General features: G+C 41.4%; 1 protein-coding gene across 1 annotated transcript; it reads right to left on the reverse strand.

The window, feature by feature from the left end:
- Nucleotides 1–5396: 5396 nt before the first annotated feature.
- On the reverse strand, nt 5397–28623 carry MEX3C (mex-3 RNA binding family member C). The gene is made up of 2 exons (XM_014342365.5): nt 27441–28623; nt 5397–8424 (listed from the first exon to the last, which is right to left on the reverse strand). The coding sequence occupies exons 1-2, from the start codon at nt 28192–28194 to the stop codon at nt 7199–7201; spliced, it is 1980 nt and encodes a 659-aa protein (XP_014197851.2). The 5' UTR covers nt 28195–28623; the 3' UTR covers nt 5397–7198.
- Between the last annotated feature and the right edge of the window lie 43466 nt (nt 28624–72089).

Genomic DNA, 72089 nt, shown 5'->3' on the forward strand with positions numbered 1-72089 from the left:
GCACTCTAGCCTGGGTGACAGAGCAAGTGAGACTTTGTCTCAAAAAAAAGCAAAAGCAAAAACAAAAAAACAAATGTGGTCCAGGAAGAAAAAAAAAAAAAAGCATCACATAGTAGTAAAATATGAGGTCCATCCCCCATTCTTGATTTTTCTCTCTAGGACAAGGCAAACTACATACTCAGAACTACAAACACTTAAGTCAATGGATTTGCATTATTCTAGAAAAAGACCAATCCTTCAAAAAGTCAACAAAGTTATCTGGCTGGGCCACTATCTGCTCATGCTATGGCGTCAAAGATGAAACTAAGTAAAAATTCTGACTCCACCAAAGCTTTGACTGATTTTGACATTTCATTTGCTTGGCAAGGCAAGTGCTCACTGAATCAACAAATCGATTCTGAAACAATTATTTGTGCCTTAACTAGCTCAAGCTCTTCATGATCATGACAGTCTGAGGATATGAATTAATCCTATCATTAAAAAGGGCCACTGAAATATTTTGATTGGCATGCCCAGTTAAATGAAAAATGCTCACATTTGCAAGCAACTGAGGCATTTTCCATGGAATCTTCTGAAAATGCCTTTAGACTTGGGAATTTTTACCTTAAGCCTGTTACTTATTTTTTACTCTTTATTAATTTTTACTCTTAAGCCTCAGCTTTATTCTCTGAAAAATGGAGATAATACTTCCACCTCTAGGGCTATGGTAAAGATTAAGTAAAACTATGCACCTGAGTTCACTTTGTACTAACTGGGCCACACAACTAAAGGTAGTGCTTCAAACCCCAAAGGCTTTTCACTTTTACTTTACACTGCTCTTCCAGAGCACTTCAACAGTATTTTCAGGGTCATGCTGGATTTTTAAAAGAATCAGAACAAGAGGATGCTACCTATGAAAGTAAATTATGTACTTCACAGCAAGCATTTCTATGCCTTAGTTTCATACTTAGGTTTCAGGCAGTTCTCAGAGGCAATTATTTCCATTTTACAGATAAGGAAAATGAGATGCAAAATATTAATCTGCAAAATATGGGATTAAGTACCCTCTGACAAAGCCAGAAAATAAGGGAACTTGAAATGGAAGCCCAAGTTGGAGACTACAGTGAAATTCTACAACTCCCATGCCTTGACACCTTTGTAGGGCTAGCCCAGGAGCAGTTTCTAGGTGTAATGACCAGGATTTGGAAAGCATAGGAAATGACTGAAAAATGAGATGTACTCTAAAAGGTAAAAAACACTAAATTCCCTTCATTGGTCTACTTGGATTTTAAGACCCCAGGGAGAGAGAGGTGTGGAGTCCTGATTCTATCTTTTCTCGGGAAGGGGTGGCACCTAAGGGTGTCTAAGTAGTGGTGACGGTGGAAGGGATGGCAGAAGGATGCTATTCCTGGGGAAAGTTAAAAAGATAAGGGCACCATCTAAAGTAATAGGAACATCAAAAAAGTTTGCCTACTAGCAAAGAAAAGGGACCATTTCTGAAATCCTTGACCACAAATACAATCTTCAACATAAGGATGCATTTTTGAAAAAGCACTTGGAATCACCTGCTTAGGAAAACATAAAAGACAACTGACTCAAGAGTTCTCACAAGCTTCTAGTCATGAGAATAAGATCTTTTCATTGGATTATGTGTGGTTCAAGAAAAGCCACTGGGAACAGTCCAAGAGAAGCAGATTTTGGAGTTTGCTTTCTCAAATTCAAATGAGATGGCAGCTCTCAGAATATGAATTCTGAGAACCTTCACCCATCCACTGATGACACAAACTTAGAAAGATCTGCCTAGCCTCTAGATAACTAGAGCTTCCAGGATTTTTTAAAAAACATCCTAAGTAGGCTGGGCACAGTGGCTCATGTTTGTAATCCTAGCACTCTGGGAGGCCAAGGCTGGAGGATCGCTTGAGGCCAGCCTGGGCAACACAGTCTATCTGTCCAGTATTTCTCTGTTGTTTTAAATGGTCTTTCAGAAAATTTTACTTCAACAATACTAATAATTTTTCAATAGGTATTGCTATTTATTAACTCTATGATCACATTCTCTTGTCACCTAATAAACCTGGCTAATTTACACATGTTGGGCATTAGCCAAATCCACAAATTATCAAGTATTCCCTCAATCCTTTTTGAAATTTTAGCTTTCTAGAGACAGGGTCTCCCTGTTACCCAGGCTGCTCTTGAACTCCTGGGTTCAAGTGATCCTCCAGCCTCGGCCTTCCGAAGTGCTGGGATTATAGGCATCAATCAGCCACTGCACCTAGCCCTAGTTTTATAGTTAAGGTATAATGCCTAGCACTTCACATCTGACTCAAGTAGACTTGAAACCACTACCCATTCATGTCCCTTGTGATACTTTGGTAATTTCCCTGAAATTGCAGAAACAGATCATGTCAAAAGTTCCACTCAGTGTTTCTGATCTTGAAAATGTCATGAAACAGATATAAAAGCCTTAATGCTTTAATATAGGGGAATATCTACATTTTATTTCCAAATTTTAAGTAATTACACTCAGTTTCAGGATTAAATAAGAAACCCTCAGATTTTCCATTTTGAATACAGGTAAACTATTGCTGACTTATCCAAGAAGATTCTAATTTAGAAGAACCACCATCTGACTTACTTTATGGTACAGGTCATGTTTGTATCCTTAAGTTTTGTGCAGCCCTGAAGATGGTGTGACTGATTTGTCCCATCCTCATGCTCCATATTAATATATGCAGTAAATTATGCATAACACTGCTAGCAGCTTTGGGTAAACTGAAATGTTACTGGTAGGAATTGAGCAGATTTATATAATCTTGATTCTCATTTACTGCCTCTTCTTAAACTAGCAAGCCTCTTCTTACTAAGCCAGTTCTTTTCAGTTTTTGTTTTAAACTCAGCTGAATACTGTAGTTCCTTCTTAAAACTTCCACATTACAAAAGGAAAGTACTTACGCACATGCTTTTAGAGATTGAAGATTTATCATTTAAAACACATTCAAAGGCAGCAGGAAGTCTATTTTTACAGCTCATTTAGTAATCAAGTTACAAATATCCCCATTTTCTATGAGACTAATGAGGATCTAAACTCACCCCAAGGGCTTAGAAATGTGTGGTTTCTCTTCAGCCATTTTCCCTCCCAATTCCAATCTCTGACCAGTGAACTCCATTTACTATTTAAAATATCTAATCACTTATCCTCCTTATGAAGTTTTCCTGACTGGTGTACAAATGCTATCCTTTAAAATGCAGATAAATGAATATGGAGGCAGTAGAAAATCTCAATGGCGGGAACATTTCTTTCACAATTTTCAATTATTCCATATAATCAGCTGAAGAAACTTAATAGGAAGAGTTACTCTGATATACCCGAGGGGGAAGGTATGCCACTTTAAAGAGAACAGCTATTTTAAATCTTTACTAAATTGAATCTCCTCCTGAGGCATCTCAATGTCCTTCGCTGTATTTCATCAGGGCTCCACTGCCCATAGTTACTTCGATTAGTCACTAAGAGCAAATGGTTAAGTTACGAGATAGCCAGAAAAGAGAATATTACTGCTACCATTAAATTACGTTGTAGAAGTATACTGACAAGGAAAAGATGTTCACAGTGTATTATAAACAAACATCCCCAATCTCCATTATTTATAAAAAGTTTTAGAATGAGAAAAGTAGAAATTTAAGGGATAGAAGAAGGGGCAGGTAGCAGACTGAGAACGAGTGTCTGGTTTTGGGCTAACAGATTCACTGAATAATCTGTAAAAACACATTTACTACCCCTATTTTATACCTGTTTTTTATTATTCTAGCCTCCATTCTTGCTAAGTCTACTTTGCAAAGGGATTCCTTTGATATAAAGTCTTTTACAGGAAGAATTATAGAACACTACAATAACTGAGCAGCTAGCCAAACCTGTTTTCAGTTTAGCATCCACCTTTCCAGGTTGTGAAAATGGAATAATGTAAAGGTCTCCCAATAGGTTTGCCTAATTCTTGGTTATTCACATTGCAGATTATCCAGTGTGGTATGGCTACTTCGTGTAACATAGGCCCACAGATTTCCTGAGGTCTCTCTTCCCCAGTACTTAAGTAAACAAGAAAAACAACACAGGCACACAGGGAAAGGCAGATCCAGACTTAGAACCAAAGTTAAGTGCTTATCAGTTTTGCTAACATTGGTTCCATACAAGTTTTGGCTTACTCTGGGACAAGGAAAGCTTCTAAAATAGAGATTATTTTCAAGGCCCCTTGTAAGATTTTGACCAAGCATTAGGTAAAAGTTAATTCACTTCACAAGTCATCCAATCTAAACAGGAATTGTACAAATACTGTAACATATCCAAATAATTAGACTACTAATACTTCCGGAGGCTAATCCTAAAGTTGACAAAGTAATTCTGCCCAACAATTCTAGAACGATGATCTTGCCCATCATTGAATCTATGTTTGCAAGTCTACCACAGCCTAAGAATTTGTCCAAAACCCACAATGAAGCCTTGGTATGGATATGTGATACCTCTAAGTATTAAGAATAAATAGAGCCAGGGCACAGTGGCTCACGCCTATTAATCCCAGAACTTTGGGAGGCCAAGGTGGGCGGATTACTTAAGGTCAGGAATTCGAGACCAGCCTGGTCAACATGGTGAAACCCCGTCTCTACTAAAAACACAAAAATTATTAGTTGGGTGTGGTGGCGTGTGCTTGTAATCCCAGCTACTCGGGAGGCTGATTTGAACCTGAGGGGCAGAGGCTGCAGTAAGCCGAGATCGAGCTACTGCACTCCAGGCCAGGTGACAGAATGAGACTCCATCTCAAGAAAAAAAAAAAAAAAAATTTCAGTTTCTTTAAAATGATCTTTCTTAGAAATGTCTTTATCAAAAAAAAGTCAATGATTTATTCCAATCTGTATCAAATCAATTTCATAAATGGAGAAATATTTTTGTCAATCTTTCAGAAGGTAGTTTTTACTGAAAGGTAAACTGGTGCTTTTGTATTAGAAAAGAACTTGTTTTACAGATTTGGTGATAAAAAGACAAAAATCCATAAACAAAGGATGCAAACCAAGTAGAATTTAAGTTGAATTCAGGATTTCAAGTAATAATGTATAAAAAAAGTCATTTACTATTTACAATTAGATCAGTAGTGGTTTGTGGTCAACTACACAAATATGCAACTAAATCTACAACCAGCCAAATTTCCAGTTTACTGTAATTTAACACTCATTTAAAGAAAAAACTAAACTTGGACAGGAACATAAGCGACACATTCAAAACCAAGAGCACACACACACAAAATAACTACAAGAGTGAGCACAGATAGCTGGTTGGGGAATAGGGAGTCTATAAAAGAAAATTTTCGATTCTGTTAACTAATCTTCTGGTATAAACTGATGATTATATGAAAAACACCAAGGAGAATACATTCAAGTTAATGGAAACAAGTCTTTATTAAGTAACTTTTAATATCAGAAAAATAAAACTCTTATAATTCTCTTTACAGCAAATATATAATATCAGTGCTTTGGCCATCTTAAGTTAAAGGCCCTTTATCATAAAATATATGGTTTTAAATTTTACTCAAATTGAATTTATAATCCCTATGACTTCCCTACATATACATAACAAAAGAGTGTAGTAAAATTAGCAAATACTAAACTATATTGATAATTTATCATTCTTAGTTTGTGGTTTTTAGAAACAGTACACGCACCTAATATATGTCGATTCCTTGGCTTATTAGTTGCAGTGTACAATGCAACAAAATACAAAATACATGCTTGGTGAACATTCGTTCATATCTACAAGACGGCAGCTAGAGATTAGGTTTCAATACTGACCATTTACTATCCTACAAGCAATTAGCATTACATCATAATATGCCATCAAGGCAACTTTTTTTATACTGAAAAAATCAAAATAAAAACCGTTATTTGTAAACTTTTATACGAAATGTAACTCTTCAAGTGGAAATAAAAAATAAAATTTGTCTATTTACTATTGAATACACATAGGATTTCAATTTTCATTATACCGAGAAAAAAGCTCTTTTGTGTTGGGAAAATAATGCTTCAAAAAATAATTAGTAGAAAAACCCACTAGTATAATGTTTTGTCCTTTCAATGCCAGCACAGATTTGGGAACATACTGAGGATGAAGTTATAGACATCCACAGGTGAAATGTACGAGTATATTTTAAATAAATCTTTCCTTGTGATTGGAAATAGTTTTGAAATGAAGTAAACTGATTGGAGGTTGTCACAGCTGCTTTTGTGAATTATGCCAAGGGCATCATTATCCCTTTCTCCCTCCTCCCTCCCCTAAATTACTAAAAAATAAAAATATATTTATAATGTGCAAGACAAATATGGATTGAACATAAAATGTTTCACATTTTGATCTATAGTCTAAAAATTAACAGCTCGATCACACTAATGAATGGAATGTTTGCATCCTCAATTATCAGCCAATATAGGTGCCATCCCAAAGCCCTTCCTGATATGGGAAAACCCAGGTGGCCATTTCCACATTCACCAAGAGAGGCAATGGGCAGGAATTCACAATTGCATTCCTGAGCCACTGATCATACCAGCCTTGAGCACTCTGGGCGAGATGAAAGTTGATGTAGCAGTTTTTGTCCCAAATTATAACCAGTGATCTAGTAAACTGCCATCAGCCCTATCATTACCAATAAGTAAGCACAATGCATTAAAAAGTTACTTGCAATCCTGCAGAATTAGGCATATGTTGTTGTAAAATAAAAAACAAACCTGTTTTGTCAAAACTGGCAGTGTAAAGAAGGCAGCACTGGAAGTGTATGAATCGTCTGTAATGCCAAGTACCCTCCATAAACTCTTAAAGTGGTTAGGCTTTGGGACCCATTGTTATGAAATCTTAGACGTACACACTTTTCTCATAGGCTCACACAACCTATGATTATCTTCACTCAGCCAAGTTGAACTTCAGCTTTAGCAATTCTTATATAAACTATGTCTCTGGGTCTACAGGATAGTACTAATAATTCAAACCAAACTAATAGACAAGAGACCACTTAGGTTTAGTGTTACCATAGCAGCCTTTTATAAGTTTACTAACAACTTTAGCCTAATCCCAATAAAGCCTGATAACAGTCATAAGAAATCATTAGGAAGTTTACTGGGGGGTACCATTATACCCATGCCTTTACGAGTCCATATAGAGATATAGTATTTATGTATATATATATAGTTAAGAGTGAATTTGGATTGCCTGAGTAACAGCTGTCTGGCAAACTGGACATGATGGCGTTCTCTTTTCACAGATCTTGTTGGCACATTCCATGCAGAAGAGGTTGTGGCCACATGGAACTAGGGCAGCAATAACCTCATTCTCAAAGCAAATCACACAGTCGTGCTTTCGTCTTGATTCTGGAGGTGAGCTAGAGGTGGAACCACCATTGGAAGAGGAGTAACTATTGGTACCATTAGAAAAAGCAGGGATATATATTGGAAGGCCAACATGGTTGCCTGTACTAGGTGGGTCGCTCCTAACCCTCCGAGCAAGTGGATGTTCTATGCTCTCAGGAAATGTAGGAGACAGACGAGGAGTAGATGGCTGACTTCCTCTGCGCTGAGTCTTCATGTTACCAGAAGGATCACTCCCAAAGCCAGAGAGTGGGTTAACTGGTTCAAATGGAGTCCAGATAGTTTGAGCAGATGTTGGTAAAGAGTCAAAGGCAGGAGAGTCAACTGCTAGGTCTTCTGAGCCTACAGATGGTAGTGTATCTCCAAACCAGAAGTTTCCTGTGCTAAATGGGCTTGTTGGACTAAAGTCAGCCAGCCTATTGCTTCCAAAGTAGGAATCTGTGGAGCCACTTCCTAGAGAACTGGAACTATCATTTCGATAATTGGATATCATTCTTGCGCGGCTAGGAGGAACAGGATTGGAGGAGAGCCACGCAGAGCCAAGAGTGCCACCTTCAAAGCTTACATCGGTACCATTGTAATGGAAATCATTCTCTTCATTGAGCTCTATATAGTTTCCTGTACGCATGGCAATATGCATTTCTATTTCTTCCCGTGCTCGGTCAACATTTTCAGGCATCCCTGTCACTTCAAAGACAGGTTCCTTATCTCTGCTCGGAGTTACTATGTAGGTGTGGGTCTGCTGCTGAATTCTTTTAATAGTTGCTCCTTTGGGTCCAACCACTAATCCTACCACACGATAAGGGACCCTGACTTGGACGGTGGTTTGACCGGGCAGATTAGGACTACATGATAATCCTCCCAGGGCAGGCCCATTTTTGTTTCGAGATGCACGAATCATGGAGAAGTGCTCTGCAGCTGAGAGGATCTCTCTTTTCGCCATGGCAACATCTTCTTTCCTTCCAGTGACAACAAAAATGGGCTCTTCACCACGAACAGGAGTCTTGATATACGTGTTTGTCTTGGCTCTCAGTGCTTTAATTTTACAACCTGTTAGAAAGAAAACATTTCATAAGAATCAACATCTACTTCAATGATATATATAAAGACAAATCACAGAACGCACCTTTTAAGCTAAATATCTGGTTATGGGTAAGTTTTAGAGTTTTTCACATAGCTAGGAAGTGGCGGAGCCAGAAGTAAACCTAGTTTGACTTAAAATCTGTGGTCTTTTTGCTAGTCCAAGAACCTCAATTTTCACAATTATCTGACAGAAGTTATTAAACTGACTTCCATCTAATTATCTTACCACTTTAACATTACTCTTTCCTCTGTAAAACTCAATTGATGACAAAAACACCGTGCTCATGGCTAGTAGGTCATCTCACTTCTGCTCCCACCAGTTAAATTCTAGGCCTGCTATGATTCAGTTTTGTTTATTCCCATGTTGTTTGTGGTAGGTGTACTCACGCTAGTAACTAAATTATCTAAATTACTGCATAAACTAGTGAAACATGAATGCAAAAAAGATGAGTATCTTAAAGAAAAAGCTGCTATTGAATTATGAATAGGTGAGACAGCTGTAAAGGGCTGGAATTAAAAAAAAGTAATATAGAATGATTTTGTAATCATTGTAAAGTCCTGCTCCATTTAAAAGAAACAGATACTGCAGATTGTATGGAATGTGGGTGCTGGGTGTGGTTTTATTCAAGGACTGCTCTGATTGACAGACACAATTTCAAATAAAAGGCCATGACCCCAAATCCTAAGTATATTTAAGTTAAAATAAAACATCTAAGACACATATGTATAACTTTACATAATTCTCCACTTTAACCAACTTTTTTTTTTTTTTTTTTGAGTAATCACAGATTACTAGTGCCAACTATGTGAAGATTAGAGGGCTTCAAACTGTAACTTAAAATGTCAAGTACACAACCAAGGAATAAAACTCTGGGGTTATACTTTTCAAAGACCCTAACTTGAGCTTGCCAGCATAGACGTGTTCTCATGAATATATCATACTATTCTTAGTTTGTCAAAATAAAGAAGCTAGGTGCTGTAATCCCAGCACTTTGGGAGGGTGAGGCAGGTGGATAACCTGAGGTCAGGAGTTCAAGACCAGGGTGACTAACATGGTGAACATGGTGAAACCCCGTCTTTACTAAATACACAAAAATTAGCTGGGCGTGGTGGTGCATGCCTGTAATCCCAGCTCCTTGAGAGGCTGAGGCAGAAGAATTGCTCGAACCTGGGGGACAGAGGTTGCAGTGAGCCGAGATTGTCCCACTGCACTCCAGCCTGGGCAACAAGAGTGAAACTCCATCTCAAAAAACAAACAAACAAACAAACAAACAAACAAACAAACAAACAAAAAAAGAAGCTAGGTGCTACTGAAGTGTCACAATCTGAGCATGTCTTTTTCTTAAATGCTCCCTTCCTTTTTTGTCCTCAATAAATTAATATTCCTATATCACTTTAGTCAGATGATGCTTTTTTTTTTTGAGACACAGTCTCGCTCTGTCACCCAGGCTGGAGTGCAGTGATGCATTCTCGGCTGACCGCAACCTCCACCTCCCGGGTTCCAGTGATTCTCCTGCCCCAGCCACCCAAGTAGCTGGGACTACAGGCATGCACAACCACACCTGGATAATTTTTTGTATTTTTAGTAGAGATGGGGTTTCACCACGTTGGTCAGGCTGGTCTTGAACTCCTGACCTAGTAATCTGCCTGCCTCGGCCTCCCAAAGTGCTGGATTACAGGCGGGAGCCACCGCACCTGGACGATGCTTTCTAATAAAGCACATGACCTGATCACTTTTTTGCACAAAGTGGAACTTGTTTGTTTGCCCTTCCAAAGCATTCCCAAGCCACTAGGTGTTGACTACACAGGTTGAGTTATCCCCTATCCAAAAACACATGGGACCAGGCATGTTTGAGATTTTGGAGTATTTGCATCATACCTGCCAGTTGGGCATCCCTACTCTGAAAATCTGAAATGCTCCAGTGAGTATTTTCTTTGAGCATTATGCTGGTGCTCAAAAAGCCTCAGATTTTGGAGCTCTAAAACAAAATCAGAGGCTTTTTGAGCATTTAGGATTTCAAATTTTCGGATTAGAAGTGTTCAGCCTGTATGTGCTTTTGTTCTACAACAGAAAATCAGTTAGAAGAACAGAGAGTACAATGAAACTTCCACATCTACGTATCATTTATACAGGCTTAATGTCCAGGAGATTCCCTCATTTAGTGCAGCAGGTGCAGTTTGGTGTGCAGAATTGAGATCACTTTCTATTGATGCTTAAGAAATTCTGAAAGGGGTGTATAAACACAGAACTGGTCATATTCTATACTCAGGGGAGTTACTATTTGGATATGTAAGTTCACAGTGGGCTACAACTTGACAAGGTGGCAAGAAGGCAGTCAGCCACAGTTACATTCCTAACAAGAGACAGACAATATTCTGCAGAAAAACACTGGGCAAATTGCATTAAGGACAAAGGGAGAATTAGTCTAAGGGTCTAGGGTTGGTCCCTTTCATCCCTTACTAATATTGACCATTAGAAAACTGAAAATAAATAAAAGAAAAAAAAGGAAAACAGAAATAAAAGAGAAAAAAGAAAACTATGTAAAAATCCCTTAATCAAATACTTTTGATACTATAAGTAACTGTCAGTCACACCCTTAGTAGAATATTTTCTGTTAAATACCTAACAGGTATATTATTAACTGAGGAAATATGCTTGAGGGTCCACAGAACACTATCTAGCCTATGGTTGGTATTAATAAATAGGTGTTTAATGTATGGTTCATTGGGTACAGAGAAGACAAATGGTTTGAGCATGGGCCACTCTTGAGACGGGGGAGAAAGACAGGCCTGGTCTACACCCAAAAGGGTCATGTGTTTATTAGGTTTTGCAGATCAGGGAAAAAAGTAAAAGGAAGACAGCAAAGCCAACCCTGGTTTTTTGTTGTTGTTGTTTTTTGAGATGGAGTCTCTGTCGCCCAGGTTGGAGTGCAGTGGCACCATATCGGCTCACTGCAACTTCCGTCTCCTGGGTTCAAGCAATTCTCCTGCCTCAGCCTCCCGAGTAGCTGGGATTACAGGTGCCCACCACCACACCCGGGTAATTTTTAAAATATATTCTTAGTAGAGACGGGTTTTCACCATGTTGGCCAGGCTGGTCTCAAACTCCTGAACTCAGGTGATCTGCCCGCGTTGGCCTCCCAAAGTGCTGGGATTACGGGCGTGAGCCATCGTGCCCGGCCGCCAACCCAGTTTAAGCCACTGCCAATAAAGACAGAGGAAACTATTTCTTCACTTCCCTAAATCTTTTGATTATAGTATCCTAAACTCAGATTAGGGATTATAGGGAAGCTCACCAATCATACCACTGTTTCTGTAGGAACACATATTCTGAGTTCCAAACAACTAACATGATTTCTCAACTACAAATACATTCTAATGTTGGGGACTACTCGAATAGATACTTTTTAAAAGGTGACACAAACTAAAGGAGAAAAACAATCTTGTTTTGTAATTTTGCAGGTGACGAAGGTATTAGCTTTTTTGAGTACTTTAAATTGAGTTTTTATTTGAAAACTCGAAGATATTTTTAAAAATAATAGAATTTATAATCTCAGAGTGAAATAAAATTCAGAAGCCGTATTATGATATATTAGCCTGTATTTTTTAAGTTGCTACATGGCACAAGTCACCAAAAACAAAGTAAAAAAACCTAAAATATTTATAACATTATTAGAAATGGCTAATTTCTCACTTTCTTACACACACACAAACACACACATACACGCATGCACACACACATCTCTCCCCTACAAATCAAAACAACAAAAACCCAATAAAAGGGTGAAAGAAACAGCTAACATCCAAGTAAATATACAAATGGCTCTGAAGATGGAAATTCCCATTTTCAAGGGAACTGACCTATTATTTTCTACCTATAAGATTGTCAAATAACAAAAACCTTACAACAATGCTAGTAAGAGTGGGGAAAAGAACTCTCATATTTAGCTGTGAGAGTATAAACTGCCCTCTAAGAGTTATCACAGTTATAAGCCCATATATTCTTACGCTTCTACAATCTTCTTGTACAATTGATCCTGTAGAAATACGTGCACAAGTGCAAAATAACTTCTGTATTTTATAATTATTGTTTGAATTAGCATGAGGCTGGTACAGCTATATAATGGAATGCTATACACTCATAAAAGTGGTTGACCTAGGGGGACAGGGAAGGAGGGAGGCAGTTTTCACTGTATATTCTTATTTATTTTTTTAAATAAATTTTGAGTCATACATACACATTACTTTTTCAAATAAATAAGTTAGAAAAGAAAAACAAATTAAATATACAGAAATGATACACTTTACTAGTCTTAGCATATTGATTAGACTTTTGGTTAGTGCTACTGATATTATTTTAAATTACAGTAGCCCCCCTCCCTTATCTGCAGTTTCACTTTCTATCATTTCAGCTCCTTTCAGTCAACCATAGTCCAAATGCAGGTGGGTACAGTACAGTATAAAAAGATATTTGAGAGTGAGTAAGACCACGTTCACCAACTTTTATTACAGTATATTGTTATAAGTCTTCTATTTTATTATTGTTAATCTCTTACTCTGTCTTGTTTATAAATCAAATGTTATCACAGGTATGTACATATAGGAAAAAACATAGTATGTATATATAGGGTTTGGTACTCTGCGGTTTCAAGCATCCCCTTAAGGTCTTGGGAAGGCATCCCTGTTGGATAAGGGGGGGACTACTGTACAAACAGCAGGGTAAATGATTTTGTAGCCTCAAAGTTGAACAAAGTTTTGAAACTTAAAAATGTGAGGACTACACTTCTTATAGCTACAGATAAAAATCCACATATGGCAAGTTGTATTCAAGGTAATCAATGGGCAGAAGTCTAGACTAGACTGTTTAGAGGTCAAGAACTAATTTTATCTTGATTTGGAAGTAAATTCCCTAAAAAAAGAGTCTCCAACTTAACCTCACTGGTGTAGGAACCCATTTTCCTTTCCTACATCACTGTTGCTGGGGCTATGTTTCACCTTAAAACCCTTTAGCTGCAGCTAGAACTCTGGTCCTCTCACTCCCTGATACAGCAAAGGATTCTGCCTTGCTTCTCCAGGGTAAATAAAGAGAGCTTTTCCTAGCCTTAGAAATTAAGACGGGGAGGTCCTCTGCTGCTGGGAAAGGGGTTGAAAGAAAAGAAATTAAAATGAAGGTAATCTTCAGTGTTTTTCAAACCATGGGTTGCAGTATCAATTCAGTAGGTGCAGTCAGCATTTAAAAAAAGAATTCAGTATGTTCCAAATGTTTCAGTGAAATATATAATGGGCTGCAATATAAAATGTTCTTTTTCCTGTCAGAAAAGTTTAAAACCACTAGACAACATCACCTTTAAGGCCACTTTCTAGTTCCATTAACACATGTGAAATGATGTACTTACAACTAAGAACCAGTACAGTGATAGTGAAAAGGAGGGAGTGTGGCATTATTGAGAAAACCTGGGTTTAAGATCTGACTTTACAGATGAAATTTCCATACAGTTGAAAATGGTAATACTATAGTTCTGCTCTATGGTCACCTAAAGTAGCTTGTGGAGGCCAGACAGCTCAGACATATTTGTAACACCAAATTTTTAAAAACCCATTATTTATTTTCTAGCCACCAGCAACATATCTTGGATACTCAGAGCAGGATTTTTCAAGTTTTGTTTTTGTTTTTAAACCATGGTTCATTTAGATGGTAGCAAAAAGACCACATGGCCTATCCATACCATTTGTTCCCACTTCCCAACAGAAAAAGCACCACGTGATAAAGAATTGAGTTAATATTTAGGTCACCAGTAGTGTACAATTAAGCAGAAAATGAAAGTCCATGGAGCTGTTCATCATTCACCACTAAATCCTTTAAAAAGCTATAGTAGACAGTATGATAGGCAGAATCCTAAGATGGCTCCTCAAGATTCCTGGGCCTAGTATGTACACATACTTTCAGTTAAACAAACACTAACCTAGGTGGCCCCTGTGAAGGGACTTTGCAAATATAATTACAATCCAAATCAGTTCACCTTAAAATAGTAAAATTATCCAGATTATCTGGGTGGGCCTGACCTAATCGTAAGTTTTTTAAAAGCAGAGGTTTTGGCTGATTGTGGTGGCTCATGCCTGTAATCCTAGCACTTTGGAGGCTGAGGCCAGAGGACTGCTTGAAGCCAGGAGTTAATGACAGGCTGAGCAACATAGCAGGACGCTGTTTCTACAAAAAAACAAACAAAAATAAAAACAAAAAAAAAAATTAGCCATGTATGGTGGTGTGTCCCTGGAGTCCTAGCTATATGGGAGGCTAATAAGGTGAAGAATTGCTTGTGTCCAGGAGGTCATGGCTGCAGTGGGTTATGATCACACCAATGCACTCCAGCCTGGGCAACAGAGTGAGACCCTGTCTCTTAAAAAAATTTTTTTTTCCCTAGCATGACTCAGAAGAGAAGTCAGAGAGATGTGCTCTGGCTAACCTGGAAGAAGAAAGCAAACAATGTATGTTGTAAATTGCCTACGGTGACCCCAAGGCAAGGAACTTCAGGTGTCTTCTAGGAGCTGTGAGCTAGAAGGAAAATGGAGGTAGAGGTCATCATCCTGCAACACCCACCTCCCACTCCCTACTCAAAATGAATTTTATCAAAAACCAGCAAGCTTGGGTGAGGACATGAGCCGCAGATAAGCACTGCAGTCCTGCCCAATACCTTGATTTGAACACAGTGAGACCCTGAACAGACACACCATGCCTAGACTTCTGACCTACAGAAATGGAGATAATAAATTTGTGTTGTTGTAAGCTGCTAAATTAGCAGTAACTGTTACAAAGTAATAAAAACTACTAGAGATTCTCAGAGCCCTTAAAAACTCCACAATCACTGCCCCAAGAGAGGAGAGACTAAAATGTTAGATATATTACATTCTTATTCAATACCCTACAAGACATTCTGGAAGTCTCTCAAGAATTATTGTAAGAAGTAGCTTTTGGCTGTGTGTGATGCCTCAAGCCTGTAATCTCAACGCTTTGGGGAGCTGAGGTGGGAGGATCACTTGAGTTCAGGAGTTTGAAACCAGCCTAGGCAACATGGCAAAACCCCATCTCTACAAAAAATATAAAAAACTATCTGGGCGTGGTGGTGCACACCTGTGGTCCTAGCTACTTGGGAGGCTGAGGTTGGGAGGATCACCTAAGCCTAGGATGTCAAGGCTGTAGAGATCCGAGATCGTGCCACTGCATTCAAGCCTGGGCAACAGAGTGAGACCCTGACCCAAAGAAAAGAAAAAAAAAATTAAGAAGCAGTTTTCAACATAAAGTACTGTATTAAGGTGTTACAGTAAATATGGAATTGCCAATAGTTCAATTAAAGTCCAAAAATATTTCTGTCCTTTAATTCCCTATTACCTGCTTTAGTTTCCTAATGCTGCCTTAACAAGTTACCACAGTGGCTTTAATGACATAAATTTATTGTTTTTACATATATTTGTTATTTTACAGTTTGGTGGGTCAGACATCTGATATGGGTCTCAACAGGGCTAAAATCAAGGTGTTTGCAAGGGCTATGTTCCTTGCAAGAAGCTTGAGGGATCCAGTTCCTTGCACATGCAGGTTGTTGGCAGAATTTGATTGCTTGCAGTGAAAGGACTGAGTGTCCTTGCTGGCTGTCAGCTGAGGGTCATTCCCAGCTTCTAGAGGCCACCTACATTCCCTGGCTTGTGACTCATCTTCAGAGCGAGCAATGGAGGCTGAGTCCTTCTCATGCTTCAAATCTTCTTTTTCAGATCTCAGACCCAACTGGGAAAGGTTTTCTGCTTTTAGGGTCTCATGTGATTATACCCAGATGATCATCCAGATGATCTCAAGCTCCCCAAAGCAAGGTCCATACCCTCAATCACGTCTGCATAAACACCTGCAACATCCCTTTTGCCAAATGAGGTGACATATTCAGAGTTCCTGGGGAATTCGGATATGGACTTGTTGGGTGGGTGGGATTACTCTGCCTATGACATTACCTTTCTCCTTTCCTTCAATTATTTTCCTTTTCTTCCAAGTACCTAGCTTTTAAATCCCAATTCAGGAACAGTAACCCAAAGGCCAGGGCAGCGAATAGACATAAGGTAGGGTCAGGAAAGGTTTGGGGAATCACGGGCATTGGAATAGGTGAAGGGATAAATCTAAAAATCAAGTAAGGGCTGGGTGTGGTGGCTCATGTCCGTAATCCCAACACTTTGGGAGGCAGAGGTGGGAGGATTGCTTGAGGCCAGAAGTTCGAGACCAGCCTGGGCAACATAGTGAGACCCCCTCTCTATAATAAACAAATAATATTAAAATAAAAATATCAAATAGGGAGAAAATATAGAAGCCAAGTGTTTACAATGACTTTTACTAGGAGATTATGTTTATGTTGGGAGATTAGTGGTTTGGTACGTGATACACAGTAAAAGTGGCTTCCACTTATCCTAGGCGTTCCCAGCAAAATCACTGCTTGGGTGAACTCTAAGAGCATTTTATCAATTGTGAGATAAAGTGCAGCCTAATACCTGAACTTACCCATTCACATGTTAAATTCCCTATAAAGATGCTAGTGCTACTTCCAGGTGGTATAAATGAACCAGCATCATTTCTGCTCTCAAGCTTAGTCTAGAGGGAAAAAAGTAAAGCAACACTGAATACAGTAACTGGTTTAAAGGTACCTACAAAGCAGTAGGTACATACAAAAGGAGATGACTTTAGTACTTACAGTAAATAAAAGAAAGCTTTAAAGGCATCTGAACTGAGGCTTAAAGAAAATGGTTTTGCCAGATGGGAAGGAGAGCAGAGGGAACTGCAAGTGCAAAAGCAGGGAATCAAGAGTACAGGATGGCACAGTCAGACAACTGGGTTCAGCAGTGTGAGAGCTTCATGTCACTGGAGGATAGAATGGCAGGGATAAAGCTGGATGGGGAGACAGAAGTCTCTGATGTCAGGCAAGGGAATTTCGACTTTATCGTGTAGTAGAAAAAACTGGAGATAGACAGTAACATAAACAGATATGAATGTTAAGACTAGGGGGTGCATAAAGGATGCAAAAGAGACAAGACGGGGGACTCACCACAAGGCCTATCACAATAATGAACAGAAAAATGCTGAGAACAAAGGACAGAATGCAAGGCTGGGGCTATGTATGACCACTGTTATGAACATCAAGTACTTGTGTTGTAGATTTTGCAAAAAGGAACTTGTTTTCTAGAAACTAAACGCATTATGTTTTCCATTCATTTCATACATTAGCTACAAATACAAGGTGACTAAAGAAAGCTCAAACCCTTACAAGCAAACATCACAACTGCATTATGTGTATATTTTCACTTTTGGCAGTCCTTGGGGTTTTTCTTCAAAAATTTCCCAAGAGGTTTTGTTTTGAAGGGTAAAGAGAGAGGGGAGTTAAACATCTTGAGTAGCTCTTCTTACCTTCAAGAAAAATAAAACTCTTTGGCCTGAAATTAAGTCCCCACCCCTTCTGCACATTAAGCAGCCATAACCTACCTTCTCCCAGACTTCATCCCCCAAACATGTCTTGTTCCTCTTCTATCTCTGCTCGGGTATTTCCTTACATAATCTGGAAAACCCTCCTAGTATTCCTTTTCCTCCCTGAGTTATCTGAATAACAAACATGGCCATTTGGAAAAGATAAAACTGTATGTGTGAAAGGCTCCACGAACTTAAGAATAATACAAACATAGGCACAACTCATTATTATAGCTATCATGTATGAATCCATTAAGGTCCAGTTCAAGGGAAACAATATAAGCAGCAAAAAACTGACTATCTGCAGGACTCGGAACCTGCTGTTTCAACGTTAGGGCAAACTATGATTAAAGACACTTCCTTCGTTTGTTTTTTGCAAAGATTAAATGAAATAATGTATTAAAAATGCTTACTACAATGCCTGTTATTAAGTGCTTAGCCCAAGTTGTCTTAAGTCCACACTACTTTCATCACACTATTTTCCCCTAAAAACACATCATTTTGGGAGGCTGAGACAGAAGAATCGCTCGAACCCGGGAGGCGGAGGCTGAGGTCAGCAGAGATCACACTACTGCACTCCAGCCTGGGCAACAAGAGCGAAACTCCGTCTCAAAAAAAAAAAACAAACAAAAACAAACAAACAAAAACCCTAAATCATCTCACGTTTCATGATATATAAGAATGAATGAAGGGGTTGTATTAATAATTTTATACAAAATAAGGTCCCTTTCCCCTTGGAATAGTCTAGACAGAATATTCAAAAGCTCCTTTCATTTTATAGAAACACATAAAATACTGTATTAAGGTGTTACAGTAAATATGGAATTGCCATTAGTTCTATTAATCAATTCTAGTATTCTATCTTCAGACTAATGAGTATCAGCTAAATCCCAGTAAGAATGTTTCATGTACACAACATTAATTCAACATTTTAAGTAATAATTTAAGAATGCAATGTATTCCTAAATGCATAATATAAAACTAATAGCTTTCCTTTCTAGGGTTCAAGTGGCCTCCTTGTAGCTATTTTAAGGCAAGAATACTGTTTGTCTGACTTTAGGGATTACTATGACAATACTTCAAACACCTTCATTTATGTGATTTTAGTTTCATTATCAGTATTCATATAAACATTTAATGCCTTCAATCAAGTAGCATCTACTGTACTTCAAACAAAAGTGCCAAACGACTTGAGGTTGACTGGGTCCTTACATAAAAAGCTGTTTGGCCAGTTGTGGTGACTTACGCCTGTAATCCCAGCACTTTGGGAGGCCGAGGTGGGTGGACTGCTTGAGCTCAGCTTCAGCTCAGACGTTCAAGACCAGCCTGGGCAACATAGTAAAACCCCGTCTCTACCAAAAATACAAAAAACTAGCCAGGCATGGTGGTGTGCACTTACCGTCCCAGCTACTGGGGATCACTTGAGCCTGGGAGGCGGAGGTTGCAATGAGCTGAGATTGCTCTACTGCACTCCAGCCTGGGCGACAGAGTGAGACCCTGTCTCAAAAAATAAATAAATAAATAAATAAATAAATAAAAATATGCTGGGAATAAAGGCAAGAGGGAAGAAAACCCCAATTAAAACAATATGGAAAGTACAATGATATAAACAATAAAATGGCAAGTTTATAAGAAAAAAATTTAGTTCAATAAAGTAAAAAGGAAGTATTCCACTTTGTTTTAGGTACTTTAACCCATATTAATAATGCAAAGATGACTAAGATTCAGTTCTACCTTCACTGACTTGTATTAACTTCAAGCACTAAAAGTATTTAGTGATACATGTTCATGTACAGATAGTGACCTATTTTCTTTTCTTATACTGTTGGTTGGTGACAGTAGTCAGATCTTCTACAATATCCTTGCTGATTTTTGTCTACTTGTTCTACCACTTACTGAGATAGGCACGTTGAAGTCTCAAACAATAATGGCTTGAGACCTTGGATAAGTTGTTTGTACCTCCATAGACTTGTTTATCCGTTCGGTGGAATTAAGAATGGATTAAATGAGATGACACATGTAGTTTTTGCACAGTGCCTGACACAAGTTTGTTGTTATTAAAAGACAAGTGAACTGATTTTTATACGGAGTTAAAAACATTTAAAGAAACTCCTAAAGATAAAACATATCATAAACTTTGCAAAATTGAGAAGATTTTGCAAAGTCAATCTAACTGGTAATATGAAATCTGGTTTACTTTTACCTAATTTTAGGGACTCTCTTTGGACAAAAATCAGAATATAAGAAATGTGACAGACCACCTAGTTAAATCTCATTTTAGACATGAGGAAAACCGAAGCCTAAAATTGTCCAGTTATAAACTAGTGACCCCTAAACCAATGTTCTCTCAAGCTGCCTTATTTTCCTAAATCCCAATAAGAATATTTCTAGTGTATTTTTAGGAGTGGAGAAGAATTCCCTGCATGTACAAGGTATTTTAAAAAACAGAAGTTAAATTAAATCTAAAACCCCTCTTTTTTCACTTATTTTAGACAAGACAATAAAAAATATTTAATGAAAAGGTTTATTATTTGGCCTTTCAGTAAACCTGAAAGAAAAAACCAGAAGAGGGTGTAAATTAGAGATGAAAGGCAGAAGTTTTCCTAACTGGGGAGCTTGAAATTATGTTCATGCTCTTTAGAGAATGTTAACAGAAACCTTAGAATTATCTGTCTGGGTACCATACAATGGAATTAGATTCATTTGTAAATGATTCTCTTCCAGACTTGCTTAGTTCTTTGCCAGGAAATACATTTCCAAAGCTCTGATTTTAAATAAATTTTAAGACATATTATAAATTTAAAAAATATAACACATAATTTATTGGTATAGCCTACGAAAAACTTACTAAAATGACATTTTTTGGCTTTAACTAGCATTTGTTCAGAGTATAAAAGAAATTTAGCAGTAAAAATTTACCTTATCTGATATATAATTTATCATCTCTGTACTTTCAATTGTACTGTCAATTTCTACTAATGCTATCTTCTCAGACTTGATCCTTACAACAAATGAGGGAAAGGGGAGAGAGAAACCTGGAAGAACAAGTAGATGAAGTAGGTTTTTTCCAGAAGAGAAAACAGGCTCAGAGAGGTTAAGTGATTTATCCAAGGTCACAGGCAGCAAGTGCAAAACACAAGGTTTCTAACTCCAAGTCCAATGTCCTTTCCTGCATTATACTAAATGGCACTGGTAGAAAGGCAGAAGAGAAGGCAAAGGGAAAGGGAGGCACAGAGAAGGGAAATAATAATAAAAAGGTCAGCTCCAAATGCAAATATATACTTTTACATTGGTAACCATTTTGGGAGATCTTTTCTAGTTGTTTGAAGCCACTCCCTCCCCACTTCCCCTTCAATCATGTTAAGACCAAATTACTTATGCTTACCTTCAACTACATCTGCAGTTTTCATTAAAGGATTTTCTTTTATTATTTTAAGGCTTAGTCTTATTATTCCATGATAGACTTTACTTGTGACCAAACCAGGCTTCTCTGCATGCAATGAGGAATTGTAGTCCGTACTTACCGGACAAGGGCAACAAACACTTGAAGTGTCCTTACATCTCAAACACTGGCATGGAAGAGGTCCTATAGTTAGTGTAACTTAAAATTCTCAAAGTCAGTTATAGAATAAAGACTTGAACTACTCAAACAGTATTAGACTATGCATACATTCAATTTAGTATATCTGGGTTTGGTAATCCTAACATTAGAAAATTATTTTCAAGGCTTAAATATCAGATTTAATCTTTGTAAGTCTCTATATAGTAACTAATGGTAGCATGGGGAAAATGTTAAAAGTAAATCCACAAATTATGGTATATAAGCTACTTGGAAAGCATTAAGAATGCAGTTTAATAAAAAAGGTATCACTTAAGGATCACCTGAATATCAATGGAGATTTAAACATAATTATCCATGATCTACTTGGAGCTTCTTAAAAAGCTTTTTTATTTTTAAGTGCAAATACACTCCTTTAGTATCTTATGAACATTATCTACTTTTTCTTCTTGAGTTTGGTTACAAATTCTACATGGCAGGAATGACACTGTTTAGAATTCTATAACAATCCTATAAATTATAAAATAGTACTGTGGTAGTCATCATGGCTCTCCTTGTGGGCACATACTTGTCATATACTTTCTCAACCATTTGAAGTTAGGTGTGGCCAGATGATTTGCTTTAATGAAATATGAGCAGATGTGATAAGCATTACTTCCGGATCTAACATTTTAAGACCAGTATGTGCTATGCTGTAGTCTTTCATCTTCTGGCACAACAGAAGATCAGTAACACTGGAGATGGTGGCTGCTGTTGGCCTGTGTCCCTGAATGACTAAAATGAGCAGAGCCCCTATGAACAAGAAATAAACCATAGTTGTTTTAACACTGAGGTGTCAGAGTTCTTTGTTAACCACAGCATAACAAGCCCATCTTGACAGAAGTGCCAAGTATCTAAAAGGCATTCAGATATCCGTTGGTTCTAGTTCTATTACATTGGAAGAATATAATGAGTCAAACTATCTGCTAAAGCCAAAAAAGGTGGACATGATTAAATGGTGGTTCCAAATTAATATCAGATTCACCTTAACAAAAGTAATGTGCTTAGTTTAGCACTTACAGTTTCATATATGTCGATTTCTTTATCTTCCAGAGTCTCTACAGGAATTGTAGATACGATTATGCCCAGGTGCAAAAGAGGAATCTGAAGCCTAGGGAGTTCAAGTGACTTGTTCAAGATTACACAGTGAGTTATTGGCACAGGAATATCTATTTCTGATTTGGTTCTTTCCAATATACCACAGCTGAACAGAGACTGTCACAGGCAGTTTGGTGTAGCTACGATAGGTATTTTTACGTATTGTATAAGCTACGATATTAAAATACACATACTAAAACATTTTTATGTTTAAGGCAAAAGTATTCAAAACCAAATCAGCAATATATTAAGCATTCCCTTATAACTAAATGCTACCTTTCCTTAAAAACTTACGCTGTAAAGAACCACCTAGAATTCCAACCTATAAACATTGTTTGAAAATTTTCTAGATAGAAATCTCTAACAGACTAACACAAATACTTGGTTCCCTGGATCATTTTCAGGTTGTTGGTAACCAAGGGGTACAAAATACACCCTTGAATTACCACTTCATTTCCCATTTCCTCCCTAGTGAATCAGAATAGTTCATTAGCTGAATAAGGCAGGAAGAAAGGCAGTAGATTCCCCACCCATTTGCAAAAACAATTACAGTAACTGAACCCTTCTCAAGGGTCCCAGAACTAATACAAACCATTATTAACGAAATTTAAATTTTAAAGCCTAGAAAAATTGTAATATTTAATTTTTAAAGCTAGTGTCTATATATATACGCAAATTAACTTTCTGTACTACAAATGACAGTAAATTTTTAGCTAGACACATTAGAACTATATTACAATTAAAACTGTGCCTTGTGGGTAGTACAGACACCAAAATTTTATCAAGTAAACTAATTTGGATAGTGGTATTTTAAATTATGCATATTAGAAATTCAGTATCCTGCGATTAGGGCACAAGTTAATCCAAAATACTAACCTTCCAGAGCAGAATGCTTCAATACTGAAGCGGCAATGTAGAGTACAAATAATTTTATTTCTGATGTCAAACTATGCTAAATCCAATCTCAACTATTTGAGCAAGTTAGCGCTCAGAACCTCTGTTTCTACCTCTCTAAACGGCAGTAACCACCTAGCAGGGTTAAACGGCACTGGTGAAGCACCTAACATAGTACTAAGCTAAGAGAAGTCCAACAATGCACCCTCATCCCCATAAAAGAAAAAGACACTGTGCTGTAGCATCATTCTGAAACTATTTATTCTCATGAAATATGTATTTCTCCTTGAAGAGAAAATTTATGTACAGCAAGACCAAGCTTTCTCTTTTTCTCCTGGTCACAGACGTATAAACCCTATTTCAGTTGTGTTAGAGCTTGAAGGGTGGTTCCACCCTAAGAAATTGGGAAGACAAATTGAAACAGTGTAAAGTATTAATTGTTAATAAAGAATTTTGTTTTATAATGTGTAATATATTAAGCACACTTACTATTCATACATAAATATCCAGATATTGGGAGTATGCACATTTTTTTTGGACAGGGTGTACAATAAAAAGAAGCTAGAGACGACTTTTCTAGACTACGTGGCTAGAGAACACACATAGACCATTAATTAAGGTCTAATGAAAGATACACATTTATCCTAATAGCAATATAAAATCTTGGGTTACAAGTCTCTAAACAACTGAATTTATGACATTTAGTATTAATTTATAATGTATTAAGAATGGGTATACAGTTCTATTTTAATTCACTTTTTAGTCTAAATGGATATAAATGACTGTACAAATTGGAACAAAACCTGCTGACTAAAATTAGACCTGTTAATCACTGTTAATATGTCTTGCAGGTACTATACTTAAAAACAGAGACGTTCTAAGTTTATAAAATTAGGTCTTAAAATCTGTTGTCAGGTTTATTTTTGATGTCCATATTCTAAAACTTCTTTGATTATATCAACAAGCCTCTTCAGTTCCTGGCTTTATTTTATAGTATTGTTGTTTCACAATAGATGCAATGCTTTAAAAAACAAGGCCAATTTAACATTTACAAATGACCATATGCTACTGGGGAGTATAAATTCGAGGTCAAACACTCTGCCAACTTTCATCAGTATCAAAAGCGGTAGTTTGTGTTTTAGAAAAACACTGGAACTCAGAGGCCATCTACATGAGTTGCTAGTCTATGTGACTCAGAATTCCATTTGTCCTGCTCTTTGCTTCAGAGCTGAAGTCATAAATGTCTCCATCTGTGACATAATTATTTCCAAAATCAATTAAGAGATGTCAAATAGAAAATTATGGCTTCAGGTAATACATAAAATGGCAGAAATGGATAATTTAATCTTAAGGATGAAAGTTTAGCTCCTTCAAAGCAAACAAGAAAATGAAATGATTTGCCCTGTTTTACTCACTTAGGGCAGATTCTCTCCCGTGGGGAAATATAATACTGTAAAAGAATGTGAACATTAGAAGTCACTTCGTTCTCCATACGAGTGAGCAAACACTTTACAGGTTTATTACTATGCTGCTGGGACATGGGGGTGGCAAAGGGGTCAATGATCCACAAGTTGTATGGTTCAAAACAGCAAAAGGACCAGATTTTCTGCTTTTAAGATAGAGGATGATGACATACTTTTAACAGTATTGTCAACTCTGGGAAAATACAAGGTTTAAATGGAAGAGCCAGCAATTTGTCTCCATGATCTAAGACATAATTAAATTCGACATTTCCTTATTAACCAAATAAACACAGCCCTCAAAAGAAAAGCTAAGGCTTTATCTCATTTCCTATCATGTAATAGCTGGTACAAAATAAAAACTTGGAATTCACTTTACTTTTAAAAAACTGATTTCTATAAAGATTAACAACATACACAAGTAAGGGCCATTTAGCAGTGCTTTAAGGGGTGTCTACTATAATGAAGGACTAAAGTTTGTATTAAACTAAATCTATAAAATACGTTATCTTGTCCTTCAGTAAAACTGGCACGTAAATGTTTTCTTCCTTTGTTACCCTAGACTGTTACCATAAGCACACGGAAGCAACTTGTCCTGAGAAGTGGCATCTTCATATGGCATTCAGGCTTCTTCACATTCTGGTGTGAACGCCTGCCTTCCCCCTTTTCCACCACTCCCCTTTACAGACCTCAAGTATCAAAACAACACTACTTGGCAATTATACCTAGGTTAGTCCTCCACACCCCTCCTCACATTGTTCCTCCACAGTTTTTCAATCTCCATTTGTTAGACTCCTTCCTACCCATTTTCCAAGGCCCTCTCCATAGATGTTCTCTTACCTGAGACTTTGTCACACTAAATACACTATAGTTAGTGCCATTCTACTGTTTATTAGACTGTTATCTTCTTAAGGGCAGAAAGTCTGAATTAACTTCACATTCTCAACTCAATACCACAAACTCAAAACCTGGCAAAATACAAGCTTGGTACATAGCGATTCCTCAGTGTTCTTACATGAATGGTCAACTCATTCTGATCCAAATTGAGATGTTGTAATTTTATCCCATGTAAATAAAAGTTTTCTCCTGGATTATTACTCTAAGTATCGCCAAAACCAAACAATCCAGGTATTTGAAACTCATTAACCAGAAGAACGACAAGCATAAGCTATCTTTCAATTGAAAGGTCCAGCTTTGAACAGTGACTGTAAGTGCCAATCATCAGGCAGTCTGAACTAAGCTATCTCCTTTATCCAGATTTCAGATGAGTTTTTATTAAAATCCTACACATAGGAAAGAAATAAGCCAAGTCTGATATGTGAAACCACCATTTCGACAGAGCTCTTATTTATGTGTACTTTAGACCACTTGGGAAAGATGAGATCATTTAAGCGGCAGCGCCATCATCTCTCTTTATTTGACCCCAACAATGCTCTCAACCTAACAGTAAAGAGGCATGCATCAACCAGGCTAAACCACATTGTCATGCGGTGGCAGCAGGTAACATCTGCCCCTTTCATAAAGGGGAAATGCTACCATAAAGAACTTAGGACCTTCCCTAAAAATGTCGGATACAGAGGTACCCCAGGCATCCCCTTCCCCCACCTTCACAAATCTACTCCTGGAATCTGAGACATAGGTCCTTTGTCTGAACAATGTGGGAGGAGTCTGTCTGCAGTACTGGTGTGCTAGCAAGTGAAGAGGAGAATTAACTGAAAACTGTATAAACCGATGAAGTTTCTTAATTACCTTAGTGTCCATTTTTTCTTCATCCCGCACACCGAACAGTTTTAAAAGACAGCCAGTGTGTCAGTGTGTCTTTCCGAGAGTTGAAACGTATCGAGAGAAATACAGTTAAGATAGGCGGCAGTGAGTTGGGCTGCTTTTCCAAAGCTAAGTTTCTCAACAGCGGAGGGGCAGGGGATGGCGGTGATACCGACCATTTGAACACCCCTTCCCTCCCCAGTGAGCTCTGTCTACAGGCCTCCATTTCTGTTCTTTTCTCCATCTGAGCAAGTTCTTGTAAGGAAGGCTGAACGCTTTTAGAAGACACTCGGCGGCGCAAACTTGCAATCTCGAAGCTTTCCGTACCCAACAGCGAACCCACAACTCCTCGAGCCCGACCTTTTACCACCTCACTGAGGTTTCTGGTGCCACGCCAGCCTGGTGTTCCACGAATACAGCCCAAGTAACGTGAACACCACCGGACTGGGTCGCCCGAGAAACTTCACACTTTTTACCAGGCAAGACGGGCGGAAAAGCGTGGGTTTTCGCAAGGTGACCCATCTTCACATCTGGTCGACCCTCGGCTCCTCCCAGACCCCTTCGCGGTGGACTTGGGGGCCTCGCCGGGTTCGCCTTTTCCGTCCCACGCTCCTTTCTCTCGTCTCCCCACCCACGCCCGGGGCCATGCCCAGCTGGACCTCCCCACCCCTGCACTCACCCTGGCGGCCGACGATCTCGGCGACGTGCTCGGAGCTGGGCACCGGGACGCACTCGGTGGTGTTCACGCTCTTTCTCCGGAGCAGGGCCGCCTGCTCCCCGTTCAGGGCGGCCGCCGCCGCCCCACAGCCGCCGGGGCCGTAGGCGTGGGACAGCATCGCCGCCATCATGCCCTGGGCATCGTCCCCTCCGTACAGCACCCCCGCCGCCGCCGCCGCGGCCGCCGCCTCCCGGGCATCGAAGCTGGCGGCTGGCAGCAGCACAGACCCCAGGGACCCGCCTGGGATCTGCTGGGTCTGAGAGGCGGTGGCCGCGGGCGGCGACAGCAGCAGCAGCGACGACCGGTCCTCCTCCTCTGCTTCCTCCAGCTCCTCCTCCTCCAGCAGGTCTCCGTCCAGCTCCGCTTCCTCCCCCTCCTCCTCGTCCTCTTCCAGCTCCAGCTCGGCCGCCTCCGGGGCCCCGGGCCGGCCGGGCGGAGCCCGCTCCTCTGGAGACAGCCCCGCCGCCCGCCGGGCCTGGCCCTGCGCCGCCGCTGCCGGGGCCCGAAGCGCCGGGGCGCCGGGCTCCGCCGGGCTGGGGTCGTCGAGGCCTAGCGCGGCCAAGCGCTCCCTCAGCAGGAGCCCGTCCCCCTCGAGCTCCGGGCCGCCCGAGGGCGGCGGCAGAGGCGGCGGTGGCGGCGGCGGCGGCGGGGGCGGCTGCGGCAGGGGGGCCGGGGCCGCCGCCAGGGCCAGGGCCGCGGAGCTGCCGCTGGGCATCGCGGCGGCGCGCTGTCAATGGCGGCGGCGGCGGCCGGGTCAGGCGCGGCAGGCGGCGAGCCCCATGGCGGACAGGGCCAGGGCCCTGCTCAGCTCGCAAACACCTTTCCTCTGGGGAGGCGGCGGGGCTGGGGACCCGGGCCGAGGAGCGCCAGGGCCGCCCGGAGACCGGAGAGGGCGGGGTGGAGGGGCAGGGGAAGGAGGCAGAGGTAGGTAACTAGGTGGGTGGGTGGGGACGGCGGCGGGGCGGGCTGGTGGAGGTGGCAGCAGCTCCCCTCTCAGGGTTTCTTTTGTTTCATGGCCTTAACCAGCCCCCGGCGCGCGCGGCGGCGGCGGCTACGCCCCACGCCGCTCTCCGAATGAAGCCGGCGCGCTCTGATTGGGTGCTTTTAATCTCTGGGAGCCCGCCTTCTCCTCCCGCAGCCTTCCAACTCCTTTCCCCAGCCCCACCCCCCACCCTCCTTCGGGCCCCGCCCCTCCCCTCCCCAGAGCTCTCTGATTGGGTGACCGGGACCAGCCAGTTCCCGAAGCCTACTCCTTCCGTCCTCTCCCCGCCCACCTCCCTCTCATTCCTCCCGGCAAGCGCGGAGAGGGACTGTGATTGTTCACTTTACACGTCACTCTTTGTGACGTCCCCGGCGGGGGCGGGAAAAAGGAGGCGGACGAAGGCGCTGCTGCAGAGGCTGAAACTAAGGGCCAAGCGGGGTTTTGGCGCAGGCGCGTGCCGTAGAAGCGCACACCTGGATTTGTTTCCCCTCAACCCTTCATCCCTGTAGCCCATGTGGCTGAGTTCTTTTAGGGAAGGCACTGTGTGAGCGGCCTGGAGCAGAGCTGCAGGCATACGTTCGAGAGCATTGTTTCCTCGGGTTGAGGAAGAGATCGCCCCCTTCAGAGGAAGGGCCTTAAGAAGAGTCACGGAAGGAGGGGCCACGCAGTATTCTCCTATCCCCTCGCGGGGGCGGTTTCCTGAGCCGCGTGGCTCCCGGGCCTTCCCTCTCGGACTCGGGAATGCTCCTCCCTCGGGGCCGGGCCCTCCCACGCCCCGCTGGCCCGGCTTCTCTGCCGGCAGGATGGTTACATCAGCAGCCTGGAGGTGCTGAAGTTTAGCTCTTCGGGGTTTTTTTTTTTTTTTTAAACGGAGTCTAGCTGTGTCGCCCAGGCTGGAGTGCAGTGCTGCGATCTTGGCTCACTGCAACCTCCGCCTCCCGGGCTCAAGAGCTTCCCCTTGCAGTGGCTCACGCCTGTAATGCCAGCACTTTGAGAGGCTGAGGCGGGCGGATCACGAGGTCAGGTCAGGAGTTCGAGACCAGCCTGATCAACATGGTGAAATCCCGTCTCTACTAAAAATACAGAAATTAGCCGGGCGTGGTGGCGCACGCCAGTAATCCCAACTACTCGGGAGGCGGAGGCAGGAGAATCGCTTGAACCCGGGAGGTGGAGGTTGCAGTGAGCCAAGATCATGCCACTGCACTCCAGCCTGGGCGACAGAGCGAAACTGCGTCTTAAAAAAAAAAAAAAAAAAAAAAAAAAGAGTTTCTCCTGCCTCAGCCTCCCGAGTAGCTGGGATTACAGGCATCCACCACCACACCATGCTAATTTTTGTATTTTTTAGTAGAGATGGGGTTTCACCATGTTGGCCAGGCTGGTCTTGAACTCCTGACCTCACGTGATCCACTCGCCTCGGCCTCCCAAAGTGCTGGGATTACAGGCGTGAGCCATGGCACCTGGCCTCTCCTTTCACTCTTAGCTAAGCTAACGTCAATACAAGTTGTCCTTCAGAGCTCAGCTTAAACATCACTTCCTCTAGGGTGTCTTCCCTAACCTATTAGGTAAGGTAGATGTCCTGCAATTGGCTCTTATGGTGTCCTCTATGTCCCTAGCAACACTTTGCATTCTTTGTTCTGGAATTGTCTCTCTTCTTCTCTTCTTTATAAAGCCAGCTTTACCATAGCACTTGGTACCTAGGAGGGGCCAGTATGTCCTTGCTGACTGACCAACTAAATGGATATTATTTCAAATAAACTCAGTTCAACAGCTAATCTGAACCTTTGGCCGTTTTTGAAATATGCATTGTACTATCCCATCTTTGTGCCTTTGCTAGTGTTGTTTTTCTGCTCAGATTGCCCTGACCTTCTATCCCACCTTCCCCATCTCCACACATTTTTAATCCTCAGCTTACATTTGACTTCTTCCAACCTACATTCCTAGTCAATAGAATCAGGGCTAGTCCTTCCCTTCCTCTCCCCAGGAAAATACATATGAAGGCAACATTTCCCGTATATTTCTGTATGCTTAAACGACCCCTTAAAGTCTACCCATGGATCTCTTGGGGTTCTCTAGGCCTATGAAACAGACTGGCTAGATGTTCACTAAATCTTTTTCCTCCTCTTCCTGAGCACACAGCTAGACTACATTTCCTGGCCTCCACTGTGGTTGGGAAGACTGAGTTTTAGCCAAGTGTACAGAATTTCCTTCAAGAGTCCCTCATATTATCATCCTTGTTCCTCCTCTATCTGTGGATGTAAATGAGTATGATGAACTTGGAAGCCACATGTTAAAGATGACAGAGCTGCAAGATAAAAGGAGCTTGAGTCACCACATGGAGCAGAGGTGCCCTCCAATCAGATGTACCTGTTTCATACTTTATATGAGTGGAAAAAAAAAGATTTTTAAGGAGTTTGAAATATATTTTTGTATACATTGGTTATAGCAGTTAGCCTATCTTTTTTTTTTTTTTTAATTTTATAAATTTTTGCTAAGGGAGGTGCAGGGCCACACCAAGGCCCAGCCATCCCAGTTAGCCTGTCTTAACTAACATAAAACACCAAGTTAAAAACCCCTGGTTTGTAAGAAGATAGTAAAAAGATTAGTGGTTGCCAGGGGTTGGAGGAAGGGAGGAATAGATAGGTGGAGTTTAGAGAATTTTTAGGGCAGTGAAACTACCATTTTTAATACTATAATGGTAGATACACATCTTTATACATTTGTCAAAACCCATAAAGTGTACAGAACCAAGACTGAATCCTAATGTAGACTATGGACTTTGGGTGGTAATGATGAGTCAATGTAGGTTTGTAGGTTCATGAATTCTAACAAATGTTCCACTGTGGTACTGGATGTTGATAATGGGGTGGCTGTGTGTCTGTGTGGAGAGGGGGTACATAGGAACTCTCTGTACTTTCTGCTTAATTTTGCTGTGAACTAAAACTGCTTTAGAAAATGAAATCTACTGAAAACAAAAACAAAAACAACACAACAAAACCCTGGTTTACACATTTATAATTAATTTTTTTTTTTTGTAGAGATGGGGGTCTCACTATGTTGCCCAGACTAGTCTCAAACTCGTGGGGTCAAGTGATGCTCCCACCTTGGCCTCCCAAAGTGCTGGGATTAGAGACACGAGCCACCATACCTGGCCAACACATTTAAAATACATAGTTTAAGCTACTTATATGCTCTAATCACAAACTGCCCAAGACTATTTCACTTTATAGCACAGAGCCTGATAATAAATATTTATTTACATGAGAATCAATCTACCCAGATAACACAGCAGCTCTAAATGTGTATGCTCCAACAATAAGGCTTCAAAATATATGGAAAAAAGGCCAGGTGCGGTGGCTCATGTCTGTAATCCCAGCACTTTGGTAGGCCAAGGTGGGTGGAGCACCTGAGTTTGGGAGTTCAAAAGCAGCCTGGCCAACATGGAGAAACCACGTCTCTACTAAAAATACAAAAATTAGCCAGGCTGATGGTGCATGCCTGTAGTCCCAGCTACTCAGGAGGCTGAGGCAGGGGAAATCACTTGAACCCTGGAGGCAGAGGTTTCAGTGAGCCAAGAACGTGCCACTGTACTCCAGCCTGGGTGTGTCTAAAAAATTGAAAACAAAAACAAAAACATGGAAAACAAACGAAACCAAACAATGTGAAAACAATAAAGCTGAAAGGAGAACTACAAATCCACAATTATAGTTGGGGACGGAGGCTTCAGTGAGCCGAGATTGCGCCACTCTAGACTAGGTGACAGAGCGAGACCCCATCTCAAAAAAAAAAAAAAAAAAAAGAAAGAGAAAAAACCCAGAAAACTTGTGGGACACAGCAGCTAAAGCACACCTGAGAAATTTATGGCACTAAAATATATTAGAGAAAAAGGAAAGGGTTCAAATCAATAACCTAAATCCCCACCTGAAGAAACTAGAAAAAGAACAAAATAAACCCAAACAAGCAGAAAAAAAGAAACTAATAAAGAGCAGAAATCAATAAAATTGAAAATATGGAAATAGTAGAGAAGCTCCATGTAACATATGGATCCTTAAAAACATCAATAAAATTGCTAAACATTTAGCAAAACTGAGAAAAATAAGAAAGAAGACACAAATTATCAACATTGGCAATGAAATGGGATCCCACTATAGATCCTGAAGCCATTAAAAGCATAAAAGGAGACTACCACAAACAACTTTATGTTCATAAATTCAACAACTTGGAAGAAATGGACCAACGTTTTGAAAACTGTATAGTACCAAAATTCAACCAAGATTAAACAACCTAAATATTCCTATAATGATAAGGAAATTAAACTCATAACTGAAAAGCTTCCAAAAAAGAAATCTAGAGTTCTACTAAAGATAAAGAAGACATTAAAAAGTGCCTGTACTCTCACCACTCTGCGATAGTTTCAGATAACATGATTCCTGATGATCTAATGGTCAGGAAAAAAGAAAAATGAAAAAAGGCTGGAAGGCTGGGTGCCAGTGGCTCATGCCTGTAATCCCAGCACTTGGGGAGGCCGAAGTGGGTGGATCACCTGAGGTCAGGAGTTTGAGACCAGCCTGACCAATATGGTGAAGCCCTGTCTCTACTAAAAACACAAAAATTAGCTGGACATGGTGGCGCACGCCTGCGGTCCCAGCTACTCAGGAGGCTGAGACAGGAGAATTGCTTGAACCCAGGAGGTGGAGTTTGCAGTGAGCCGAGATCACGCCACTGCACTCCAGCCTGGGCCACAGAGCAAGACTCTTGTCTCAAAAAAAAAAAAAAAAAAAAAGGGAAAAAGAAAGAAAGATAGGAAAAAAAAGGAGTTAATGTGAAATGATCGTTTTCTTAACTTCTAAGATTCATTGATGTAGAACTGAACTTCTCTACCACTGTATTCTAACACTGACAAAAATGTCGATTTGCCGTTATAACCTAACCTATGGAATACATCTTCCAGAGACCGTGGGGGACATGCACTAAAGGGGAGTTGGCTGCTTTTTAGCTTAAAAATCACTTATCCTGTTAGTGCCTCATTTTCTTCACAGATAAAACATGAATTCATTTATTTATCTAACAGATAATTACATAGCCTCTACTATGTCCCAGGCACTGTTCTAAGTATCTGGAACACATTCGTGAACAACAACAAAAAAGATCCCTTCTTCTGCGGAACCTACACATTCTATAAGGGGGGTGGGGCACAAAAGTTAAACAACAATATATAACAAAATAAATTGTACAGCATGTTAGAAGGTGATAATGCTATATGAAAAACAAAGGCCCGGAGCAGTGGCTCATACCTGTAATACCAGTCATATAGGCTGAGGCAGGCAATCACTTGAGGTCAGGAGTTTGAGACCAGCCTGGCCAACATAGTGAAACCCTGTCTCTACTAAAAATACAAAAATTAGCTGGGTGTGGTGGCATGTGCCTGTGGTCCAGTTACTCAGGAGGCTGAGGCAGGAGAATCACTTAAACCTGGGAAGGAGAGGTTGCAGTGAGCTGAGATTGTGCCACTGCACTCCAACCTGACTGGGCAACAGAGCGAGACTCCATCTTAAAATAAATATATATACATATATATACACACACACACACACATCTGTATATATATAAACAAGAGTGCAATATGGTAAGGAGGATATCAACTACAGGGGTCTTGGGCAGGATCCTGACCCACGATGGTGGGTCAGGGTAGGCCTGATTGAGAGGGTCATGTCTGAGCAAAGATTTGCAGGTTAAGGAGTTAGCCAAGGGGGTATTTGGGGAAAAAGTGTTCCAGGAAGAGCCACACATCTAGAGTGAAGGCTAAATTAGGAGTGGAGCATGCAGAACTTTTAGGCCATTTAAAGGACTTCATTAGTTGTGCCTGGTGGTGCACACCTATAGTTGGAGCTATGGGAGAGGCTGAGGTGGAGGAATTGCTTGAGCCCAGCACTGCAGTGAGCTGAGGTGGTGCTACTGCACTCCAGCTACTGCACTCACAGAGTGAGACCCTGTCTCTGTTAGAAAAAAAGTAAAAAATTAAAGGATTTCAGCTTTACTCTGTGGGAAATGAGAAGGCATTGCTGAGTTTTAAGCAAGGAATTGGTACCAAAAAGGAAAAAAAAGTGATACTTATATATAAACATGTTGAGAATTGAGTGTAGGTGACACAAAGAGGAGCAGAGTGACAAGAAACAGTGGGATTTGGGACACACTTTTGAAGACAGTGCCAGCAAACTCCAAGGTTTTTGGCCTGTGCAAGCAGAAGATGCTGTTGCTCTTAATGGGGAGGGCTGCAGGTAGAGTGAGTCTGGGGTAAATGTTTCTAGGGTTTCAAGGGTTTCATGACAGTCGGTGGCTTCTGTTGTAGCTTGAATCTAAAGGTCACTTCTCTGATTTGGTGTTTCTCACCATCTCTCCTGCCAATCCTCCTCTTTTTCTTTGCAACCCTCTAAGTCTTAGCTTTAGAGGTGGAAGGTCAACCTAATTCTCTAGGCAGGCATCGGCTGGTTCCCTTTACCTGGAGAGCCTAAATGTAAATCTCTCTGCTAAAACCTCTCCCTCAGGGCACTGGTTCTTAGGGGAGGTGGTGACTTATTTATTTTGGGTCAGGTGTAGGACTTGTTGAGTTTACAGTGGATAGAATGAATTTTAAAATATGTCAACGGTCCACTAGGACCCGAGTTGAAACTATTAACTTATTTTATTCAGGTCTTTGTGTAATTGTGATAGAGACATCGATCCCTCTGGTCAGGGTTGCACTAAAGTCGTTGCACAGCAAAACTTCCCAAAGGCTACATTTTTATGTTTCATTTTCAGACTGTTGGTGTCACAGGAGCAATTAAAATTTGTGAATAATGTTTTTTCCCCCTAGATGAATAATGTGGATGGCCTGCAGTCTGCTCATATTCCTGCCAAGGGATTTAACAGGCTATTGTGTTAGTAACAACGTGGATGCAAATTGTAAACATTTATCATCTCCTAAGTTTCATGCAATTTTCAAAGCCTTGCTAGTTAAAACAGGCACTCTAACCTCCAATATAAAACAATCTTTAGATCATTTTCCATATTCCCCAAAAATATTTTGTTTTCCTATAACTTCTATTTATTATATAAAGTAACATTGTAAAATCTGGTAGAAAGTAAATAGTAATGTTTAATAAGTTTAAGGTCCTCTAAAATTGATTTTGCGTCTCTTTAGATGCTATGAACTACTATTAAGGTACATCAATAAAACATTCCATATAGTGGTATTTGGCAGTAAATTCTCTATGCATGTTTATTAGCAGTTTATTAGGAGGTAAACTAAATATTTGCTAGTGTAAATTTCCCAATAATTTATTTATACTCTCAGCATTTTACAACTGTTATGATCTTGACTCTTGAAAATTGCCAATGTAATAGGAATGTCCAAATATTTGAGTCTTAAGATCAAATTAATATTTTGCCAAAGGGGAAAAGCTTTTCAAGAATTATTATGACTTGGCATGGTGTGGTGGCTCACACCTGTAATCCCAGCACGATGGGAGGCCAAGGCGGGCAGATCGCTTGAGCCCAGGAGTTTGAGACCAGCCTAGGCAATATGGTGAAACCCCACCTCTTCCAAAAATAAAAAAAAATTAGCTGGGCATGGTGGTGTGTGCCTGTAGTCCCAGCTACTTGGGGGGCTGAGGCAGGAGGACTGCTCAAGCCCAAGAGGTTGAGACTGCGGTGAACTGTGTTCACATCATTGCACTCCAGCCTGCGTGACAGAGTGAGACCCTGTTGCTAATACAGCCCCTTGGAGGAGAAAGACACGGATCAACAAATATTGACTAACTTCTTACAAGTTATTGTACCAAACATATGGGGAATACAAGGAAATATAAGTCATGCACTAGACCACAAAAGACTCATAATCTAGGTGGCAGAATGGTTGAAAGTTAGAATGCACGAGGGCATGGAAGGCAATGATCTAATAATTCAGTGGATGCCAGAGAAACATATTGTAGGCATTTTGAGAAGATATAATTAAAAAAAAAAGATAATCAGTAAAGTCTTGATGGAAGTAGTGAAATTAAGCAGACATTTAGGGGAGGTGGACTCTAAATGGGTAAAAAAGAGGGGGAAAGGCAGCTTCTTGGTGAGAATTACCACAAGTAAAGACACAGAGGCAAAAGAGAAGCCCACAGACTCGGGAGCCTCAGGGGTGGGATTGGGAGGTGAGTAGACACATCTGATTACAAAGAGGGATTGATATATGGCAACAAGAGGAAGCAAAACCTGGAAATTTAAAAAGGCTAAGGGGTTTATACTCTGCTTGGAGGCCCATCTACTGTGGATGGGTTGGTTTCTTGTGTAAAGATTCAGGCAGAGTAGCGGTTAAGTCCCAGCCTCGCTACATATGAACAATGCATTACTTAATGATTTAACTTCTTTGAACTTCAGTTTCCCTTCCATACAAGGGAGATTATATCTGCTGAGCAGAGTTGTGAAAGCTGTGTGAAATAACAGTTCATTGTGATCTAGCCAAGTGAGTGGTCATGACATTAGTGGTCACTTCCTCTCTGTGGTAAGTGGGTGGGGCAGGGAGGCCACACTAAGGGCTTGTGAAGAGGAAAATGACATCATTGAAGGGATGGATGTGAGGTTTGGGGACTGTTAATTTTGTGATGGTGTGCAGAATGAACTGAAGAAAGGGAGTGTGTGTGTGTTGGAGGTGAAGAGAACATTAGACCACCCAGGAAGAACTGGGGCTGGAACTGGCTGTACTGGCTATGACCAAGCCAGCAGAAATGATGAAGCCAGCTGGGCATGGTGGTGCACACCTGTAATCCTAGGTACTCAAGAGGCTGAGGCTGAAGCATTGCTTGAGCCCAGGAGTTTGATCCTAAAATGAACTATGATGGTACCACTGCACTCCAGCCTTGGGTGACAGAGACCCTGCCTCTTAAAAAACAAACAAACAAACAAACAAACAAACAAACAAACAAAGCAAAAACAAAGTGAACCTTAGAGGACAGGAAACAAAGGGATTTGGAGAAGATAAGCTAGATGTAAAAAATAGAATCCAGGCCCCGTGCGGTGGCTCATGTCTGTAATCCCAGCACTTTGGGAGGCCGAGGTGGGTGGATCACCTGAAGTCAGGAGTTTGAGACTAGGCTGGCCAACATGGTGAAACCCTGTCTCTACTAAAAATAAAATAAAAAAAAAATTAGCTGGGGCGTGGTGGCAGACGCCTGTAATCCCAGCTACTTGGGAGGCTGAGGCAAGAGAATTGCTTGAACCCAGGAGGCGGAGGTTGCAGTGAGCTGAGATCGTGCCATTGCACTCCAGCCTGGGTGATGGAATGAGACTCTGTCTCAATAATAATAAAAAAATCCAGAAGAAAAATGTATTAATTTTGGGTTAAAGAAAGAAGTATCACACTAGTAGAAGGAAATACTAATGAAGACCCATGTTAGTATTTGTTTGTGTTTGTTTCTGTTTTGTTTTGCTTTGTCTGTCCAGTTTATCCAGCTCTTTCCTTTGTTTAGGGGCTCTCGTCTCACTTTAACAACATGTCTTAATCTGGCAAATCAGAGCACTTGCTTTTCTTGGCACCAGTGATTGGTGTGGAGGTGAGCATGTTATAAAGCTGGGCCGGTCAGCCTGCTCTGAGTTTTTCTATCTGACATTAAATCTTTTTGGCCTCCTTGGATATAGAAGCTAGAAGGTTGTCAATCTGGAGAAAGCTGCTGGCAGAAGCATATGAAGCCAAATGGAGACCACAAGAGATTAAAGGAGAAACAGAAAGATTTAGAAGCTTGGTAAATGTTGATGATAATTTTATTACCTAAGGCCCACAGAGTTGCCCTGATTACTGCAAAATCAAGTTGAACAAATTGGGAAACATTTGCAACAAATACAATATGATAAAAAGGATAACTATTCTTATTACATGGACAGAGTTTCTAAATCAATAAGAAAACATTAAGATTCCAAGAGAAAAATAAGCAGAGGTCATGAACAGACCATTTGCCGAAGAAAAAATACAGAGTAAATAAGAGTCTGCCTCAATAACAAAGAAATATAAACCATGACAGGAAAGTATGTTACTTCACTAATCAGATTGTAAATGTAAAAAATCTGGTAATAATATTTGGGTACAATGTGTGTGTTATTCCACACACTGAGTGGTTATTCCACTTTTCTTGAGGGGTTTTCTTGTGGTATTAAGAGCCTTAAAAATGTCCATAACCTTTGATTGAAACATTCTATTTCTAGGATTATCCTAAGAATATAAACAAAGATGTGCACAAAGATTTGCATACAAGGATATTTATTGCAATGACATTTATGTTAGCAAAATTATAAATGTGTAATTGGGTGATGGCTGAATAGATAATGAGAAATGAACAGTCATATGATGAAAAATTATGAGCCAATAAAAATCATGTTTAAAAAAATCATGTTTTTGTACTGTATTTTTTTTTTTTTTTTGAAACTGAGTTTCACACTTGTTGCCCAGGCTGGAGTGTAGTGGTGCGATCTCAGTTCACTGCAACCTCCGCCTCCCGGGTTCAAGTGATTCTCCTGCCTCAGCCTCCCGAATAGCTGGGATTACAGGCATGCGCCACCACACCTGGCTAATTTTGTGTTTTTAGTAGAGATAGGGTTCCTCCATGTTGGTCAGGCTGGTCTTGAACTCCCGACGTCAGGTGATCCACCAGCCTCAGCCTCCCAAAGTGTTGGGATTATAGGTGTGAGCCACCGCACCCGGCCTTGTACTGTATTTTTATAATGATTGTCACATGACTCTTCCACTCCCTTTTTGTACTCCATCTCTGTCTTCCAGAAACATCACCTGCCTTTTCTCCTGTGGTCTCTTAATCCTATAATTGTATTACTGCCATTATACGATGCAGTTAACAAAAAAAAGAAAAAATTCATGTTTTTGGAATATAGTTTTGTGACACAGGAAATGCTCACTCTATAATGCTAGTGGAAAATAAGTATGAGGCAAATGATGTGATGTGGTCTCAATTATTATTATTATTATTTCTCTTTTTTCCTAAAAAAAGAAATGGGGTCTCACTATGTTGGCCAGGATGGCCTTGAACTCCTGGCTTCAAGTAGTCCTCCCATCTTGACCTCCCAAAGTGTTGAGATTACGGGCATGAGCCACTGTGCACGGCCTAAGTATTATTATTTTATGTGTGTATGTGTGTGTGTATGTATTAGGATGTGAAATGGACTTTTTCTATCATCTTGAACTTTTGGCCAAAGCCCAAAGCTAAGAATAATTGATAACAAATATCCTCATATTCTCAAAAAAGGGGTTAGACAGAGCTTCACAATATTTACTGTAAATTTAAAAAAGAGAAGCCTAGTGCTCACCGTTATCACCAGCAGCAGCCTATATAAGAGATTTCTCAGAAAGGACAATTGAAGTGAATTTATGGGGGTAGAGAGTGCTTTGTGGCATAGACCCCGGTGCCTGAGACAGCTGTGGCAATATCCGAAAGTGGGAAGTTGGCTAGAGTAGTCCACAAAGTCAGGGCAAAGAGAGAGTGAGCACCAGTAGGCACAAGCCTCACTTCCACCCTTGGAGTAAGGGTATATGGATTTTCTCACAGTGTGAATAGGATGGGGTGACAAGAATGACAAAGCAGACCATGACCTGTTCCACTCCAAGCCCCTAAACTGCAGATCCTGAGCTCAGGGAGGCGGAAGTATTGACTTGACTTAGATATGGACTTTTAATGCTGGCACGTGACTCAGTGCCAATACCTGAAAATGACAGGAAAGCTATGGGATCTTCCTGAACCGTGGCTCAGGGCAGAGAATGGGGAACTGATGAAGTATGCTCCAAGGCCATGGTGGGAAGGAAGCCATCAAGCTGCTTCATCTATGGACTCCACCCAGCCCATCTTGTTTAATAATCACTCCTAAATGCATCCATCAAGACTGCAAAAAAATGTTATCTGAAATCATCTGAGTGGTGGGAGTACAGGTGTTTTTTAATGTCTTTATACTTTTCCTGTATATTTTTCAAAATTTCCAAAACTAACATGTATGCTTGTATAATTTAAAACACAAATTAAAAAAATTAAAAAAAATTTAAACCCAATCACCACCAACAAAAAACAAGACAAAAAAATAAAAGACATAGAGGAAATGGATCCAGACAAAAGGAAAGAACCAAGATGAAAAATTTAAAAGGAACAAGTATTGTCTCCTACTCTAATGATGCACACGTTGTGTCTGTATTTCTGCTGAAATACCTTTTGTCTTTCTCCCTTTTCATTTTCATACATCCACACTAGTGCTAACTCTGGCCACATTCCCCTTAGAAGACTGCAGTGACCTCATAATTGATATATTTTCCTCTTATTCACCTCCACACCACTGACAAGCTCATCTTCTCAAAACACGTTCTCCTCTCTCTTATCTCTTCCCATGTGTTCCAAAGTAACTTTCCCACTTCAGGCCAGTTTTTTTCCTTTCCTTTTCTTTTTTTTTGAGACAGGATCTCACTCTGTCGTCCAGGCTGGAGTGCAGTGGGTGTGATCATGGCTCACTGCAGCCTTCCCCTAGGGCTCAGGTGATTCTCCCACCTCAGCCTCCCCAGTAGCTGGGACCACAGGCATGTACCACCACGCCCAGCTAATTTTTTTTATTTTTCGTAGAGACAAGGTTTTGCCATGTTGCCTAAGCTGGTCTCAAACTCCTAGGCTCAAGCAATTTGCCTGCCCCAGCCTTCCAAAGTGCTGGGATTACAGGCATGAGCCACTGTGCCCAGCCCAGTTTCTTCATACTCTCTCTCTTTTTTTTTGAGATGGAGTCTCACTCTGTCGCCCAGGCTGGAGTACAGTGGCGCAATCTTGGCTCACTGCAACCTCTGCCTCCCGGGTTCAAACAATTCTCCTACCTCAGCCTCCTGAATAGCTGGGACTACAGGCACGTGCCACCACACCCGGCTAATTTTTGTATTTCTAGTGGAGACGGGGTTTCACTGTGTTGGCCAGGCTGGTCTCGAACTCCCGACCTCAGGTGATCCACTAACCTCGGCCTCCCTATGTGCTGGAATTACAGGAGTGAGCCACCCAGCCTGGCCCATACTTTCTTATAAAAGGCCAAGCTTAACCTTACTTGGGCTCTTGTTAATTTCCAACATTCAAAGGACTTGTCAGTCTATTTAAACTGTAACTTGTTCGCTGGAGCTACCTTGGGTCCCTCATCTTCTCTTATTTAAGAAAGCAATAGGCACTGGGTTTAGTAGTTGGTTACATGTTAAACAGAGTTCTCTGGCTTTTCACATATGTAAATAATTATAAGTTCCATCAATGAAGGTACCATGCTGTGTGCTTTTGTGTGTAGATCCTCGTGTGACACACTACAATGCATTGTTTAGCACATAATAGTTTCAGAAAATACCATTGAATTGATTGCATCTAAATAATTCTCATGGAACTATTTATTCTGTTAATACAGAACACCAAAGCTACCAGGATTGTGGAATTTAAAATAGCCCTTCAGTTCCTTTCCTGAATCTGGTAAACTTTCTAAATCATCATTTCCCTTTTTTCCACTTCAGGTACGTGGTCAGGTGAAAGTAATTTGACACCATAATATCTTAAATAAAATGAGAGTATAGACTTAGATGAGAGCAGAATAAGACAGTAGACTTAGATAAAAGTCGTTTAAATCCATTCATATTTGCAATGAAAAGAAACATTTTCATATTATTACTGCCATTTAAAAAATTACTTTTTGGGTCTCTGAACAAAGGTTATTAAAAATATAGAAAACTTTTTCACACCTCCTCCTACTCCACCATCTAGAAAAAAAAAAAATATATATATATATATATATATTTTTACCTTTCTGAACAGATCCAGGGAAATATAATAGAGGTTAATACTTGTTTTCTTTACATTTAGCTTTTTTAACTTATAAGTAAGTTTATCTGACTCTACACAAGCCAAGTATTAATTAAAGTGCAAATAAGAGAGACAGATTAGACATAGACAAAGGTCGAGGGGTCTCTCAAATCTACAAAACGGCCCTATCTAATAGGATTGACAAACATTCAATATATGTATTCAGAATTCCGTAATAATAGTGTATTAAATTGGATTTGACCTCATTAAGTACAATACTGATCAAATACTGATCTAGCTTTAGTTGTTAATCGTTTTTTAAAAATTCCTTATTTGACCTCACCCAGAAACCTGACAGACTTTTCTTAGTTCCCACCTTCTCTTCCATTAGAACCCCCAAATCCATTGCTCTCTGCAGCATCAGTGCAGTAGTGTAGACTCTGTGATGGGAGTCCTATCCGGGCTGAACATGCCATCAAGGCCTGTCTTCTGAGTTGACACACAGGGGAGCAGCCTGAGTCTCTGGAGGAGCCCAAAACCCTGAGGCAGCCCTTCTGAACTCCCCTGCCTGTACAGCCTGCTTCATCTCCCAGAGTCACATCTTTCTGTTTCCCTCATCCCTTTTAATTTCATTTTTGTTCTTTTGTGGTTTTTTGAGACAGAGTCTTTCTCTGTCTTTCCCAGGCTGGAGTGCGGTGGCACGATCTTGGTTCACTGCAGCCTCTGCCTCCCGGGTTCGAGTGATTCACCTGTCTCAGCCTCCCCAGTAGCTAGGATTACATGTGCATGCCACCACACCCCGCTTATTTTTGTATTTTTGGTAGAGATGGGATTTCACCATCTTGGCCAGGGTGGTGTCGAACTCCTGACCTCAGATGCTCTACCCGCCTGGGCCTCCCAAAGTGCTGGGATTACAGGTGTGAATGAACCATTGCACCCGGCCTCATTTCATTTTTGAAACAGGGTTTCACTCTGTAGTCCAGACTAGAGTACAGTGGTGTGATCACAGCTCACTGCAGCCTCTACTTCTTGGGCTCAAGTGATCCTCTTACCTCAGCCCTCAAAGTGGCTGCCCCTGTCCATTAAAAAAACAAACAAACAAACAAACAAACACTCTCTAGGCTTCAGGCAATTCCCTACCTTTGGGATGGCAAGCAGTGGAAGGTGAAAGCTGGGTTGTTCCTGCTGATGGCAGTGGCAGAGTTGTGATCCTGGCTGGAACTTAGAACTCACTTCCCCATGGCAACCATAGAACCGCAGGATATTGTTAGGTAGGTTCTATCATATGTGTAGAACTCCAGATGAGGTCTGTTGGTCAAATAGAGTTTTGTGAGTTCTCCTGAGCACCTACCCACCACTCTTTAGTTTGTTTAGGGAGGAAAATGGCTCTGAGTTCCAAACAATTGACCATAAATCATCTTTGTGTAGAGGGAGCCCCAGGGGCATAGGTCTAGAATGTTTCTCTGCTATGGACTCTGATAGGTGTGTGGGCCCCTTTGAGTGGCTTCGCTCACAGGACGCCCACTCCAAGCCCAAGACTCCTGAGCCATTAGGGTAACCAGGAGTCCCCTCTGAGTGAGCACCCAGAAGGGAAATACAGACCTGAGGGAGGAGAGGATGCACATGAACTTGATGTAAGACCTTCGCTGGAGGCAGGAAGAACAGGAGGCTAAGGGCTGGTGAGGGTGGAGGTTTCCAGAAGGCCTTTTGGCCTAACCGCTAGAGATGTTAACAGTGTTATATTGTTAAGCTAGTTCCTATAGACTTGTGCCAGGGTTGTTGGCAAGAGGGTTGTAATGAAAAGCAAGTGGAGTGAACTATATCTTTAGAGTTCTTTAAGTAATGGAGGCCAGGGTAGAGTTATCTTGTGATGAGTAATGGAATACATCACGGGGTTGTGTGTGTGTGTGTGTGCATGTGTGTGGACACATACACACCCCATCTCCAAGTACCATCACATTGGGGGTTAAGGCTTCAACATATGAAATTGGGTATGGAGTGGGGCATGCAATTCAGTTTATGGCATCTCTCACATCAGAAACCTGTGGGTCAGTCTAGAATTGTTCCTTCTCATCACCCCACTCAATAGATAAGTAGATCATTCAGCTGGAACAAATAAATGTTCCTTGGCTACAGTCAAGGCGATACCCAGCTGGCGATGACAGGGCTGTGACAGTGGCAGCAGGGAAATGGTGAAAGAACTGGAGGCCACCAATAAGGTAGGGGAAAGAATGGTCATGACCACTTATGAGTCTGTGTGGAGTCCCATAGGATCAGAACAAAGAGGTTTCTGGGGGACTGGGATTCAGAGATTGAGAAAGAGGGGTCTAATCTAGACTTATCAAATAAATAATGTTCTTGATACTCTTTTGATTGTGCCCTGGGGAAACTTAGCTGCTTTTATCTTTCTCTTGGTACATAGTTCAGGGTCATGCATGAGGGAGCCCTCAATAAATGTTACTGGCAGCCTAAATAAAATAAAATAAAATAAAATTAGTATATAATAAAACTAAATATATTGAGGTTCAGACAAAAGGCAAAAAACATTGTGTGCTGTAATACTGAAGATGCACTGTGCAGTTTTGAAATCTGATTTTAGTCTTTGTCATTTATGAATATTGCTGTTAAACATGCCCATCCAATCTTTGTCTTTAGAGAAGCTCAGTAGAATTATGAAGAGAAACCAGTGTTCACTGTGATAGTGTAAAGCTGGTTTTATAGTCTTTAGAAGCGGTTCGCTAGGGCTCTGAGCCTCCTCTCCTAACACATGGTGCAGTGGGTACTGCTGTGTTGGTGAGTTGGCGGGACAATTTAAATGGTGTGATGGTGGTGGGTGGGGGTGGGGAGAAATTCTTTATGCAAAGTGTAATGTGTTTTCCAGCTTTTGCCTCCTGTTGCTTGGTCTCCCAGGAGTTTTGAGTGAAGTGTGACTGCAGAATTTGGCTCTTCTGTCCAAAAACTTCAACCTACTTGTTACTGTTTGACATATGAGTTGAGGCCAGGGCCGAAGGAGAGACTCTATAATAGATGAAAATGTATGCCATGAAGGTACTTCATAAATGCCAAATGATCTTATGGAAAGTGTCCTTTCATTGTCCTTTGATTTAATATTTATTGAGCTCTTATTACATGCCAGGATTGGGGTCCGCTCTTTGGAAATATCAGAGGTGTCTTCAAGTTTTTGTGTTTTTTTGACTATAATTCCTCAAAAGAAGGGACTTAGAATATCTCATTCATTTTTTTGATTCCTGTGGGATCTCTTTCCAGGAATTTTTCAAAGTTGCAAGGAAGGAGTAGCTCTCTTTCTTCTTGGATTCCAGAACTGCTGGTGGAATATCCCTTGCCACTTGAAGGGCCTTCAGAGAATGAGCCCAAATACAGGTGAAGCCAAAGGGTGAGAGGGAAAGAGAGAGACAGAGGTCAGGACAGAGAGCTAATCCTGGTGCTTTTGGAGTTCAGTTTTGAAGAAGTTTTCTCAACCCCTACTTTCCACCATTTGGTGAATTTATGAAGTTCCCTAAAGTAGTTTGATATGGATTTCCATGACTTGGCAGCCAAAGAGTCCTGATTTATACAGTGTTAACACTGAACTCACCATCTTCCTCTCCCAAAAGAACCTCCTTCTGTATCCTGGTTAATAGTACTCTCTACCTAGTTTCCTGTGTTAGTCACCTCCAGCTGCCAAACAAAATACTGGAGCCTGAGTGGGTTAAACAAGAGGAATTTATTTATTACAGTTCTGTGGGCTGAGAAGTCCAAGATCAAGGCACCAGCCAATTCTTTTCCCTAGTAAGGGCCTTTTTCTTGCAGATGGCCACTTTCTTCCTGTGCCCTCACAAGGTGAAGAGAGAGAGAGAGGAAACAAACTCTGGTGTCTCTTCTTATAAGGGCACTAATCACATCATGAGGGCCTCAACCTCATGACCTCTTCTAAATCTAATTAACTTCCTAACTCAGGAATGGAAAACCAAATATCGTGTGTTCTCACTCATAAGTGGGAGCTAAGCTATGAGGATGCAAAGGCATAAGAATGACACAATGGACTTTGGGGAATCAGAGGAAAAGGATGGGAAGTGGGTGAGAGATAAAAGACTACAGATTGGTGCAGTGTACACTGCTCAGGTGATGGGCGCACCAAAATCTCACAAATCACCACTAAAGAGCTTACTCATGTAACTAAACACCACCTGTTCCCCAATAACCTATGGAAATAAAAAATTTAAATAAATACATTTAACTTCCAAACACCCCATCTCCAAATACATTACATTAAGGGTTAAAGCTTCAACATACGAAACTGGGTAGGGAGTGGGGCACAGAATTCAGTTTATAGCATCCCCCAGGTCAGAAACTTGTGGGTCAGTCTAGAATTCCTCCTTCTCATCACCCCGCTCAATAGTCAGTGGTAATCATCAAGTCCCAATGATGCATCCTAAATATGCCTTGCATTCTTCTCCTCTCCATCCCTGTTGTCAATAGCTCAGTACAGGCCTTCATTAACTCTTGCCTGGAGTTTTGCAATAGCCTTCTACCTGGGCTCCTTCCAATCTCATCCTTGTTAAATCCATCCTCCAAGTAGCAGCTACAGCAAGATACCTGAAATGCAAACCTCACCTTATCAGTATGATGCCTGTTTCCCATGACTCATTCCCACCCTCTCCAAATTTCTCACTTTTCATATAATATAATGCTTGATTGTCAGTTTCATGGAAGACCATTTTTTCTTGGAAGCAGGGGATGATTTCAGGATGAAATAGTCCCACCTGAGATCATCAGGCATTAGAGTCTCATAAGGGGCACTCAACCTAGATTGAAGTCTCCTGTGTTCAAAAGCTTATTATTTCACACACAAACCAAGTGCAAGCTCTTAGATCAGTGGCTTTGATGGCTTTGATACTGAAGAAAAGAGATGGTCTATTTCCATTGACTTAATTTTCAACAGTCTTCAGCACTTCATTTCATATAACAAGAAGCCTAAGTTTTTAGCTTGTTATTTAATTTTCTCCCTAATTTTTCAACATTTTTCCCCCCAACTAAAACTCTCTAAGAATCATTGCTTCAGTCAGAATATTCTATAATAATTACAGTTACTTACCACACTCTTTCCTCCCCTGGATAGTTGTTTATACAGATCTTTCTGCCTGCAGAGCCCTGCGCTTCTTTCCTGTCCGTTTACTTATACCTACTCTGAAGCATTCCAATCTCTACTGATTTCTTGCTCTTCCAGCCTCTAAGTTCTTAGTGTTTGTCTTACTCTTTTTATCACTTATTACATAGAGCTTTATATTGATATTTGACTCTTCATGAGTATGTCTTACCTCTGCCACAGGTCTCCAAGCTCTGTGAGGGCAAGGATCATGCCTCACACCACTGAGTGAGCCTAGCATGCTGTCTTGTATATGATGGGTCCTCATTAGATGTTTGTGGATTTTCTTCTAATGCAGGGGTCCCCAACCCCTGGGCTGTAGATGGGTGCAGGTCTGTGGCCTGCTAGGAATGGGGCCGCACAGCAGGAAGTGAGTGGAGGGCAGGGAAGCGTTATCGCCTGAGCCCTGCCTCCTGTCTGTTCAGTGGTGGCATTAGATTCTCATAGGAGCACGAACCCTATTGTGAACTGCACATGGGAGGGATCTAGGTTGAGTGCTCCTTATGAGAATCTAACGCCTGGTGATCTCAGGTGGGACTATTTCATCCTGAAATCATCCCCTGCTTCCAAGAAAAAATGGTCTTCCGTGAAACTGGTCCCTAGTGCCAAAAAGGTTGGGGACTGCTGTTCCATTGGATCTATTTTCTTCTCTTAGGTCATGGTAGTGGTAGCACCACATTTTGGTGAGTTTTTAACAAATGGGTTCAGAGAAGGCAAGGCCAGTAAATTTTTTTAACTTCCAAATGTAAAAGTTATTTCGAGGTCAAATTCCTTAATTCCCACAAAGGGGATAATCACTTTTGTGAGATGCTGAGCAATAGTCTTAAATTCTACTGAGACAGGCCCAGGAGTCTAACTTTTGTGTCAATAAAAAATTATAATTACTGAGTACAGTTACAATGCTGTGGAAATCTTGAACACCATAATTTATGCATCTGTAAAATTGCCATTTCAGGGCTCATGAAAGATACAATGAAAACCTTGGAACCAGATTTCTGGTTATAATAAAGAAGTTACTTGAAGATGGTCTGGGATTATAATTTTTAATTATCTTTACATATATTCCTATTTATTTCTGTGTATTTCATCTTAAATTGGAGCTTATAAACATAGATACTCTTCTAGTATTTCTGTCTATTTTATTTTTCTGCTCTCAAGACCATCTTGGCTGGGCATGCTGGCTCACATCTGTAATCCCAGCACTGGGAAGCCAAGGCGGGAGGATCTCTTGAGCTGGGAGTTTGAGACCAGCCTGGGCAATATGGTGAAACCCTGTCTCTACAAAAAAATAGAAAAATTAGCTAGGCATGGTGGTGCACGCCTGTAGTCCCAGCTACTGGAGAGGCTGAGGTGGGAGGATCACTTGAGCTTGGGAGGTGGAGGTTGCAGTGGGCTGAGATTGCGCCACTGCACTCCAGCCTGAGAGACAGAGCAAGATTCTGTCTCAAAAACAGAACAAAACAAACCTCTCTTATCTTTTTTCATGGCTTTACTACAATTTTGATGAGAATTTTAGTTAACATCTTGATCATCTTGATATATGAGGTGTTTTTCTTCTGAAGATCTTGGACACTGTTTACATTTTTATCCTCCCCTAGAATTTAGTATTCTTTTCATTGTAAGTGACAAAGTACTTGGCCTATGCAAAAAAAGAATTTATCAACTCACCTAAACTGAAAGTGTGGGGCTAGATCAAACTTCAGGCACAGCTGAGTTAGAGCTCAAAAGATAGCATAAATATTTGGTTTTTCATTATCTTTCTCTTCTGCTTTTCAAGTGTTGCCTTTAGTCCTAGGCTTCATGTGGTAGCAACAGAGTTGCAACAGCTCCAGGCCCTATATCTTACATTTCAAGAGAGCAGGAAAGATACTCTTTCCTGGAAGGCTGTCAGTGCCTCTCATTGGCTCTCAGTGGTTATGTGCCCATCCCTAAACCAATCAACATGGCCATTATCTACTTAAAATTGGTGGGGAGGCAGGGTAGACAGCCCCTAGCATCAAGGGTGTTTAATTCTCTATCAGAATCTCATGATATGATTGTATGGGTGGAGTTGACATTGATCTTCCAGACATCATTTATGTTGAACTATCAGGAGCAATCAACCTTGTTGACTACAATCTTATTATTATTATTATTATTATTATTATTATTATTTAAATAATAGGGTTTTTTTTGCTTTTACGATGCCTCAGACTTGTCTCTTCTTTTTCAGGTCATTATCTCCTTTCTCTGGTCATTAAATGTTCCAGTCTCTCAAGGCTGAGTCCTAGGCACTCTCCTAACTGAATTCCCTCCTAGGTGATTTCATTCATCCGTGAGGCTTTAATGATCACCTCAAAACCAAGCATTTAAAATTTCCTGTGCAACCAGAGGAAATTCTGCACTCTATACTTCTGTCCCCAATTGCCCATTTGATTTTTCTGCTTAGTTTTTTTTAAAAGTCACTTCAAACTCAACATGTTCAAAACCATATCCCCAAATAAACTTGTGCTGAGTACAGTGTTTCTCCTTGTAGTGAATTGTACCACTATCGATCCAGTTCTGCAAGTCAGAAACCTAAGCCTCATCTTTAACCTGTTCCAGCCCTCACTCCTCATTGCTTAGCTGATCTGAAAGTCCTACAAACTTTACTTTCTCAATATTTCTCAAATCCTCTGACCTCTCTCTACCTCCTTAGTCTGAGCCATTATTTTCAATCATACAACTGCCTCATCTTCAATGTGTTTACTCCTTCTTCCAATCTATTTTCCATTTTATAGTTAGAGTGCATTTTTTTCAAAATGCAAATTCAATGACTTTCCACTGGTCTTAAGATATAGAACAAGATTTCTATCATGGTCTACAAGACTTTGCTGATAGGGCTCCTTCTTATCCCATCATCACTGTAACTCTCCATATCCCCTCTTTACCCTTTGTGTTCCACCACAGTGGCCTTAGTTCACTTTCTTGACACACCTTGTAGATGGAATAATGGCCAGTTCACCCCCTCCATGACAAATGTCCACAACTTAATCACTGAAACCTCTGAATATGTTACTTTATATGGCAAAAGGTATTTTGCAGATGTGATGAAGTTAGGAACCTTGAAATGGAGAGATTATTCTGGAATAGCCAGCTGGGCCCAGTGTAATCACAAGGGTCCTCATAAGAGGAAGTCAGGAGGGTCTAAGGCAGAGAAAGTGATGTGATGACAGAAGCAGGGGGCAGAGTGATGGGAGGAGGAGGCTGTGAGCCAACGAATGTGGGAGGCCTCTAATAGCTAGAAAAGGCAAGGAAATAAATCCTCTTCTACAGCTTCCAGAATGAATGAAGCTCTGCAACACCTTGATTTTAGGACTTTAGAACTGCAAGATAATTAATTTCTGTTTCAAGCTACTAAGTTTGCAGTAACTTGTTACAGCAGCAATAGGAAGCTAATACACAAACGATTGAGCTGAGTATCTTCAGCTTGCCCTTCTTCCCTAAGAGTAGAGGCTGACTCTCTACTCCTCCTGCTCAAGGATGACCTGTGTGTTTTGCATCAGTGGGCTCTCTTCCCTTCTGGTCCTGATTGGGCTTGGCCAAAGGGGGGCACATGTAGGACATTGGGGGATGGAAGGAAAGTAAAGTTGGGCTATTTGTTTCCCCTGCTACCATCCTGCTGGAACTCTGTGGGCTGGAAGCATATCCATTGTGAAGGCCACAGCTCCTATTAGAAGGCCCTCACCACACCCATTCCACATTCTGATAACTGTTTTATCCCCTTCCTCCTTTAAGCTGGGTGGTGTGGTGGTTAATGGCTCCTTGCTGTTGCTAGCCTAGGGTACTGCACTATCTTGTACTATTTTCCCTATGGCTTGGCCTCTTGTTAAACAGTCCTTTATTGAACACCAGTACAATTACCCAGTTTGAAAGGGCCATCTGATTCCCCACAAGATGATGACTAATTCCCTTCTGCCTCGGACCTTTGAAAATGCTTCTTCCTGTGCCAGGAAAGCCCTTCTTCCCAAGTGTGCTCTCCTTCTGAAGAATTAATCTTCAGAATTCTTAAGTAGCACTTCCCCTCAGGCAAAGTCAGGTATTCTACAACCTCTTAACACTATGTATCTATACTTCCTGTTACTTATTATAATTTTAGCTGTAGAGCTGTTAATGAGAGTGTTTGATTCTTGTCTGTCGTCTCCTCTAAAGCTGCATTATTCTATAGAGTAGCCGCCAGGCACACATGGGTGCTGAGCACTTGGAATGGGGCTAACATATCTGAGGAACTGAATGTTAAATTTTACTTATTTTTTATTAATTTAAATTTAAGAACTAATAATAACGTTTTTGGAAAATTTGTAAGCATGCTTGGAACTACTTGGGGATGTGAATCTACTTTGTCAACTGTAAAATTTATGAAATCTAGATACAGGTCAAATATTTCTGATGAAATTCAGTGTCTAAATAGAGATGGGCTGTGTATTAGTCAGGGCTTTCCAAAGGGACAGAACCAATAGAATATATGTATATATGAAAGGGAGATTATTCAGAAGAATTGACTCACACGATTACAAGGCGAAGTCCCATGATAAGCTGACTGCAAGCTAGGGAAAGAGAGGCAAGTAGCATGTCTCAGTCCAAGACTGAAAACCTCAAAACCGGGAAAGCTGACAGTGCAGCCTTCAGTCTGTGGCCCAAGGCCCGAGAACCCCCAAGAGGCAGCTGATGCAGGTCCCAGAGTCCAAAGGCTGAAGAACCTAGAGTCTGATGTCCAAGGGCAGGAGGAGGGGAAGCAACCATCTGGCATGAGAAGAGAGAGCTAAAAGACTCAGCCAGCAAACCTATCCCACCTTCTTCCACCTGCTCTATTCTGGCCATGCTGGCAGCCAATTGGATGGTGCCCACCCACATTGAGGGTGGATCTGCCTTTCCCAGTCCTCTGACTCAAATGTCAGTCTCCTCTGGCAACACCACCACAGACGCACCCAAGAACAATGCTTCCCCAGCCATCTAGGCATCCCTCAATCCAGTCAAGGTGACATCTATATTAACCATCACAAGTCTACCCTTTGTCAACATGGCACCCATACATATGTCCTTGAATCATGCTTATCTCCAATAAAGATCATAATAAGGTCACAATTATGCCTAACATAATACAACTATCCTTTGTACAACCAAACTTGCACTAATCCTTAAGTACTATTACATAGAATTAACACTTAAATGCTGATATGAAGTCAATAAATCTTATGTTACATGATAAAGGAATAAGAAAGGAAATAAAACAAAGATACCTGCTTAATACAACTATATATATGCACAAATTTATTCTTATCAAAGTAAGAAGGAAATACTCATAACAATTACAGTCCTCTTTTCTGTAACTAGTCACATGATTGTAGCTGGTATTGAAAACTACCTTCTTCTACTACCCATTCTATATTTCCTTTGCCTTCAGCAAGCACCTCAGCTGGTCATGGTTTTTAACCTGATGGAGTGACCCAAGCCTTCATTTCTGAAGGGTCTGGGCCATTTGTAGTCTTCCTAGGATTGGGTTGTTGTGGTTTCCCATTGGCTTTAATTATAGGGCAGGGTGATACTAAGAGACACCCTAAGGGATCACCTAAATTCCAGGCATTCTTCCTTATCTCCATTGTGGAGTGGTAGTCTGATTTCATCATGACAGTCTGGGTCAATCACCCCAGCCAAATTGTAACTCTCTTCTTAACCTGTCGACTTAGAGGCATGAGGAGTAAAGTAGCCAGTGGCAGTCTTAACTTCCAGTTGGACAGAATTGTATTGTGTCTCCTGGTGGCAGCATTTCTCCCCTGGAACTAAGACCTCTAGGCAGCAGAACATAATGTCCCAGGAACAGGAAGCAAAAATTTTGCTAGTGGGTGACTAGGGATGATGATGAGTGGTGCCATTTCTACTTTCACCCCTTGGTTCCTGGACCCATGAATCCTGGCTATGGGAGAAACAGTACCATATACTGAACACAGATTCAGAGCATATACAGCCTTCTGGAGAACTTTGTCCTGATCCTGCAAAGTATTGTCACCTAGTTGGCATTATAATTGCAACTTCAAAAGGCCATTCTACTGTTCTATCAAGCCAGCTGCTTTAGGATGATGGGGAATATGGTAAAACCAGTGAATGCCATGAGTGTGAGCCCATTGCTGTACTTCGTTGGCTGTGAAGTGAGTTCCTTGGTCAGAAGCAATGCTGTGTGGAATACCATGGCTGTGGATAAGGCATTCTATGAGTCCAGGCTTAGCAGAAGCATTGTGTGCAGGAAAGGCAAATCCATATCAGAAGTAAGAATCTATTCCAATAAGGAGAAACCACTGCCCTTTCCATGATGGAAGTGGTCCAGTATAATCAACCTGCCACCAGGTAGCTGGATGATCACCCTGAGGAATGGTGCCATATCGAGGGCTCAGTGTTGGTCTCTGCTGGTGATGATTGGGCACTCAGCGGTGGCTGTAGCCAGGTCAGCCTTGGTGAGTGTAAGTTCATGTGCTGAGCATATGGCTGAGCCAATGTCCATCAGTGCCACCGTGACCACTTTGTTCATGAGCCTATTGGGCGATAACAGGGGTAGCTGGGGAAAGGGGCTGAGTGGTGTCCACAGAATGGGTCATCCTATCCACTTGATTATTAAAATCTTCCTGTGCTGAGGGCAACTTTTAATGAGCATTTATGTGTGACACAAATACCTTCAGTTTTTGATCACTCAGAAAGGTCCATTAACATACCTCTTCCCCACATTTGTCACCAGTTTTCCAATCATGATCCTTCCAAGTCCCTGACAATCCAGCCAAACCATTGGCTACAACTCATTTATCATTATGTAAATGCACATTTGGCCATTTCTCCTTCCATGCAAAGTGCACAACCAGGTGTATTGTTAGAAGTTCTGCCCACTGGGAAGATTTCCCTTCATCATTGTCCTTGGGGGATGTTCCAGAAAGGGGCTGTAGTGCTACAGCTGTCCACTTTCAGGTGGTATCACGCAGAACCATCTGCAAACCATCTTCTCTTCTCTTCCTCTGCCAACTGATCATAGGGAACTCCCCATGAAGCCATAGGTACAGCTTGGGAGAGAGAAGGCTGGGTAGCAGAAGTGAGGACCATGGCATTTGGGCCACTTCTTCGGGTAAGTTACTTGTGCCATCAGGACCTGCTTGAGACCACTGACATATATTCCACTTCCATTTGATGATGGAATACTGCTGTGTAGGCCCAACTTCACGGCTAAATGGGTCAGAAAGCACCCAGGTCATGATAGGCAGCTCAGATTGCCTGATAACTTGGTGACTCATAGTCAAATGTTCAGTTTCCACCAAGGCCCAGTAGCAGACCAAGAGCTATCTTTTGAAAGGAGATTAGTTACCTGCAGAAGATGGTAAGGCTGTGCTTCAAAATCCTAGAGGCCTCTGCTGTAATTCACCTAGGAGGGCCTGCTAGAGGCTCCAGACAGCATCTCTATCTGGAGCCAGTGACACCTCAAGTACCACTGGATCTGCTGGATCACATGGCATAAGTGGCAGAGCAGCTTTCACAGCAGCCTGGACCTGTTGTGTAGTCTTATCCTGTCCTGGGTCCCACTCAAAACTAGCAGCCTTTCGGGTCACTCAATAAATGGGCTGAAGTAACATACCCAAATGAGGAGTGTGTTGCCTTGGAAATCCAAATAGGCTCACTAGGTGTTAGTCTGTTCTCCTGCGGCTAATGAAGGCATACCCAAGACTGGGTAATTTATAAAGGAAAAAGGTTTAATTGACTCACAGTTCCACATGGCTGGGGAGGCCTCACGATCATGGTGGAAGGCAAGTGAGGAGCCAAGTCATGTCTTACATGGTGGCAGGCAAGAGAACATGTGCAGGGGAACTCCCATTTAGAAAATCCTCGGATCTCATGAGACTTATTCACTACCATAAGAACAGTAGGGGAGAAGCCACCTGCATGATTCAATTATCTCTGCCTGGCCCCACCATTGACTCATGGGGATTATTACAATTCAAGGTGAGATTTGGGTGGGGACATGGGCAAACAATATCAGCCACTTTCTTGGTTGTAGGAAGGGCCAGATGCAAAAGCTTATCCTTCACCTTAGATGGAATATCTCGACAGGTCCCACACCATTGGACCCCTAGAAATTTTGAGGTGGAAGGCCCCTGAATTTTAGTCAGGTTTATTTCCCATCCCCTGACATGCAAATGTCTCACAGTAAGTCCAGAGTACTTGCTTCTCGCTTACTGCGTCCAATCAGCATAATGTCGTCAATGTAATGGACCAGTGTGATATCTTGTGGAAGGGAAAAGCGATCAAGATTTTTGCAAACAAGATTATGACACAAAGCTGGAGAGTTGAATATCCCTGAGGTATATTGCTGGCCTTGCCAGATGAAGACAAATTGCTGCTGGGTGGGGCTTATGGACTGGGATGGAGAAAAAGGCATTTGCCAGATCAATAGCTGCATACCAGGTAACAGGAGATGTTTTAATTTGCTCAAGCAATGAAACCACATCTAGTAGAACAGCTGAAACTGGAGTTATCACTTGGTTAAGCTAATGATAATCTACTGTCATTCTCCAAGATCTGTGTCTTCTGCACAGGCCAAATAGGAGAGCTGAATGGAGATGTGGTGGGAATCACCACCCCTGTATCTTTCAAGTCCTTGATGGTGGCAATAATCTCTGCAATTTCTCTAGGAATGCAATATTATTTTTTATTTACTATTTTCATAGATATAGGCAGTTCTAACAGCTTCCATTTGGCCTTTCCCACCATTGTAGTCCTCACCCCACAGGCCAGGAAACCAATGTGGGGACCTTGACAGCTGTTAAGTATGTCTATTCTGATTATGCATTCTGGCACTGGAGAAATGACCACAGCATGGGTCCAGGGACGCACTGGACCCACTGTAAGACAGACCTGAGATAAAACTCCATTAATTACCTGACACCTATAAGCTCCTATTCTAACTGGACGGCCACAATGGTATTTTGGGTCCCCTGGAATCAATGTCGGCTCAGAGGCAGTATCCAGTAGTTCCCAAAAGTTCTGATTAATTTCCTTTCCTCCATGCACAGTTACCCTGCTAAAAGGCCAGAGGAAGGTTGGGAGAATGATTAACAGTATGAAATTTCAGTAGTGTAGTGGGGTCCTTCGTCAAGAGGACCCAGCCTCCCCTTCATTCAAGGGGTTTTGGATCTGTAAGCTGGCTCCAGTCTGGAAATTGATTGAAGGGCCATGATTCTCTGTTTTCATAATTCAAATTAGACTTTTGGTCACTTGACCTGGAAGTTTTCTGCTTATATAGATCAAGTAAAAAGGTGGTAGGCTTCCTGTTGATTTCCCTTCTAGGAACACCATGATTAATTAGCCAATCCTAGAGCTTTACAGGTGTCAGACTATTCTGATTGCTACTTTGCCTCTGCTGTCCACTACTAACTATGCCCACCTTGCCTTTGACGGATGAGTGCTGCTACTTGGCCTCTGTCATCTCAGGATCCAATTATTCCCATTGCATTTAAGTTTTCCAGTTGGGTGGCTGTGGTTCCCACTGTAAGATCTGGCATACAGAAAAGAGCAATCACAGAGCTCTTCAAGGATGCTGGTGCTCTCTTCACAAATCTATTTTGCAAGATACTGGTGAAAGTTGTGTATTCTGGACCCTCCCACTTGGGATGAGTAGGTCCTCAGTGACAAATTCATTCTAGCATTCCAATCTCCCTAAGCCTTTGGATCCTTCCTCTACATTAAACCAAGGGAAATCAGGCATCGCCAGTTCACTCACAGTGGGCCATCTTTTGACCCATGTTTCAGCTAACCAAGCAAATAAATAAACTATTACAACCTTTTTTAACTCCCCGAGCTGCAACATTAAAGGCAGTCTCTGCTTAGAGGGCCCATAGCAATTTATTCAGCCTGGTCCAACTTTATGGCCCTTTCTCCACTATCCCACACCCTTAATATCCATTCCCATACCTGTTCCCCGAATTTCTGCTTATATAAATTAGAAAACTCAGTAGACCTTTTTCAGTGTAGCATGCCTTCTCATAGGTCACACCCTGAATCCTACCTCTAGGGTCCTGCTGGGTCTGGAGTCCGGTTAGAGTACAGAGGCAAACAGGTGGGGGGAGAACCAGCATTGTCTTTCCTGGCATCTGCCTTAGGGGAGGCCATCACTGTTTCCCTGGGTAATGCAGGGTTAATCTCAAAGACGGAAAGGCTGGTACTGCAGTGGATGGGCAAGGGCATGTTGCTACCACTGGGGGTGGGGAGGCGATTCCCTCTTGCTAAAAAGGCTCATCAGAATTTATTATCTCAGTATTCCCAGCTTCATTAGGGCCCCTCGACGTGTCCCCATCTCAACTTTCAGGGTCCCACTCTTTTCCAATCAATGTCCTCCCTTTAACAGTAGACATCCAGTGAGGCTGAGCATGTACCTTTCGTTGCAGGTCAATCACTTGCATAGTAACAGCTTGTGTCTGATTTTCAGCAATTTCAGCCGTCTGTTTACAGAAGAGCAGACTCTCACCCAGGGCAGTCTTAGAAGATTTGAGCTCAGTGTGTGCTTCTGGAGCCTGGAGATAGAATCCCTGAGCTTATCGTTTTCTTTCATCATTTTGCCCAGTGAACTTAGGAGCAATCAACCAACTTCACTATATTCCTTGGTTCTCCACAAATGTTCAAAGGTATCACTTATAGAGTCACTAAACTCCTTGCCTCTCAGGAGCAGGGAATCAAAATAAATACAAATGCATTTATTTTGTATAACTCTAAACAGCTTACACCAGTAACTATCAGTGCTGTCTGTACTATTAGAAATGAGAGTCTTTAGCATTTTTGGGTTTAATTTGATTCGATAGCCAACTCCAGAAACCCCAAACCAATGAAGGAAATTCATCCTTAAAATTCTATTCCTTTAGAACCACACCTGGTGCCAAAATCTGTATTAGGGACAGAACCAATAGGACAGAGGTGTATAATACAAGGGAGTTTATCAGGGAGAACTGGCTCACAGGATTACAATGTGAAGTCCAACAGTAGGTCATCTGCAAGCTGGGGAAAGAGAGGAGCTGGGAGCATGGCTCAATCCAAGTCTGAAAGCCTCAAAATTAGCAAAGCCAACAGGGCAGCCTCCTGGCTGAGGCTGAAGGCCTGAGAGCCCCAAGAAGGTTGCTGGTGCAGGCAGGTCCCGAAGTCCAAAGCCTTAAGAACCTGGAGTCTGATGTCCAAGGGCAGGAGGAAAGGAAGCAAGCATCCTGCACAGGAAGAGAGAGCGTGGGAGAGGATTCAGGAAGCTGTTTCTTCCCCTTTTCTGCCCGTTTTGTTCTAGACGCGCTGGCAGCCGATTGGATGGTGCCCGCCTATACTGAGGATGGGTCTCCCTCTCCCAGTCCACGGATTCAAATGTCAGTCTCCTCTGACAGCACCCTCACAGACACACCCAGGAATAATGCTTCCCCAGCCATCCAGGCATCCTTCAATCCAGTCAAGTCGACAACTAATAGTAACTGTCACAGGCTGTTAAGTAAAAATATTAAATATACCCTGGATTTCAAAGACTCAGTACAAAACAGAATGTAATCTGTCTCATTAATAACTTTAAAATATAGATTACATGTTGACACAATAATAATTTGGGTATATTGTATTAACTAAAATATATTGTTAGGATCAATTTCAGTTGTTTCTTTCTATCCTTTTAAAACATGGCTACTAGGCTGGGTGTGCGTGGCTCATGCCTGTAATCCCAGCACTTTGGCAGGCCAAGGAGGGTGGATCACATGAGGCCGGGAGATCGAGACCAGCCTGGCCAACATGGTGAAACCCCGTCTCTACTAAAAATACAAAAATTAGCCAGGCATAGCAGTGGGTGCCTGTAATCCCAGCTACTTGGGAGGCTGAGGCATGAGATCGCTTGAACCTGGGAGGTGGAGGTTGTAGTGAGCCGAGATCGTGGCACTGCACTCTAGCCTGGGCAACAGAGTGAGACTCCATCTCAAAAAAAGAAAAAAAAATTACATGTATGACTCACGTTGTTATTTCTCCGGGACTGTGCTTCTCCTGACTGCAGTATGTGGTTCAAGAGGGCAGTTTTCTCACCCTTGTATATTCCTGCTTATACTGCCTGTTGCTTAATAAGCACTGCACAATTATTTAATACATGAATGAATGCCTGGATGTGTGTGTACTACAGAGCAGAGGAGTCTTAGGGAGCAACCTCGCCTTATCAATAGATTTCTAGCCTATGTCACCATATATCCTAAGAGTCAAAATTTTAGGGGCAACAGTGGTAAACCCACGTTTAATGAGACAGCTTGTTTCTATCTCTTCACAGGTAAAATACCTATAGCCTGGTAGGTACAGTTGCCGTGGCTAAGCAATGGCAAACAAGACCATATCCTGTGATGAGGTGGGGTGTGTGCTGGGGGTGGTGGGGTAGGCTTTGCTGCACTTGACAGGAAGCAGGCTTCTAGGAGGTTTTGAGAGAAGGACAAGGCCATCTATGTCAGAGAGTCTCAGGGCACTCATGTAAGAATATGCCAGCAATATTCACTTTCCCACAATGTTTCTTCCCCCTGGTGACTCCTCCCTCCTTCTCCCTGAAAGATAATCCTTATCATTTTACTCTGGTGTTACTCAGCCTAACCCCACAAGGTGTCTTACCCAAGACACTGCATCCAACCGGGGATGTTTATTTTGTGGATTTTAGGTCTCTACTTATCCGAATGGACTTTTCAAATGGAGATCGGGCAGCTTGGTGAGAAAGGGATCATTTGGTTTTTGTTGGAAGCAAGTCAACTATGTTAATAAGACCTCTGCATTGCAGGTCATCCATCTCCACCTTTTCAGCCCCAAGCACCTCTTCTCAACTTGCAAAATGGCATCCTCCCATATAGCTTGTCTCTTGTGCTCTTTGGAGCCCTTCTTTCTTTGAGAAGAAATATGTATAGACACAGGCAGAACAGTGACTCCACGTCGTTAGGATTAGGGTCCCTTAAACATTCACTCTTTCTGACTCTGTCAGCCTGTCTGACTAGTAAGGCTGTGAGGTCTGAGTCATCCGAAAGCTCCCAGGGGGACTTCCCTTGCTGGCCTCACCCTGACACTCTGCCCATCTTCCCTCCATTTTCGCAGATCTCACACAAGCCCGATCCAGCAGCTTATTCTCATTCATTCCATCTTTATACTTCCTTTAGTGCAATGACCTACTTAAGTTAAAGGGAAATACAAACCCCCAAGGAAATTTGCTGACAGCTCTTTCCTGGGTAGAATTAGGTTGGGCATGTGTCTGAGATAAGCTCTAAGAATCATTTTGGCTGCAGATGGGAGTGGAAAGGGAGGGACAGAATGTTACCAAAAAAAAAAAAAAAAAAAAAAGTCTGACGACAAGTGTTCCTGGGGAAGTGACTGGAAACTGATGGTGGCAGGGAGGGCTGGGTAAGAAATACACCCTCCAGGGCAGTTCTAAACTGGCATTTAGATTTTCTTAGATTTCAGTCTCTTCCCTCAGTTTTCTGCTTAGAAGCTCTACTCCCAAGGTCATAGGTCTAAAGAATATCAGAGTCCAGATAGAGCAGATGAAGCCAAACCATTATTGGGAAAAAAATACATACTTTTATTAGGCTGATGATGTTCTTACACAAGCATATCAGCACAGTTTTGAAAATAATTTAAGGATGAAAGATGACAGGTGGAAACAGCTTCAGACCAGGTGCTGGAACACATGAACTTTTTGGGGTTGGATTTTCCAGGAACTGGCTGTGTACCTTAAGCAAGTCATTTTCACCTCACTAAACCTCACTTTTCTCATCTGTAAAATGTGTGGTTTAGACTAGATGATGGCTAAGATGCTTTTCAGTTTTTAAGTTTCTTGAAACACGTAAAATTATTTGCCTGTTGGCTATGGTAGCTAACAATTGCTATTATTTTGGTAAAGTTGTTAACAAGTAGTAGATTGATTTATGTTTTTATTCTTTTCCTTTTTTGGTGGAGGTATTTTGTAGGATAGCCAAAAGGTGGGGCACAGAAAAAAGTGAAAGATCCAAATAAGCCTCAAACCAGACAATGGGCCTCTGAATCATGGAAGCTGATTGGCTATGGACCGTAGAGTCCCTTCGGCAATCTCTGGCATGAGTCACAGGCCTCACCACCCAAGGCATTCAATCCCATGAGGCAATCCTTTCCTTATCTATTTGTATAGTATGAGAGAGGGCCAACCACTGACAGCCCAGAAACTCCTGGCTGAGCCCTAAAATGCACTTTGCATGCTGTCTTCATTGGTGGTAATGGTGTGACTGGAGTGGGCACTGAATAATGTTTGAAGCTAAATTCCACAACAAAGGATCTGTTGTTTATTAGGAAAACCATTAAAACCAGTTACAGTAGAAAAAGTACTCATAGGTCAGTTTATAAGCTTAAATTTAAAGTGTTAGAGAGTTTTAGAGCCAAAGACACAGGAATCCGTCTGACCTAATACACTTTAGAGATGAAAAAAAGATGAATTGTCCAAGGTTGTAACTTTATTAGTGCAAATTTAGGACTAGAAAACACCACTAGATTCTCAGGTCTGTGGCTTTCTAGTATGCTATATTGCTTATGTAAGAATCTGAGTATGTTTTAAATACAATAATTTTTAAATAGACAATGCATACACTATGCAATTTAAATGACAGAAAGTTTACAGTGAAAAGTTAGTCAGTGTTTTCTCTAAAGTCTCTTCCCTCTTTGGCCAATTTGGAATTTATTTTAGTTTAAGGTGTGAGGTAGGGATTCAACTTTATTTTCTTTCAGATGACTGTCCAGTTATTTTACTAGCAGATAAGTTGTATTTCCCTTATTTGTCCTTCAATTTTGGAGTTTTTGTCTTGGTATTTTCTTCTTTCTCTCCTATATAAACTTGAGAAATCAGCTTACACATTAAAAAAATTCTGTTGGTTTTAACAAATGAGATTGCATCAAATGTATAGATGAATTTGGGGAGAATTGACAGTTTTATGAAGTCTGCTATAGAGCTTCAGGACATACTTTCCTCTCTGATAAGAAGAAACATGGTACAAGATGCTGTCCTTTCTGCCTTTTGATGTAGTTCTGTGAACATGTCATTGTCATAACTTCAAACATTACACCCGACCTCCCTCCTTATACTAAAATAAACTTCAGCCACACTGGCCTCCTTGCTGTTTCTTCAACTTAACTGGCATGTTCTTTCTGCTCAGAAAAACTCTTCCCCCAGAAATCTGCCTGGCTCATTCCCTCATCTCCTTCAACTATCTGCTGAGTGCCACCTTCTCACTGAGCCTACGCTGACCACCCAATTTATTTTTATTTTTTATTTTATTTTATTTTATTTTTTAGATGGAGTTTTGCTCTTGTCACCCAGGCTGGAGTGCAATGGTGTGATCTTGGCTCACTGCAACCTGCATCTCTTGGGTTCAAGCAATTCTCATGCCTCAGCCTCCTGAGTAGCTGGGATTACAGGTGCCTGCCACCATGCCCAGTTAATTTTTTTGGTATTTTTAGTAGAGATGGGGTTTTGCCATGTTGGTCAGGCTGGCCTTGAACTCCTGACCTCAAGTTATCCACCAGCCTCGGCCTCCCAAAGTGCTGGGATTACAGGTGTGAGCCACTGTGCCTGGCCTGACCACCCAATTTAAAATGACTCTTGCCTCCTACTCTGAGCTCTCCTCATTTTCCTATCCATTCTACTTTATTTTCCGTATGACTTATTGTCTTCTTACAATTTACTTAATCATGACACGTGTTTATTGTGCGTGTCCAGCACTAAAATTTAAGCCTCAAGAATACAGAGATATTTGTCTATTTTATTCACTGCCATAGCCCGAGTGCCTAGAACTCTCCCTGGCATACAGTAAATGTTTAATAAATTTTTGTTTAATTGAATTTAAAAAACTATTTCTGGCCTGGTGTGGTGGCTCACGCCTATAATTCCAGCACTTTGGGAAGCCAAGGCAGGTGGATCACATGAGGCCAGGAATTTGAAACCAGCCTTGCCAACATGGTGAAACCTCATCTCTACTAAAAAAAAATTAGCCGTGCATGGTGGCATGCACCTATAGTCCCAGCTACTTGGGAGGCTGAGGCAAGAGAATCCCTTGAACCCAGGAGGTGGAGGTTGCAGTGAGCAGAGATCTTGCCACTGCACTCCACCCTAGGTGACAGAGAGAGACCCTGTCTCAAAAATAAATAAAAAATAAAAGAAGCTATTTAGTAACAGATTTTATTCAGAATAAACACTGCAATTTTATCGAATATCATATCTCTTTTCAGCAGTCATGGAAATAATCGTATGACTTTTCTCTTTTCATTGCCAGACATGGTAAATTATATATTACATTTCCTAATAGAAAAATAGCCTTGCATTTCTGCAATAAACCCCATTTAGTCATGGCGTATTATTCGTTTATGAGCTGCTTGATTTTGTTTGCTATTGTATTTATTATATTTAAGTTTTTGAATTGATACTGAAAGTGAGATTGGTGTAAAGTTTTGTCATGACATCTTTGTTCGGCTTTGTTATCACTGTTATGCTAGCTTTAAAATATAATTTAGAACATTCCCCCTGCCATACATTTGAAAAAATACTCTGGAATACTTCAAATAGCTTTGACTTTCTTTCTTTAAAATATGGCTACTGGTTGGGCATGGTGGCTCACGCCTGTAATACCAGCACTTTGGGAGGCCAAAGCAGGAGGATTGCCTGAATCCAGGAGTTTGAGACCAGCCTGGGCAACACAGCAAGACCCTATCACTACAAAAAAAAAAATAGCTAGGCATGTAGCATGCTCCTGTAGTTCTAGCTACTTGGGAAGCTGAAGCAGGAGGATTGCTTGAGCCCATATGTTTGAAGCTGCAGTGAGCTATGGTGGTGTCAGTGCACTCCAGCCTAGCCTGGGTGATAGAGCAAGACCTGGTCTCCAACAATAAATAAATAAATAAATAAATAAATAAATAAATACATAAACACATAAATACATAAATACATAAATAATCTCCATCACTCTTCCTAGTTTGTTGATACCTTCTGGGCCTCAAACCACCTTAGACTTCTCTGCTCCATCCAACATGGCTTCCACTCTCAGATCCTCCAAATAGAAACATCCCTTTGACAATGTTCAAAAACCTTAAGTGGTTCTAGGGAGTAGAAACTTAAACTCAAGAGGGCAGAAGATGAAGATGTTTACTTTTGTGTTTAAAAGAAGGGATCTCTGGCAGTTGATCAAACCTTGTTCAGTCAGGGCAGTGAGGTTAACACTATTGATTTATCTATCCAGAGGGTTTTCTTAGCTTATTTATTTTTATCATCATTCTTAAAACTTATTCTTTTATCTAACACATTGTGAGTACCTGCTGTGTGCTTATCTCCATTGTGATTCTACAGAATTAGAAGACATGCTCCCTGCCTGAAAGAGTTTTTAGTCTAGTTGGTGAGACAAGACAAATGGAAATAAAAAATAAACAATAAAGCAAGTCAATGTATAATATACCTCAATGGGTAGAATAGATAACTATTGCTATTGAGCGCAGGGGAGGGATGATTGCTGTGGAATATACCAGTTCTCATTTGCCCCAGATTTGCTCATCTGTGGTAAGCCTGTGATGATTAATTTTATGTGTCAATTCGACCAGGTTATGATACCCAGTTGTTTGGTCAAACGCTAGTCTAGATGTTGCTGTGAATGTATTTTAGAGATGTGATTAACATGTAATTCAGTAGGCTTTGTGTTGAGCAGATTACCTTCTATAATGTGGATGGCCCTCATTCAATCAGTTGCACGCTTTCAGAGAAAAGAACCTTCGAAGAGGAAGGCATTCTGTCTCCAGACTGTCTTCAGACTCAAGACTGTGATATCAAATCTTCCCTGGGGCTCTAGCCTGTTGGCCTGCCTTGCAGATTTTTGACTTGCCAGCCTCCACAATCGCAAGAACCAATTCCTTAAGTTAAATATCTCTCTCTAGATGTATATATCTAAAAATATTCTCAGTCAGGCCGAGTCAGGTAGCTCATGGTGGCCTGTAATCCCAGGACTTCAGGAGGCTGAAGCGGGTGGATCACTTGAGGTCAGGAGTTTGAGACCAGCCTGACCAACATGGGAAAACCCTGTCTCTACTAAAAATACAAAAATTAGCTGAGCATGGTGGATCATGCCTGTAATCCCAGCTATTTAGGAGGCTGAGACAAGAGAATCACTTGAACCTGGGAGATGAAGGTGGCAGTGAGCCAAGATCATGCCACTGTACTCTAGCCTGAGTGACAGAGTGAGACCCTGTCTCAAAAAAAAAATCTAGGTCAGTGTTCTTCCAGAGAACAGACCCAAAAGCATATATATGAAACACGGGCTCAAGCAATCCTCATGCCTCAGCCTCTTGAGTAGCTAGAACTACAGGTGCATGCTACTGTGTCTGCTAATTAAAAAAAAAGTTTTATTTTTTAGTGATAAGGTCTTGCTTTGTTGCCCAGGCTGGTCTTGAAATCCAGAGGTTCTCTCTGGAAAACACTGACTGATACAAAGCCCAGTATATATTGATATTCTCACTGAGATGTAATATCATTCATTCATTCAAGAAAAAAATTCATTAGTTATCTATTAGTGTGGTGGATTAAAAGTATAGGCTTTGAAACCAGCCTATCTAGGTTTATTTTCTAGTATAAGCTTCAGTTTTCTCATCTGTAAAATGGGGATAATGATATGTATATTTTATGGGTTTTTTGAAGAATAATTGAGTTAATAAAAACATGCTAAGTGCTTTGAACAACACTCAATACAGTTATCACTCAATACATGTGAGCTATCTTTATTTTGACTACATGTCAGAGCATTGTGCTTGGCTTTGTAGAAACAATGGTAAGTATTATACAGAGTTAACCCTTAAATTGCTCATAGTCTAGTTGGGGAGTCAGAGAAATAGATGTACATGCCAATACAGTGTGCTAAGGATATTGACAGAGGTGTGCACAGGGCCACAGGCTGTGCAGACAGAGCAGGTACTCAGGACCCTGAGGCCCAGACTAAGAGAATCTGTGGCCCCCGAGCTGTGAAGAGAGGCAGAGGGAGTAACCTGTGGGAGGCTGGAAGCTGAGAAACCAGTGTTTTCCAGGGAAGCTTTTTGCATGGAGTAAAGACTGTGAGGGTGAGCTGGTGGAAGATGATGGGGAAGAGATAAGCCTGGGGCCAGATGCTGGAGGGCTTTGTGTACCAAAGTTAGAGATCTGTTTGGTCTTTATCTCTCTAATACTTAAGATTCCCATTCCTGCAAGGGTTTTAAGCTTTTTAAAGCCTTCTAGTAGGATAAGTAATATGGCAAAACAAAGAGGCACAATCATACATCTACAAATGAATGAATGAATGAATGTCTATTTTTATTATTATTTTTGGGGTGGGAGAACAGAGTTGAGCTTCCTATAGAGTGGTGGCTCTCAGCTGGGGTGATTTTGCCCCCCAGAGGGGACATTTGGCAATGTTGGAAGACATTTTTGTCATAATTGGGATACAGGGGGTGCTACTGGCATGTAGTGAGTAGAGGCCAGGGATGTTGCCAAAAGTTCTACCACATCCCTGAGAGCCGCCGACAATAAATTGTCGGGTCCAGAATGTCCATAATTGTCAGGTCCAAAATGTCCAGCTGAGGTTGAGAAATGCTGCTGTAAAGAGACAGTGAGAAATAGGTTTGGAGGAGGAGGAGCACACCTTATAGTACACCTTTAATGTCCCACAAGTATTTTGGACTATTCTACAGGCCATTAGAAAGCCAGTGAAGGTTTTTGAGTAGAGAGGATGATGAAGGTCATGTTTAGGAGGATTAATCTGGCTGTTGTATGCAGGATTCATTAAAGGGTGGGCGGGACCAGAGGCAGGATGATCATGTAGATGGCTGTTGTGATTGTTCAGACTCTGGTGTTAGGAGCTTGCATGATTGGGAAAAGAGGGAGAGAAAAATAATAAAAATTGATGGACACGGGAAGCCTGGTGAGGAAGCTATTTTGGAAGATGATAATGTGTTTTTTAAGAAAACATTCATTTTAAGAAAAGAGTGCAATTCATGCAGAAACATATCCTAGGCAGGAAAGAAGACAGGATTTGACTATAAGAGTCAACAGCCTAGAAGTGACAGGCAAAATGTTGGCAGTGGACTAGTTCCTGGGGGAAAAGGCCTGAAAATAGATCATGCTGTCTCCCATTTTAACTTTTTTCTTTAAAGAACCCCCATTCCCCAGCAATGTTGTAAATGAGAGGAATGGAGACAGCTGCTACTCCCAGGTAACCTGACTTTACCGGTATTCAAGGCCCTAAGCGGCTATTTGTTGTGATGGGCCAGGTGCTTCTGGAAGGTTGACTCCCATGGGAAAACTAATCACTGAAAATGAGCCTGATCATCTTAATGTTTCTTGTTACTTTTGGTCCTCATCAGCCTAGGGAGTATATTTGTAATCAGGAACAAAATCGGCTAGACTCCCTCTTCTCGTGCCAACACCTGAGTTGGTGACATTGCATGGATGTTTTCCTAGATCCTATTTTTATAGAATACTGATCACTGCCTTCCCTGATGTGGTTTTTTTCCCATGTCTTACTAGTATTTTTCTCTCCCAAATGCCATATTATCTACATAATTCTAGCATCTTTGCAGGTTGAAAACTTGATCTAAGTGTATAGCCATGCAATGAAAAAGGTAGTGTTGAGAAAAATAGAAAGACAAATAATTGTATTTGGTTTTTTAAAAAAGAAGGGCCATTAAAATAGCTTTTTTTTTTTTTTTTCTTGAGGTGGAGTCTTACTCCGTGGTGCAGGCTGGAGTGCAGTGGCACAATCTCGGCTCACTGCAATTCTCCGCCTCCTGGGTTCAAGGGATTCTCTTGCATCAGCCTCTCGAGTAGCTGGGATTACAGGCACCCACTACTATGCCCGGCCAATTTTTGTATTTTTAGTAGAGATGGGGTTTCACCATGTTGGCAGGCTGGTCTTGAACTCCTGACCTCAGGTGATCTGCCCACCTCAGCCTCTAAAATTGCTGGGATTACAGGCATGAGCCACCGTGCCCAGTGTTTTTGGTTTTTTTTTTTTTAATTTATTTTTTTTTTGGTAGAGATGGGGTCTTGCTATGCTGCCTGGCTTTTTTTTTTTTTTTTTTTTTTGAGAAAGAGTCTTGCTGTGTCACCCAGGCTGGAGTACAGTGGGCATGATCTTTGCTCACTGCAACCTCTGCCTCCCGGGTTCAAGTGATTCTCCTAAATTGGCTTTTTTTTTTTAAGTGAAGAATTACATAGTTAATGTTTTAAATGGTTGTCATACAGGAGATACTGGCCATCTATTATTGATCTTCTCTAACAAGAATTTAACATAATAATACCATGTAATGTAAAAACACATAAGTTTACATGTGTAAACGCATTTCACAGGCTGGAGCTTAGAGAACTGAACGTTCAAGGCCTCAGAGGAAAATGGTGGCACTAGGGTACTGGTCAATCATTGTTCTTTCTGTGCCAGCTGCTATAGTGTAGATTGAGTTACTAGATGGAATTTGTGTGTGTGTGTGTGTGGCCAACTTTCCCCTCTCCTTTTCACAATTTCTACTTTTTCCTTGGAGATCATTCTGTATCAGAACATATAGAACATCTTGTTATTCTTTTTAGTGGCTATACAGTATGCTATTTTAATGAATGTAGCTTAATTTTTTTACTTAGCATTTAGGTTTATTTTTCCCCATTCTTGTTTCGTTTTGTTTTGTTTTTGAGATGGCTTCTCGCTCTGTTGCCCTGGTTGGAGTGCAGTGGCATGATCTCTCCTTAGTGCAACCTCCGCCTAGTAGGTTCACGTGATTCTGGTGCCTCAGCTTCCCGAGTAGCTGGGATTACAGGCACCCGCCACTATGCCTGGCTAATTTTTGTATTTTTAGTAGAGATGGGGTTTCACCATGTTGGCCAGGCTGGCCTCGAACTCCTGACCTCAAGTGAGCCTCCCACCTTGGCCTCCCAAAGTGTTGGGATTACAGGCATGAGCCACTGCACCCAGCCGCCATTCTTTTTCTATGAAATAATGCTTCAGTGAAAAACCTTGGACATACATCATTTCGAACAGAAGTGATAAGTACAAATTCCACTTCTAGAATAAATTCCTAGAGGTGGAATTGTGGGGTCTGGCGGTATGTGGATTTGTAATTTTGATAGATATTGCAAACCTCCCACAAACTATGTACAGGACTGTTCTTGTGTTCTTTTACTTTTCTTTTTTTCTTTTTCTTTTTTTTTTTTTTGTGATGGAATCTCACTCTGTCACCCAGGCTGGAGTTCAGTGGTGAAATCTCGGCTCACTGCAACCTCTGCCTCCCCGCTTCAAGCGATTCTTGTGCTTCAGTCTCCAGAGTAGCTGGGATTACAGGCATATGCCGCCGCACTTGGCCAGTTTTGTTCTTGTGTTCTTAAACTTGCTGGTGTTTGTACTTCTGATGTATAAATAATAGCTTCCTGCACTTTTCTTTTTACAGTGTGGTTGAATATATTTTCATATGTTCAAGAGCCATTAGTATTTACTTATTTATTTATTTTTGAGACAGGGTCTCACTCTGTCACCCATGCTGGAGTGCAGTGGTGCGATCTTGGCTCACTGCAACCTCCACCTTCCAAGTTCAAGTGATTCTCTTGCCTCAGCCTCCCAAGTAGCTGGGACTACAGGCATGTGCCACCATGCCTGGCTAACTTTTGTATTTTTAGTAGAGTCGGGGTTTCGCCATATTGGCCAGTCTGGTCTCGAACTCCTGACCGCAGGTGATCTGCCTGCCTCAGCCTCCTAAATTGCTGGGATTAGAGGCATAAGCCACCGCTCCTGGCCCAACCCATTAGTATTTTTAATGTCCTCTGGGCCTTCTGAATCTAGGAAAGGGCTAGCTTGTCCCTAGATAAGCTATGTTAGTAGCTTCCTGCCAATGAGGTGGACCCTGCCTTCTTTCCTTTTAATGATGTTTATTAAATGATTGGACAAGAGTTCCCCCTTTTTGTCGCTCTGTAAGAACTCCCCCTGAACAGAGGGAATCTCAGCCCCTGCACATCCTTCTGTCATTCTTTGCTCCTGCTATTTCTTCTCCCTTACTAAACTCACCTGCCTCAGACTGCTAATGGGCAAATGCCATAGCCAGTTGATCACTCTGGCCACCAGCCTCCATTGTACTGACCCAGTTTTCACCTCTGACTTTCTTGGGTATCTGTTGCCATCCAGCCCCATCTAGAGTTCCATACTTTCATTTCCTTCTGGTCACCTACTCTCAATGCTGCTAGTCCTTTGTTTAGCCAACCATAATGATGTAGTCTACCACCTCTTTGAGAGTGTAGTATGCATCAAGCACTGTGCTAAGTGTTTTGCAGAAATGATCTCATTAAGCCTTTATAAGAGCCTGATTTTATAGACGAATAGATGAATAAATTGAAGCTCAGAGAGGTTAGATAAATTTCCCGGGGGCAGATGGGTAGTGTGACGGTTAATTTTAGATGTCCACTTGACTGAGTTAAGGGATACCCATATAACTGGTAAAACATTATTTCTGGGTGTGTCTGTGAGGATGTTCCCAGAAGAGATTAGCATTTGCATTGGTAGACTGAGAAAAGAAGATTGCCCCCACCAGTATGGACAGACATCATCCAATCCATTGAGAGCCAGGATGGAACACAAAGGCAAAGGTGAATTTGCTCTCTTCTGGAGCTGGGGCATCTATCTTTTCTTGCCTTGGGACATCAAAGCTTCCCCGATCGGTGGGCCTGTGGACCCAGGAACGTAACATCAGTGGTTTCTCCAAGTTCTCAGGCCTTTTACCTTGGACTGAGAGTTTACACTACTGGCTTCCCTGGTTCTCCAGCTTGCAGACAGCATATTGTGGATGTATTGGCCTCCATAATCATGTACACCAATTTCTATAATAAATTTTCTCTCATGTATCTCTATGTATCTGCTATGGTTTGAATATTTATCCCCTCCAAAACTCATGTCCCCTCCAAGACTCATTTACTCTCCAATGTGTTGGTATTGAGAGGCAGGGTCTTTAAGAAGTGATTAAGCCATTCATGGATAAATGGATTAATAAATTAATGGATTAATAGATTAATGGGTTATCATGGGAATGGGACTGGTAGCTTTATAAGAAGAGGAAGGCCGGGCACGGTGGCTTATGCCTGTAATCCCAGCACTTTGGGAGGCCGAGGCCGGCGGATTGCCTGAGGTCAGGAGTTCGAGACTAGTTTGGCCAACATGGTGAAACCCCATCTCTACTAAAAATAAAAAAAAAATAGATAGATCTGGTGGCGAGTGCCTGTAATCCCAGCTACTCAGGAGGCTGAAGCTGGGGAATTGCTTGGGCCAGGGAGGTGGAGGTTGCAGTGAGCCAAGATCGCACCATTGCACTCCCACCTGGGTGACAGAGGGAGACTCCATCTAAAAAAAAAAATAACAATAATAATAATAAGAAGAAAGAAGTGGAAGAGAGACCAAGAGACCTGAACTAGCACACTCAGTCCCTTCGCCATGTGATGCCCTGCCCTGCCTTAAGACCCTGCAGAGTCCTCATCAGCAGGAAGGCCCTCACCAGATGCAGCCCTTAGAACTTGAACTTCTTGGCCTCCATAAGTATAAGAGATAAATCTTTTTTCTTTATAAATTACCCAGTTTCAGGTACTCTGT

The sequence above is a fragment of the Pan paniscus genome, chromosome 17, assembly GCF_029289425.2.
Source record: "Pan paniscus chromosome 17, NHGRI_mPanPan1-v2.0_pri, whole genome shotgun sequence".
Classification (NCBI taxonomy): Eukaryota; Metazoa; Chordata; class Mammalia; order Primates; family Hominidae; genus Pan; species Pan paniscus.

Excerpts from the sequence above, each read along its gene's own strand:
- MEX3C (XM_014342365.5), bottom strand. The coding sequence starts at position 28,194 with ATGCCCAGCGGCAGCTCCGCGGCCCTGGCCCTGGCGGCGGCCCCGGCC. Across the intron at positions 8,425-27,440 it reads CGAGATCGTCGGCCGCCAGG|GTTGTAAAATTAAAGCACTG; the intron begins GTGAGTGCAGGG and ends TCTTTCTAACAG.